Source organism: Sceloporus occidentalis, unplaced genomic scaffold, assembly GCF_023333645.1.
Source record: "Sceloporus occidentalis isolate IW3139 unplaced genomic scaffold, rSceOcc1.0.p SCAF_13, whole genome shotgun sequence".
Lineage (NCBI taxonomy): Eukaryota > Metazoa > Chordata > Lepidosauria > Squamata > Phrynosomatidae > Sceloporus > Sceloporus occidentalis.
Window position 1 is genome coordinate 18,808,800 of NW_028316993.1, and position 72,089 is coordinate 18,880,888.

General features: G+C 42.8%; 3 protein-coding genes across 7 annotated transcripts in view; all 3 read right to left on the reverse strand.

The window, feature by feature from the left end:
- SRRM1 (serine and arginine repetitive matrix 1) overlaps positions 1 to 1,347 on the reverse strand; it is a 26,562-nt gene extending 25,215 nt beyond the window's left edge. For 2 of the 4 annotated variants that reach the window (XM_089479462.1, XM_089479461.1), the window contains exon 1: positions 1,177 to 1,345. In XM_089479462.1, coding sequence (XP_089335588.1) covers positions 1,177 to 1,197 — 21 coding nt within the window. In that variant the 5' untranslated portion in view covers positions 1,198 to 1,345. Of the gene's footprint in view, positions 1 to 1,176 lie in introns of all 4 variants that reach the window. The other 2 variants (XM_089479463.1, XM_089479464.1) reach the window with 2 other exon arrangements.
- A 2,751-nt stretch (positions 1,348 to 4,098) lies between these two features.
- Positions 4,099 to 32,584, reverse strand: NCMAP (non-compact myelin associated protein). 2 transcript variants are annotated; one of them, XM_089479050.1, is made up of 5 exons: positions 32,418 to 32,584; positions 12,085 to 12,262; positions 10,701 to 10,796; positions 10,354 to 10,438; positions 4,099 to 7,149 (listed from the first exon to the last, which is right to left on the reverse strand). In XM_089479050.1, the coding sequence occupies exons 3-5, from the start codon at positions 10,783 to 10,785 to the stop codon at positions 7,002 to 7,004; spliced, it is 318 nt and encodes a 105-aa protein (XP_089335176.1). In that variant the 5' UTR covers positions 10,786 to 10,796; positions 12,085 to 12,262; positions 32,418 to 32,584; the 3' UTR covers positions 4,099 to 7,001. The 2 variants fall into 2 exon arrangements, with proteins under 2 accessions (XP_089335176.1, XP_089335178.1); XM_089479052.1 differs by lacking the exon at positions 12,085 to 12,262.
- A 12,235-nt stretch (positions 32,585 to 44,819) lies between these two features.
- Positions 44,820 to 72,089, reverse strand: part of RCAN3 (regulator of calcineurin 3) — a 30,992-nt gene continuing 3,722 nt past the window's right edge. The window contains exons 2-5 of the mRNA XM_089478246.1: positions 64,033 to 64,280; positions 56,542 to 56,715; positions 47,891 to 48,062; positions 44,820 to 47,450 (exon numbers count right to left, since the gene is read on the reverse strand). Coding sequence (XP_089334372.1) covers positions 47,242 to 47,450; positions 47,891 to 48,062; positions 56,542 to 56,715; positions 64,033 to 64,227 — 750 coding nt within the window. The 5' untranslated portion in view covers positions 64,228 to 64,280 and the 3' untranslated portion in view covers positions 44,820 to 47,241. The remainder of the gene's footprint in view (positions 47,451 to 47,890; positions 48,063 to 56,541; positions 56,716 to 64,032; positions 64,281 to 72,089) is intronic.

Sequence of the window (72,089 nt, forward strand, 5' to 3'; positions counted from 1 at the left end):
TGATTATTCACAGATTTCATTAATATGTTCTCTCTAGGACTGTCTAGGTCCTCCAGTGCAACTCTGTGGTCAACTTTAACTACAAGTTGCACTGAAAGACATTTGTAGCTACTCCAGTGCCATTCTATGGTCAGTGTATGTTGGACATTGACCACAGAGTTGCATTGGAGGACCTAGAGATTCCTAGAGAGGAGTCCTCTCGGGTAAAAACATGGTGTTTTTGTTATTTGCGTTTTTTCCATATTCACGGGGGCCTTGTTCCCCTGACCCTAGCGAATATGGAGGGGCAACTGCATTTTCCTCTGAAGCCTCAGCCGGTTAAATAAAGCTGGCTTCAGTCCTCCTCTGAGCAACCCAGCCGCCCTCCCTGGACCTGGACCGCCATGGAAAGCGCCCATTGCCTCTCTCTGTCCGGCTCCATTGCTGTTTACTGTCACTGTTTCAACTGAGGCATTTTAGTAGAGTACAGTCGGGGGAGAGGAGAGTAACGGAACGTGTTTCGATAGAGGCTGCATATTGCATTCCGTTTGATGTTGTAAGCCGCCTGGATCCTGCGGGGAGGCGGCCTCATGAACATGTTGTTGTTGTTGTTGTTGATGTTAAAATAAAAGGGGCCCCTCTGGCTGTTTTGAGGGTTCCTTGCAATTAATCCACCTGCGACGTATTGTAAGGCCTTTGGCAGCCATGAAGATCTACTACGTTAAGCGCGGAATTAACAACAACAATAATAGTAGTAGTAGTAGTAGCGAGAAGAAGAAGAAGAGCGAAGGGGAAGGAGGCGCGCGAGGGGCTAATGGACCCGGGCAGAGGGAGGCCCACGCGGGCGGGCGGGCGAGCGGGCGGCCTCTCCCTCCTCCGCCTGCTTCCCGGCCGAGAGAACGTCTTTGGCTGAGGCCAGATAAGAAGAACCGAGGCCAGGGAGAGAAAGGCGCGGGAGGGAAAGGGGCTCCTCCGACACGAGGCCCCTCCCTGCCTCCGAAGGGAGCCACTCGGCGGCCATTTTCTCCTCCTGGCCTCGGTCGGAGGGGAAAGGAGGAGGCAGGGAGGGAAGCGGCGGAGGGACTGCCTCGCCCGGAGCGCGGCGGGGGCTAGGAGAGGCGCCCGCTCCCTTCCCCGGAGGCCCTTCTCCCCCGGAGGCGCCCCGCTTTCCCCTCCTTCTTCCCCCCAAAGACTCACACGGAAGAAGCCCGCGTCCATCTTGACTCCTCCTGCCTGGCCGCAGAGAGCGCGGCTACCTCTCCCGACATGCACTTCGGCACTGCGCCTGCGCAGAACGCTTCCCGACAGCGCCCCTGACGGTGCTTTAGAGAATCGTGTCGTTGGCCGAGAGGATGATGACGCATGTCTCGACACTGCGCCTGCGCGGAAAGCTTCTTTTCCCCACACGGACACACACACACACACAGCGCCCCCGCCGGTGATGGAGAGAATCGTGGCTCGTTGGTTGGTAAAAAGGAGGGGTGCGATGACGCGTGTAAAAAGAGGAGGGGCGGAAAAGGGGAACGGGCCCAATCGTCCAATCCGCAGTTTGCGTTCCATTGCGCGACGCGCGAGGAGAAAGGGGCGGGGTCGGCGTACGGTCTCAGCCAACCAAACGCCTCCCAGCGACAGCGGTGGGAGTCTGGAGGGAAAGAGGGGTAACGGCCTCCGAAAGAGGGCGCTGTTGCGTTGCGGAGGCGAAGGGAGGTTTTGTAGGAGTGCGCATGCGCAGAAGGAGGCCGCCAACGCTTTGAATCCAGAACACACTGCAGAAATAACCCAGTTCGAGACCGCTTTAACTGCGGAATTGTCATAAATTTGTTTTTTTATATGCTGAAAACATCATAAGATTAGCAGAATGAGAACCAGAATAAAGAGGAGTGAAGACAGGAGGAAGGGACACGAACCACCCAAAAGATATGAGCAGAAGAGCTTGAGGAGTTGGAGCAGTTGCTAAGGAAGGTCCAAGATGAAAGGGCAAAGGCAGGCCTGAGGCTGAACGTGAAGAGGACCAAAATAAGGACCTCCGAAGAAATAGACAAGTTCAATCTAGACAAGGAGGAATTCCCATCTCTAGGATCAAACACTGACCAGAATGGAGACTGCAGTCAAGAAAGAAGAAGGCTAGGAATGGGAAAGAACTGGAGAAGAAGATACTGAAGAAGAGCAAAGACATACAGCTGAGGAGCCCCAGAGGCCACTCTATTCCCCATCATCCCCATTTGCGGATGCGAGAGCTGGACAGAAAGAAAACCAACTCATTGGAAATGTGGGGCTGGAGAAGAGGACTTCGCATGATCCCATGGGCAGCCAAGAAGACAAAGAAATGGGGCTCTCCTTGGGAGCAAAGATGCTCAAGTGGAGACTATGGCACTTTGGCCACATCAAGAGAAGGCATGGGTCACTAGACTAGATAATGCTAGGAAAGGTAGAGAAGAGGAGAAAGCGAGGAAGGCCACAAACCAGACGGACGGACAAGATCAGGGGGGATATTATGGGCAAGGGCTTGCAGGATCTGGGCAAGAAAGCAATGGATGACAGGGATTCTTGGACATGTCTCATCCATGGAGTCGCCATGAGTTGGAACCGACTCAAGAGCAGCTAACAACAACAACAACAAATGATTTTTAAAAAAAACATTTTTGCATGATGAAGAACAAGCCAGTGCAGCATGTATACTGCGCATTTTGGTTGGCCTGGGAAAGGTATCGTCGTTTTGTGGATTTGGGATGATGCTTTGCTATATGGCCAACCCAGCTGGAAAGATAACTTTTGGATCACATCTCCCAGAATCCCCCAGCCAGCATAGGTACATGGAGGTGTGGTTTTAAAAAACAGCTGTGCCAAACTCTGCCTAAAACACCATAATAACTCATATAACACAAGCAACAATGCTTCCACTGTGCAAATGTATGTTGTGGGCCTGTTGAACAATTTTGGGGTTGGGTTATTGCACACCCACTCCTGAAATACCAGACTTGTGTAGCTACTGCTAATGTATTCTCTGTTCTCAATGTTTGTCTGTGAAGAAGGGTATGTGTTGAGCTTTTTTTCTTTAAACAAAAGTGGCAATTGGTGTGGATAGGAATCACCAGGGAACTGCATTTCAGGGCTGCATCCTCCCATCCGCTCACCTCACAGAGCGCAACCTGAAGCCTTTGGCTTCCTGCCTGTTGGCCGGAAGACTTGGAACAACTACTAAGGAAGATCATGGAGGAAAGTGCAAAGGCAGGCTTATTGCTGAACATAAAGAAAACAAAAATAATGACCACATTTAGACAGATTCAACCTAGATAATGAGGAAATAGAAACAGTAAAAGAATTTTCATACCTAGGATCAAATATTGATCAGAGTGGGGACTGCAGTCAAGAAATCAGAAGAAGATTAAGAATGAGAGAGCTAGAAAATATCCTAAAATGTGAAGACATACAGCTGAGCACAAAAGGTGGAATCATACAAGCTATTGTATTCCCTATTTGCCATGTATGGATCTGAAAGCTGGACAGTTAAGAAAGCGGGTAGGAAGAGAATTAATTCATCTGAGATGTGGTGCTGAAGAAGAGTGCTGAGGTTACCATGGACAGCCAAGAAGTCAAACAAATGGGTCCTAGAGCAGATCAAACCAGAAATCTCCCTGGAAGCCAAGATGGCTAGACTGAGGCTGTCCTACTTTGGCCACATCATGAGGAGGCATGAATCATTGGAAAAAACAATAATGCTAGGAAAGGTAGAGGGGAGCAGAAAGAGAGGAAGGACACATGCTTAGATGGAAGGACTCTATTAAGGAGATCATGGGTATGAATTTGCAGGACCTGAGCAGAGCAGTGGAGTAGAGGGAGTCTTGGAGATGTCTCAACGACAGGGTCGCCATGGGTCAACTCAAGATTGACTTGAGGGTGGATAACAACAACAACCATTAGCCTAAACCACAACCTACAACTTGGTTTTTTATTTTTGGAATAAGGGAGACTCAACCTGTACTGAGTATCTGTAGACACTGAAATAAATAAAGTTTGTGTGTGTGTGTGTGTAGTGTAGTGTGACAGAAAAGGAGCCTCATACACAAACCCCATCAGTATCCAGTTGTATCTTGCAGTTATAAACAATAATTCCCCATTCCAGACCTTTATTTTTTTTTAAAAAAAAGCACAAGAATCAAGCCAAAATAAATTAATACATTTGCTTTTTTGTCAAAACTCCATAGACAGACTGTGCCAACTGAAGATGTATTGTGATAAAAGAGATTACAACAAGGTTCAGTCATGGAGAGAAAAGTGACCAGTGGGGTCCTACAGGGCTCTGTCCTGGGCCCAGTGCTATTCAACATCTTTATCAATGACTTGGCGGACAAAACTGGGAGCATATTTATCAAATTTGCAGATGACACCAAATTAGGAGGAATATCTAATACTCCAGAGGACAGGATCAAAATTCAAGATGACCTGAATAGACTAGAAAGCTGGGCCAAAGCTAACAAAATGAAATTCAATACAAAGAAATGTAAGGTACTGCACTTAGGGCAGCTAGTCCTCCTTCCTTGTTGTGCAGTTTCTGCTAGGTCCTGTCTGCACTGCTGGCTCCAGAGCTGTCCCAATCCTTTCCCGTTGCAAAGGCCCTCCATTCGGATGCCGGACAGCTGATCACAAACACACCTCACAGCTGTCTGACACGTTTGCCACCACTGCAGGTCATTTTGCTCTGAGATCAGAACAAGATGCTCAGCCTTGTGATTGAGGCTGGGTGCCTTGTTCTGACCTCAGAGTGAGTGACTGGCAGCAGCGATGGATGTGCCAGATGGCAAAGCAGAATAGATCCAGAGCAGCTGGTGAGGTATTTGTTTAAAGGATATACCTCAGTCTTGGTGCTGCACAGGCTGGACATTGTCTGGTCAATTCATGCCAGAACCAATGTTTGGGCTGTGCATCACTCAGTCACCATACTGAGAAGACAGGGAAGCCATTTTATCTGACCTGTGCAGAAAGGAAAAAATCTCTGGAAGAATCTAGACTTTCCAGTTTTTTCTCTCTCTTGATTTTGCCTGCATATCCATAGTCTGCATCCAACTCTTTCTTGAAATATCCCAACTTCTTTCTTTCAGTCAGTCTCAGAGGTGCTACAAGATCACTCTACATATTGAAATATCCCATGTTTTTCTCACTTTCCCTCTTGTGTGTCCTTCCTTTTCCCCTTTCCACTGATCACAATGTCACATCTAGACCCAGGCAGCATTTGAGAAATTCCCTTTTAACAATTTCCACTGAACCCCTTTTAATTATTATTCAGGAGTCAAAATGTTAAAGTGCTTCAGCACTACTAACTAGTTAAGCATTAGGATCATTTTCTTTTATTGCTAGCATTCCTCATTCCCTTGCATGACCTCTGTGGAATCTGGGTCCTGGAAAAAATTGCTGTGTTTCTTGGTGGTGACCATCTCAGCTAGTGCTGGTATAATGCAAACAGGGAGCCATGGAAAGTTACATTTCATTTTGCAAATTTCTAGCTTAATTTAAATTGGGGAGTGGGAGTGAAAAGTCCTTGATAATGCCAGGAGTTTTTTGAGAATACTTTGGGATGAGGGAAACGTCATGTAGATCTCCAAAATAAAATCAGGTTCTACAGCAACAAAATCTGAGACTTTCAGAGACCTTTTTCTTATGTGTAGAGGCTGTAAGGCAGTCCAGGCAAACTAGCCTCTTTATAATCTGGCCGATTTCAATATTTTACAATCAGCCCTACCAGAAGGGAGATATTCCCAGATTCCTTACACACAGCATATATGGTTGCAAGCTTGTTCTCTGCTGCTCCAGAGACTAGGACACGGGGCAGTAGATTCAAACTACAAGAGAAAAGATTCCACCTAAACATTAGGAAGATCTTCCTGACAGCAAGTGCTGTTCAGTAGTGGAACTGGCTCCCTTGGAGAGTGGTTGAGTCTCCTCCTTTGGAGATTTTTCAAACAGAGGCTGGACGGTCATCTGTCAGGAGTGCTTTATGTTTTCCTGTATGGCAAGGAGTTGGACGGGATGACCCTGTGGTTTCTTCCAACTCTGTGATTCTACAAAACAGTTGATCAAGTTCTGCTATGTTGCTTGTATTATAAGGATGTTAGTTCCCAATTTACAGATGCAAGCTTGTGTAAGTTTGTAGGCAGATCTGATAGCCTTTATACCTCCCTTCATCTTCCTCTAAAGAACCTCTTCTGAAAGTTTGCAGAGTTTTGTATGACGGCCTGTTTCACCAGGAGTAATTTTGTCAAATTCTATCATGACTTGCTCTAACGCCAGTGAAGGTCATAAAGTATTGGTTTAAAAGCTTGTTGCCTAATTGTCAAGTGTCTATGTGTGTGTGTAAACATACATTTTTGTATCACAGCACTATGTTCTTTTTGAATCTCAGAGTTGTTACTTTTATTTTCCGCTGTGTTCTTCTTTTGTCCTACTGATCTATGACCATAGTAAGGTTGATTGACAGCCTGTAATTCTTTCTTTCAAAAGATGGAGGAGGATGTTTGAAAAGGTGGAGGATGCTTTGGAATGGGTGTTGCTTCTTTCTGAGCATTTATGGCATGGTAAAAGGAAATGGGAACCCACTATCTCAAACACAAGTGGAAGGTAGCCTCCTGAATTTCTGTAGAATCCCCAACCAGCAAAGACTACTCTCATCTATGAGACTGTGGGAATGTGAAAACCAAGCTTAAGATGAAGTAGGACAAAACCCTTGCTCCAACAGTAGAGGTAGCCTTGCTGTTAGTTGCCCTTCAATATCTGCAAGTAAAGCAACAAAAAAGCACCATTTTCACAACCAAATGCCAGCTTGGGATTATTTTAGCTGTACCAAGAAGCAGTCTTTCCTCTTCCCAAAGAAAAAGAGACATGGCTAGCTGGCCACAGAAGGTGGGCCACTGGTAATATCAACATCATTTATAGTCCTTACTTCCTCTGTGTTGCCAATTCCATGGTCTTACTAAGAGCAAGAGCCCCCAGTTTTGTTCTTGGTTGCCATTCTCTGAGGTCCTCGTGCCTCACGGTTTTCGGTTTGGCATGTGGATGTCCATAGGGACAAATGTCACTGTTGTGTTGCGACCGGTATTATTGCTGCTCTTTCCCAAAGTGGGTGGGATTGTGGTTTTCGTATTCTTAGGTTCCAGCTCTCGCTTTGTCCTCATGCGTCTGCAAACAACAGAGAAAGCATTACATTATGTCAAGCCTTGCTGTACTTGAATTCTGTGTCCTGGGATATTTTCCTTGATCAGGAGTCAGAATCATGGAGCCATCCAGATGTTATTAGACTACAACTCTCAGCAACCTTGGGCAGCACAGACTATGTGGAGAAATGGTGGGAGTTACAGTCCAAAACCATCAAAAGGGCCAGATGCTTCCTACCTCTGCTCTTGATCATGCACTATGTCCCAGCAGGATAAGGAGACCTAGTGAATCTTTCAGTCCCTAATACAATTCGGTAATAAAATTTATTCGGTCATTGACCAGTATAAAAACAAATCACACAAGCAACATATCAATATAACAATAACAAATTAAAATATAAACTGATAGTAGACTGCACATGTACGGTATCAAACAGTTCTTTCTACACGGTAATAAAATGGCCATTTGACAGCTGAGGGCGCAGTTTACAAACAATATAACAGAATTTAGCCACCTTAAGGGATACTGTAGGATCATTGTTGTCCAATAGGAGCCGTAAATAAAAGGAGTCAGGTTTGTCTGGGAATTTACACAGTAGTGGGCTAATCAGTTGGTGACGAATGTCTCTATAGAATTGACAATAAAGGAAAACATGCTCATTGGTTTCAACAGTGCCCGAGCCACATGGGCAAAAACGGATTTCAAAAGGTGTTTTTTTAAATCTACCTTCCAACATGGCTGTGGGCAACACATTGAAACGTGCCAGAGTTAGAGCCCTTCTGAACTTCGGGAGAGTAACATGGAACAGATATGGAGCTGGGGAGGGGACCAAAACTTGAGCACTGAACATGACATATTTTGAAAGGGAAGTTGAGTCCATATATCTTTCTGCTTCTAGGATTTTTTTTTAATAGTAGATTTGGCTCTATCAGTGTCAAGCTTTAAAATTTCATTTTTATTGAGACCAAGCTCATTTAATTTCTTAAGGAGGGAAATTTCCCAAGAGGATTTAAAGGAATCCAGGAAAATTAAATTTGTCAGACCTCCAGAAGTTTTATGCAATTTTTGCCAATAGGTGAGTATACTAATCTACAGACTAGATTCTATTTTAATAGTCCCAGCCTCCCTTCTGAGAACAGTGTTCGGAACACAATGGGCAACCTGAAAGATTCTCCTAAGGAACTTAGTTTGGACACGTTCAATTACATTTATGTTACTATATGGTCCCAATTGGGCTCCCTATAGCAATTGAGGGCGAACCTTGGCATTAAACAGTTTAATTGCGGCTGGAATGAACTGAGCACCTTTAGTGAAAAAAAATCTTAAAATAGCCGTTATAGTTCTTTGGGCATTACTAATGACAAGTTCTGAATGGGCTGTTCTCCTACCAGAGGTATGAAATACAATCCCGAGATATTTGAAAGTCTTAACCTGCTCTATATGTTGTCTATCAAGTCTCCATTGTCTCAATTTGGGGCGGTGAGCAAAGGTAAGAATCTTAGTCTTGGAGGAGTTAATTGTTAATTTCTCCTCTTTACAAAACAAAGCAAGAGAATTTAGGGCTCTTTTAAGTCCGATGGGAGATAATGAGAGGATAACGACATCATCCGCATAGAGCAATGAGTTTATATGCTTATTAGCCAGCTTTGGAGGATGAAAAGAAAGATTGTTCAAGGCAGAAACAAGGGAATTAATATAAAAATTAAATAAAGTGGGGGCTAGGACACATCCTTGCCTTACACCCGTCTTGACAGGAATAGCCTTAGAAACATGACCTTGGAGACTGCATCTGACCTTAATGTTAGAATTCTCATGGATCTTAATAAGAAGCAAGAGGAGTCGTTTATCTATATTAGTGCACAATAGTTTCTCCCACAATCTAGATCTATTAACTGAATCAAAGGCGGACTTAAAATCTATAAATGCCGCATATAATGGTTGACCATAATGGAGGTATTTTTCAACAAGATATTGCAATATCATTGCATGGTCAATAGTGGATCGTCCAGGACTAAAGCCTGCCTGTTCAGCCAACAAAATATCTTCGGACTCGAGCCAATCCTTATTTAAAAGGTGTTTTGTGTACAATTTACTCACCAAACTCAAGAGACTAATCGGTCGAAAATTAGAGGGATCGGATCTATTGCCTTTTTTATATATCAGGATTATGATGGCCGAGCCCCAGTCTTTTGGAATGGAAGCAGATCTATCAATGGCTGTAAATAATTTAGAGAGGACTGGAACCCACCAATCAAGATTATTTTTAAGTACTTCACCAGTTATAAAGTCTGCACCTGGGGCGCGAGCTGGTTTGAGTTGAGTGATAAGACTCTTTATCTCTGAGTGCGAAACTGGAGGCCAAAGGGGAAGAGAAGAAACTTCTATCATAAGATCAGCTGCTAATGAGTTGGAAGAGACCACAAGGGCCATCCAGTCCAAACCCCTGCCATGCAGGAAATCCAAATCAGTGCATCCCCGACAGATGGCCATCCAGCCTCTGTTTAAAGACCTCCAAGGAGGGAGACTCCACTACACTCCGAGGGAGTGTGTTCCACAGCCCTTACTGTCAGGAAGTTCTTCCTAATGTTGAGGTGGAATATCTTTTGCTGTAGCTTGCATCCGTTGTTCTGGGTCCTAGTCTCTGGAGCAGCAGAAAACAAGCTTGCTCCCTCCTCAATATGACATCCCTTCAAATATTTAAACAGGGCTATCATATCACCTCTTAACCTTCTCTTCTCCAGGCTAAACATCCCCAGCTCCCTAAGTCGTTCTTCGTAGGGCATGGCTTCCAGACCCTTCACCATTTTAGTCGCTCTCCTTTGGACATGCTCCAGTTTCTCCACATCCTTTTTAAATTGTGGTGCTTGAATCCATTGATACAGAGGTCCAACTGCAGATGCATGTGCGTGCACAGATTCACAAACAATGACACATCTGATTATGTGTTTTCTATCTAATAATGCCTCATAAGCTCTGTTCCATTCCCTACTGATTTTTATTTGCATATATTGTCCCCATAGGTATGCCGTACCTGCTGAAAGGAGGATCCTGCAAAAGGACACACGTGGAACAGAAGTCCAAAACTACACCATGACTATGAAAACCCAACAGCAGCAGCATGATCTAAAGTGTATACCCATAGAATACACAAAGTGCTGTACATGATCTCCTACTTGTTCTCCTGCAGAATTAAAGGAACTTGAGCACAAAGCCAAGTCACTGACTCACCTATTGTACATTTTCAGCAAGAGGAGAACCACAGTGAATATAACAATTACACCAACCACAATGGCTGCCACAATCGCTCCAGAACCTAATGTGAGGAAGGAAAGAAAACAAATCAGCAGCATTCAAGTGAATGTGTTCATGAGTCCTGGGGCTGAACAACCTTTGATTCCCATCATGCAATAAGCAGTTTCTCCCAAAAGTCTAAAGTATTAGCTTAAGACCTTTTGAGGGCACAACAGTTGTGACTGGCGGGCGAAACTGAATTATTTCATCTGTTTCTGCAATGCCAATTTGGAAACATGCAGAACTGAAGAACCTCACAAATTCCAGCATCATGTTTTTCTTACTCTGATAAAGAATTTGTTCCTGAGACTTGGTGGTCACATTTCTCAAAGACAGGGAATCCTCAGCCGCTGGTGCAGCCGTCGTCATCTTGATTCCAGCTAGGCAGAACAAAGAAACATCTTATTTTAGAACCACTCATAGAAGCAATAAGAGAAACAACAACATTATATAAACTGCTTAGCAAGATTCTCTTAGTAGTAGAGTGTGCGCTAGCCTAGTGTGTGCTAGACATTTTTTCACACTCGAGTGTGCACTAGACAATTTTGGTCTTCTCCAAATGTTGATGGTGGCAATGGTGATGATAACTTATGAAGCACATAAAACCATCAGATGCTGCACCCACTTCTACCACCTCATTTTGTTATTGTAAACCAGATCAAATGAAACTTACCTATCCTACAAAAGCATGTTGCATTGGTTAGACTCTAACCTTTAGAGCAAGCATGGTAAATGTGTGTCTCTTCAGATGTTGGGACACCAGCCCTAGCTAGCACAGTCAGTAGTGATAAATGATGGGAATTTATAGCCCAACAACAATCTAGACAGCCACAAGTTGCCCACCTCTAATTTAGAATACTCAATCCTACAGGAAGAGGTGGGATATAAATAAAAATTATTATTATTATTATTATTATTATTATTGTTGTTGTTGTTGTTGTTCTTGTTCTGAAGAGGAAAATCCAGGTTCAAATCCCGGGTCAGCCAGAAAGTGATCTTGGTAACCAGTTAGTGGTAACCAACTACTAACTCCTTGCCTGAATATCCTCACAGGATTGTTGTGAAAATGAAATATGGGGGTGGGTATCTCTGCCACCTTGAGCATTTGAAGGAAGGGCAGGATAATATTGTAATAAATAGACACATTCAAACACTGCAAAAGCATGTGGTTTGGATTCCTCTGTCCCAACTGGATCCCCCTGCCCATCCATGGAAAAAACTAAGAAATGGGCCATATTTCAGTTGGTTCCCAAAACCAGAACTGAAGTGTTGTCAATTCCAGCTCACGGTGTGGCCCTCAAGCGGGGAACCTCCGCTTTCTCACTTGAGCTCTCCCTTGGTACCTTGCACAGGGCTGCAAATAAGCCTACAAAAATTGACCATGCCTACAAATTCCTCAGTCTTGGCACATCCATGCCATAAAAGAAAGGAAGGAAGAAAATTCTAAAGAATTCCCTTTCAAGTTTCAAAAGCTTCTCAGCCTGGTTGCCTGAAGGCATTTCTTAGCCGCCACAGGAAACAGAGCAAATGGCTATTTACAAGTCTGGAGTATAGTTATATTTCTTTGGTCCCACTGTCCCCATTAGTCAAGATGCTTTGCAGACTTTTAAACATGACCCTCTGCCACACCTGTTTTATCGGATGCAGAAATTGGATGGACATACTCACGTCCAAATGGCAGCTCTCTGAGGACAATTATTGCTCAGTCTGGCCCTGGCCCTTGATATAATTACTTGCAGGAAATTGATCCAGTTTGCAACACACACATATACACCTATCCACTTGTGTCTGCGATGGAGAACACGGCTCTTTTTCCGATGCAAGAAAGGGTGAAAACATGAGGCACCTGTGAGGAGGGAGGAAATGGGTGGACTGAGAGCCTCTGCTGGCTCCCAATGAATGGAGTACAGTAGCTGCCGGTAACCTTGACCCTGGCTCTGTGATGAAAAGTCTATAAATGGAATTTCAATAAAACAACACAAAAAACCGGGAAAATCCAGATCGTTGTTGGCAGCCCAGGGGAATGTTGACTTCTGCAAGAGCTTTTGCCCCCAGTTTTTTCAAAGCTCTGAATTACAAGGTTGTTTGTCTCAAAGCAGCCTCACTAGGCAGCCTAGCCAAAATAGAGAGAAGTGAAAAATGAAAATAACGCAGGCCCTGAATCCATAACTGGGTCATTCTCCTCTGTGTGTATAGTGAATAGTGCCTTTGTGTAACCAAGGCTGAGTTACTTTTGTAACATGATAATCTACTTTGGTCAGGGAACATTCCCACTCCCCTTTGAAATAATCAAAAACTCAAAGCTTCCTTCCCTGCTCCATCATTCCTACTGTACATTATTTTTATAGCAAGCATGTGGTCCTCCCACCTTACCCTGTCAGCACTATTACTCTTGTTGTTGAAAAGATGGTGCTGATTCTAAAAGTGGGATCCATCGCTGTTTACCTACCATACAATCCAATTCCCCCAAAAGAGCACTGCTGAACGCTCATTCTTGCAAAATGAGGAAAAGAATCAAGGAAGCTGCATTTTCCTTTCAAGAGGTTGGCAACAAGAGGAGATTGGGAAGTGGCAGAAAAAGGACAAATATTGTTTTGAAGCCCAGCGAGGAAAGCCCAGATTGATGACCACATATAGCCCCAAAGCCCTTTTCTGTGGCTTGCAGTTGCAAGCTTCCCTCATGTACCCAAAACCCATGGACACCCATTTCCTAAAATAGATGAAAAATCAAAATCATCCAGTTCTGTGAAAACATGATGGTTTGGGATATAGTGGTTGGGCTCCGCTCAGTTCCCGGAATTCCACCGTACTGAGCTATGGCAGTTAAAGTGGTGTCAAGATTATTTCTGTAGTGCGGATGCAGCCCCAGACAGCTGCTGGTTTTATGCATATCTGATCCTTCAAAATGAACTTCTGTATTATGGCGTACTTTAAAACCTAGGGATTGCCTACAGCTACCCAGTTTGTTTGATTGCTCCTTTAAAAAAATCTTTGTGTATACTTTTAAGTTAATGTTTGACCTACTGCTTGCAGTGATGCTGAAATCATGGAATAATTAAATTGGTGAAATAATAAATCTTCAACTGACAGAAACATTTGCTTGGCCAGTGCCTTGCAACAGGAGGCTGAACTACAGTAGATTAATGCTTGTCCTGCTCCACCCGGGCTCTTCTTATGTCCTCACAAATGTTGTCCATTTAAACCCAACGGCTTGTTGCTCCTAAAAAAAACCCCAAAACCCAGTCTTATCCTCCCCAAAGCCTATTTCCTGTTTAAAAGAGAAGCAAGAGGTCCATTGCAGTCTTTTCCAGCCTGACACCCTTCAGATGAGTTGAATTACAACTAGGAGCCACCATCACTCTTCTGGCTAAGGATGATGGCAATGGAAGTCTTAACACATCTGAAGGCTTTTGGTTGAAGAAATTGCATTAACAACTTGGGCTCAGATTACCTAAAAGTCCATGTGTCTCTTGTGACCCTGTAAGATAAACTGTGGGTGGCACAGTGTCGCTGCCAAAAAATGGGTAGTTCTGTGGTTGTGCCATTTCCTCCCATTTGCCTGGCTAGTGGCACCTCTTCTACTGTTTAGATGCCACAGTGAGTCCTCTTTATTCCACAAGGCTTTTTAAAACCAGTCTGCTTTTCCTGCTAGGTGCTCTGTGTTTGTTTGCACTGTAGATAACACTAATTCTCCGTGTATTTATTGTTTAATGTAACTATTGGTTTAGGCCAGAATCATACAGTATACGTCTTCTGAATCCTTCTGCTCAGGGATTATTCTGAGATTATTCTATTATTCTTTCCTCCCTTACTGCACAAGAAGCCAGAAGTCTAATAGTGAGGAAATGTTTCTTGCCATTCCAAAGCAGAAATGCCTTTACCCCAAAGAAATACCGTGTGTGTGTGTTGTGTACCTTCAAGTCGTTTCCGACTTATGGTCATGGGTTTTTTTGGCAAGATTAGTTCAGAAGAGGTTTGCCAATGCCATTGCCTTCCCCCGAGTCTGAGAGCGTGTGAATATTAATTGGGAATATGGTTATTTCTTTAAACAAATATAAAAGGAAAATATTAAAAGGTGAAAATTAAAACATCTTCTGTTCACCTTATATTAATAGTATAATTCCTGCTCATTCATGAGGCAAGTCACACGCTCTCAGCCTCAGGAGAAGGCAATGGCAATCCTCTTCTAAACTAGTCTTGCCAAGAAAACCCCATGATAGGTTCGCCTGAGGATCACCATAATTCAGAAACTACCATACTTGAAGGCACACAACACACACACACATACACGCACACTGTTGTCAACCACACAAAAATCTCTCCCCAACGTGTGCAGCTGCATGCAAGAATGAAGTCTCCTGCTGCTTCCTCTAGCATCAATATTGCCCTTTCCTGCTGCCCTACCATGTGCTACAAAATTGCTCAGGTGGGCTGGGATTCTCTGAAGAAGGAACCATGAAAAGCTCAAGCCAGAAGAGAAGCAGAAGAGAGTCCTGAGAAACCTGCTGATATTATTTAGTTTGCTCTTACTTATGTTTATTATGGTAGCAGATTCCACTTGTAATTCCCTTCCTTGCAATCAATAGCTTCAGTTTAATGAAGTTAATTCTCACACAGGGACATTTGACTCTCTATGGAGAAGCTGTTGAAAAGAGACTCCTCTGGCATGTAATCTCCGGTGGTAACATGTACTGGCTGCAGGTTTCAGAACTGTTGGGAAGACCACTGAGATTCTTGATGCAATGGTGGCAAACTGGCAACCCCTGTGCAAGCCCTGAGGAGGCTGTTTCACCAGCATTTCTGTGACAAACGTATGCTCTGAGGCAGCATCCGCACTGCAAAAATAATCCAGGTTGACACCACTAGAGAATTTTGAGATTTGTAGCTTGTTATGGCACCAGAGCGCTATAACACTATGTGCCATTTACAGTAGCTTTCTGACAAGGCTAAAATGTCTCACAAAACTACCATTCCTGGAATTCCATAGCGCTGAGCTATAGCAGTTAAAGTCGTATCAACCTGGATTATTTCTGCAGTGCGGATGCTGCTCTCCAAATGGATGTTGCTGGTAGGATGGACAGAATGGCTGCCTGAGCAGAAACTGTGGCTTCAGTCCAGCATTTGTGAAAAGGAACTGGTACCACTGAACACTATGGAGCTGCCTTCATCCCATCCACTGCTTCCCCTTTCTTAGTCAGGCTGGATGTAAAGACTCTTTTTTCCTTCCTGGATTGAATTTGAGAACACTCCCCTCCCTCCAAACACACACACACACCTCCTTTTTCCTCCTCTTTTCTACAACAAGAACTTGTCTCTAAGTCTTGTACTTTCAGGATGGGAGTGGGGATGGGAGATGGCACACAGCCTACCTTCTCCCAGCATCCCTGTCCTGGTTTAACAGGTGTTCTTAAGAAGGATGAAGGAGCCGTTTCTTTAGTTAGATGCTGACTTGACTCACCCTTTCAACCAGCTTGTCAGCCTGGGCAGAATTTCCTGGATGGTGTGAGAGAGCAAGGCCAAGATTTTTAATGATTATTATGATTATTAATCCAAGCACCGCACCTAATTGCCAAAAGAAACATTTGAGTGCATGGAGACTGGCCAGGAGCTGGGGTGTGTGCAGGGGTTGGGAAGGATGGTCGTCACCGTTGTTGGCTGTGTCCATATCCACAAAAAGCGCACAATAGCTAGCACTCATAGAGGGCAGTTGGGTCCAGACAGCTGCACCAATTACTTTTCTTGACAGCACTATGTAGATCTGTATGCAGCTAAAGTGGTCCATGGAATCTGTCTCTTGGGCCTAGTACAGACCACCGGTTTGCGGCAGCCTGGGGCCAATTCTAGGGTTCCAGAGCACGCAGCATCCACATGCTCTGGAACCCTAGCATGTATTAGCGACACCATCTTTATGCAGTGCCATCCATATGATGTGTGTTTTCAAGACATGTCTTGTGTGACACATCCAAAAGGCCTTAGTTGCACAGGCTACCATATTGGGCTTTAGTTGCACAGGCTACCATATCACCATTTATAAGCTGAACCCAGGGCTCTCTGTTTGCAATGGCTCACTTGAAGAGGACTACAAATCAGAAAGACGTTTGAGACAAACAAAAGCAAAACCTCTTCATTTCCAATCAAATGCTCAGATATTCTCAGAATAACATACCCTCCCTTTCCCCTCACTGAAGTGAACGGCTACTATTTCCTCCTTTAAAAGTAAGATAATGGAGACTGCAATCAAGAAATCAGCAGACTAGGAGTTGGAAAGGCAGCTAAGTAGGAACTAGACAAGATGCTGACACATAAAGATATATCATTGAATACTAAAGTTAGGATTATCCATATCATATTTCCAATTTCTTTGGCCATATCATGGGAAGTAATGACTCGCTAGAAGAGACAATAATGCTTGGCAAAGATAGAAGGCACTAGGAAAAGAGGCAGACCACAATCCAGGTGGATAGACTCCGTCAAGGAAGCCACAGCCCAAGTTTGCAAGACCTGAGCACGGCTGTAGATGACAGCATTTGGAGGTCTCCATTTCACAAGGTCACCATAAGACAAAGTTGACTTGACCAGCAATTAACAAGAAATTGTATATGGACGTGATCCTTCCTGTATATTGAGTTGAAGTGCAATGGAGACAGCGAGCTGTGTACAAACCACATAATGCCCTCTTCCAAACTCCAAAGTTAATTCAGAGTGTGAATGATCAAAATATGTCTTGCATGTGGAACAAGATATTAGGCCAACACAGCACTAGACCACAGTCCTCTCATATGTAGTGCTTTATGAAATTTTTGAAGTACAACCCCCATCATCCCTAATATGTATGGTACTTAGCAAGATGGGGAGGGCTATGCTAGGGCTTTATCAGGTAAAAAGCACATCCTCTGGCTACATTCCTGATCCAAACTGTGACCAAGACAATATGACTGTTTTTAAGCCAAGTAAACTAGCTATCCAATAGCAGAATGCCCATGTCCACTCCACCCACACCTATCAAGTTTTCTCATCCTGCAACACTGTGTCTCTTGGGAGATCTGCCCAGACACTTAAAGATGCACAGCAATCCCCTGAAGTGTCAGCCATTGCCCTCTGACCTAACAATATTTCCAGCATTTCCAAAGCTGCTAGGTATGGGACCGTTTGAAGGGAAAAAACAAGGGTCGGCAGGTGCATGAGGATGCTAGATGCTCTGTCCAAAGTGGTTGGCAATACTGAAAAGTGAGAGAGAGGAAGCTGGTGCTGAATTGGCACAGCGGGTGAGATTTTTTTTGTGTGTGAGAGAGAGTAGTTTGAGAACACCTACATGAGGAAGAATTCTCCCCCTCAAGCTCAGGTATGTTGAGCCGCACAGCTGTTGGCTTCAATTGTATGCATGTACGCATGCACACAAACGTGTGGATAAGACACACACACAACCTCATTTGCTCTTCCAGTCATACACATCCCTCCTTGAGGGCAAAGTGTAGCTTGCTGTACCAAAATCCTATTCTAGCTTCCTTATGTAAATATTCTCCAGTCTAACATGTCTTCTCAGGGCAGTGCAAGTGGCTGCCTCCAGGACTCTTATCTTTTTAAGAGACCTCACAGAATCAAACAGTTACACAGTCCACCCCCATTAACTGAAGAAAACCTATTAGGATTGCCAATTGAGGATTATCCTTGCCCGGAAGTTTCCAAATCAACACCTGAGATGCAGGAATAGCTCCTGGTGATATTAAACATTACACATTAAGTACCAACATGGCTTAGCTACAGGGACTCAAGCCATTTTACAAATTATTAAAGCGAGTACAGACAATATAGCAGAAACTGTTTGGTTTCTTTGTGTGTGCTTGTGCTTGTGTGTGTGTGTGTGCCTTCAAGTTGTCTATTGATTTGTAGTGACAACATGGATTTCATGGGGTTTTCTTAAGCACAGAATACTCAGAGGTGGTTTGGCCAGTTCCTTCCTCTGAAATATGGCCCACAGCACCTGGTAATCTTTGGCAGTCTCCCATTCAAGTAACTAGCCAGGGCTGATTCTGCTTAGCTTCCAAGATCAGATAGGATCTGGTGCCTTTAAGGTATTTAGGCTATTTCTTTTTATGCATTACTAGTTTTTCTGATGGGCTAGCATGACATACTGGTTTGAGTGTTGGAAACCTGAATTTGATTCCCTACTTGGCCATGGAAACCCACTGGGTGACCTTGGGCAAGTCACACGCTCTCAGCCTAAGGGAAAGGCAATGGCAAACCTTGTCCGAACAAATCTTGCCAAGAAAACCCCATGATAGCATCACCATAAGTTGGAAATGACTTGAAGGCACACAACAACAGTTTTTACTGAGGGCGGCAGGAGGAGGTGAACAGAGATCCAGGGAAGTTACTTATAAAATGTAATTGGCTACTGTTATAGTTCCAAGCTGCCACTCCAAAATAGTTAATTGCACTTATATGTATAACTTTAATGAAGTTTTTACTTCTAGGTTTCTCATAAATAAATAAAATTGTACTTTTTAGTTTGTTGTTGTGTGGCTTCATGTTGTTTTCAGTTTATGGCCCTATCACAGGGTTTCTTGACAAGATGTGTTCGGAGGGGGGGTTGCCTTTGCCCTCTTCTGAGGCTGAGAGAGTGTGACTTGCCCAAGGCCACTCAGAGGGTTTCCTTGATTGAGCAGTGATTTGAACCCTGATCTCCAAAGACACTCAAACCAAAAAATTTTGATTACATCAATATTTGCAACAGAGGTGGAGGCTGAACTTGCACTGTAATTCAGTATTCCTCCTCTTCCAATTGGTAAGGCCATACACACCAAAATACAACCAGAAAGTTAGTTACATTTCAAATGGCATGAAGCTGTCCTTTCTTAAGTTCTAATTGCAATGTAGCTTAGTTACATCTTTGTTTCTTGAAAAGGAATACAGAATGACTGTATTTGTAATTTGTTCTTTACAATTATGTAGCTACCGTAGTTCCTCCCTGGCTCTTGGAGAGTATACAGATGTGCTGTTTGCAGTGGCAGTCACACATTTATGCTACATCTAGTACAGTGTGTCCCTTGACATGGTCACTCTGAGTGTCTTTCACTCAGCAGTCTCACGTAGTGCTTTCTTCGTTCTGTGGTTCCTTATGGAAGATTGCTTAAATATGTGGACTTGTGGAGGTGCTACCTCACAGGCGCAGCCCACCTGCTGGAAAGTGTGTGTAAGAGAAATACAAGCTTTGCAATACCTGTGCATTCAAAACACAAAATATGTACCTGTGCCAGGGCTCAGTAGCTGGTTAGCCATGGCTCTGTACCAGAAAACACATTTGTGACACAAGCACAAAGCATGCATGCTATTTCATAGGGCATTTGTTTTCAAATACTTATTAACTCCAAAACAAGTATTTCCTTGTTACAGGGGAAAAATAGCTTCCAAAATATAGCAATCTGTGTGATACAGTATACCACTCAAAGTGATGAACTAGGACTTGGGAGAGCTGGTTTCAAGTCTCCAAGGAGCATTGGGTGACCTTGTGCCAGTTACTCTCTTTCACCCAGACCTATCTTACAGGGTTGTTGGGTAATAGCAAGTAGCAATAGCAAGTACATTTCTATACCGTTTTTCAGTGCACTTAAGCACTCTCTAAGCAGTTTGCAAAGTGTAAGCTAACTGCCACCAACAAGCTGAGTACTGGATAAGGAGAAATATAGATAAGGAGAACCATGTGAGTTCATTGGAGGAAATATAACTAAATCCTAACCCTAGCCCTAACCAAACCCTAACACTAATTGATGATGATGATGATCATCATCACCACCACCACCTCCTGCAAAAAATAATAATAATAAAATAAAAAAAGAATATTCAGAATTTTAAAATTCAGTACCAACCAGCTGACCAGTTCAACATTCAAGTTACACTCACAATCTCAAAGTACAACTGATAGTGGTAGTTCAGGTATCCTTAAGCAAAGAAATTCTACTATTATATGCAAAGAAACTCTACTACTAGATACTATTAGATGAGCAAAGAAACGCTACTACTTTGACACAGACTGAATACATGTATACACACACACACACATCTGTTGTGGGGGAAATAAAATCTAATATACCAATGTACCAAGCCAGAGCACCAGAGGACTACATCCAGACTCTCAAGCTTGCCAATATTTTGCCAGGTGCTAAAAAGCTACACTTTTTGAATGTCAGACTTTTCAGTCGCTTTTATAAGCATAGGACCTCTCAAGAAAAATAACGAGAGATAGAACATAGTGAGGAAGGCGGGATAAATTAGCTTTTTCTTCTCTAGGATATTAAGCTAGAATCCTGCTGGGGCACAACTGTACTGTTAAAATCAATTGGGCAATTGGTTGGCCTTTTTGGTTAAGGGTAGTCTTTATTGTAGCCAATAACTTGGCAAGTTCACACAGACACACCACTTTTTTGGACTTGGTGGGTAGGTGGGTGGAGAGCTCATCTACAATGCACAAGAGGGGAACACAAGGCTGTAGTGCCTGTTGCACAGTTGGGTAACCTAGCATGAAAATGCCACCGGTGTATATATTGGAGCTATGCGAAAGTACATAAGTACGTCTCCTATATGATCCACCCCATACATCAGGTCCTCTGTCAGACATTGACTCCAGTCAGCCGGGAATAGGTCAGCAACTGTCAGCCAGAGGACTTTTTCTTTGGCCGCCCCTAGACTGTGTAATGACCTGCCGGAAGAGATTTGGCAGCTGAATGCGCTGTTCAAATTTAAAATAGCATTAACATGTAGTCTCTTCTGTCCAGCCTTTCCAGATGATTTTTAAATTGCAAATTTTAAATGATGAATTTTGAAATGTGAATTATTTTAATCATTGAATCATAGAATCATAGAGTTGGAAGAGGCCACAGGGGCCATCCAGTCCAACCCCTGCCATGCAGGAAATCCAAATCAAAGCATCCCTGACAGATGGTCATCTAACCTCTGCTTAAAGACCTCCAAGGAAGGAGACTCCACTACACTCCGGGGGAGTTTGTTCCACTGTCGAACAGCCCTTACTGTCAGGAAGTTCTTCCTAATGTTGAGGTGGAATCTCTTTTCCTGCAGCTTGCATCCATTGTTCCGGGTCCTGTTCTCTGGAGCAGCAGAAAACAAACTTTCTCCCTCCTCAATATGACTTCCTTTCAAATATTTAAACAGGGCTATCATATCACCTCTTAACCTTCTCTTCTCCAGGCTAAACATCCCCAGCTCCCTCAGTCGTTCCTCATAGGACATGGTTTCCAGACCTTTCACCATTTTAGTCACCCTCCTTTGGACACGCTCCAGTTTCTCAACATCCTTTTTAAATTGTGGTGCCCAGAACTGGACACAATATTCCAGGTGAGACCTGACCAGAACAGAATACAGTGGCACTATTACTTCTCTTGATCTAGGCACTATACTTTTATTGATTCAGCCTAAAATTGCATTGGCCTTTTTAGCTGCCGCATCGCACTGTTGACTCATGTTCAACTTGTGGTCCACTTAGACTCCCAGATCCCTTTCACATGTAGTTTCAGTCAGCCAAATGTCCCCCATCCTATATCTGTGCATTTTATTTTTCTGCCCTAAGTGCAGTACCTTACATTTCTCTGTGTTGAATTTCATTTTGTTAGCTTTGGCCCAGCTTTCTAGTCTATTCGGGTCATTTTGAATTTTGATCCTGTCCTCTGGAGTATTAGCTATTCCTCCTAATTTGGTGTCATCTGCAAATTTGATAAGTATGCTCCCAATTCTGTCATCCAGGTAATTGATGAAGATGTTGAATAACACTGGGCCCAGGACAGAGCCCTGTGGGACCCCACTGCTCACTTCTCTCCAGGATGAAAAGGTGCCATTGTTGAGCACCCTTTGGCTTGGGCCAGTCAACCAATTACACATCCATGTAACAGTTACCTTGTCTATCCCACATTTTACAAGTTTGTTTGCAAGAATGTCATAACAAACCTTGTCAAAGGCCTTACTGAAATCAAGATATACTATATCCACAGCATTCCCTTCATCTACCAAGCTGGTAATTTTATCAAAAAAGAGATCAGTTTAGTCTGGCATGACTTGTTTCTCTGAAACCCATGTTGACTTTTTGTGATTATGGCATTGCTTTCTAGATGTTCACAGACTCTCTGTTTAATGATCTGCTCTAGAATCTTTCCTGGTATAGATGTCAGACTGACTGGGCGATAATTGTTGGGATCCTAATATGTATGGGTTTTGTTTGTGCTTTTAAAGTGATGTGTGTTTCTAACTGATATTGTGTTTTTAACTGATGTTATTCATTTATTGCTCTGTTGTTGCTCTCTGCCTCAATCCATGGGGGAGAGGAGGGTAAGAAATAACTACTACTACTACTACTACTACTACTACTACTACATGGTAATTCCTTTTAATCAGAGTAGCTTAATTCAAGCATCTTCATCGTAATTGCTAGCTGGATGTTCTCCTCCTGCTCCCACTTTTTCAAATGACTCACACATACCTGGTAAGACCTGGTTCAGCCCAGATCAAATTCCACACCAAATGCCATAAAGGAGGAGCTAAATGCACACAGGACACAACAGGAGTATTACCTAAGAAAGGGATGGGGACAGAGATGCAGTTATGTAGGTTTAAGCTTCGCCCTTAACATCTTCCGTACCCTTTTCTTTTTTTAGATAATGATAAGTAATGGTTTGCATTCTTCATGTGGTTTGATGGTGGCCCCTGTGTAATACATATGGTTTCAATACCCCAGTTTGGCCAGGTTTTACTTGGATCCTTGGCCTATTTGGACCATAATCTGGACCAAATACTAAGCTTTTTTAAAAAGTAGGGGCTCGTCTGCACTGTAGAAATAATGCAGTTTGACACCACAATACAGAATCATGGGATTTGGAATTTTATGAGGCACCAGCATGGTTTGGCAGAGAAGGCTACCAATCACAGGATTCCATAGGATTCCATAGGAAGCTGCCTTATTTCTGCACTGTAGAGGTGATGCCTCTACATTGTAGAAATAAGGCAGCTTCCTATGGAATCCTGTGATTTATTTTTCTCACGTTTAGCTCCAAAGGTGCTGCAAGATTCAACCTGAATCAGGCAGTTCTGTACAGAAAGAAGTACTTCAAATATCCCTGTTGAAAACATTTAGGATGCTATTTCATCTATGGAATATAAAATGCTTTTCACCATTTTGAAATCAAGGAAATCAAAACAAAGGACTCCCAGCCAGCCTCTGAAATGGAAGGAGGGAAGTTGCTAGCAAGCATTTAAAAAATAAATAAAATAAAAATTATGTTAGCGATCCTCCCACTGTTAAACCAACTTTCTGATTTAATTTCTCTAATGCTTCCTCAATTCAAAGACACAAACAGCAGCTAATCTAATGGGTGACTGGTCAGGGAGCCAAAAAAGCAGGTGGTTGAAACTTTCACATCAGTATCATGTTTCTTTAATGCCTGGAGAGCTGGACTGTGGTCAATTGTGTTCACAACAATGCAAAATGCGTGTTCTGTTCCTCGCTGCCATAGACATCATAGTTCTCTCAGTTGCAACTGACTGATCTTAAAAGCATCTTCTGACTTATGGCAACCCTATTGTGGGGTTTTCTCAGCAAGATTTGTTCAAAGGCAGTTTGCCATTAGCTTCCTCAGAAAGCGTCAGCCAGTGGGTTTCCTTGGCTAAGCAGGGATTTGAACCCTCATCTTTCAGAGTCTTAACCCAGCACTCAGACCAATATATCATGATGGCTCATAGCCTGAATTTACCCTCAGAGGATTGTTCTTTATTCATGTTTCTAATGCACTTGGGGAGAGCCAGAGTGGCATAGTATTTTGAGTGCTGGACTACAACTCTGGAGACCAGAGTTTGATTCCCCATTTGGCCATGAAACCCACTGGATGACCATGGGCAAGTCACACTCTCTCAACCTCAGGGGAAAGCAATGGCAAACCTCCTCTGAACAAATCCTGCCAAGAACACACCATAAAAGGGTTTCCTTAGGGTTGCCTTAAGTCAGAAACGTCTTGGAGGGCACAACAACAATAGATTTGAGAGGGTGAAATCCCCAACAACATCATATTTCTCTGACTTGGTAGTTTGACGCTATGGGTGAACTATCCATACAACCAGGGTGACCAGATGTTCTAACCGCAAAGGAGGACAAGGCACCACAAAATATAGGGCATTCAAGAAGTATGTAGAACATTACAAAATAAAAGCTAAAAACACTAATAAAAATGTAAATTCATGCTCCTTGGTCATGCTCAAAATGGAGGACTTTTAAAAATCCCTCCTGGACAGAAGCTTAAAGTGGAGGGCTTGTCCTGGAAAGGGAGAACATCAGGTCACCCTGCATACAATTATAGAATAGAAATGGATAACTCACCTTTCCAGGTCCTTTGCAGTACCTGCCACTGCTCAGAATGGTCAGGAGACCTGATTTTGTTATATATATATATATATATATATATATATATGAATTAAGAGACAGAAAGCCTCTCGAACCACTAGTCACACCACTCAGTCATATCAGTCCAGTGCACCAATACTTCACCTGGTTGCTTGTAGAGAAACAAGTCTGGCAGGTTACAGCCTTATAGCACAACTACCTCTCTTCCTGTACATAAATCCATCCAGCCCCACCTCTTCCTATCTCCAAACATCCCTTTTTTATTTAAAAAAATGAAAAATAAAACGTATAATACATCATGCCTGTCTTGGTGAAGCTTCAGACGTTGATTGGTTAAGCTAAGTCTATGTTGTTCAAGGAACAAAAATGTTTTCAATCCATTTTCAGGGACAGAAGGGAAAGGTGTCCGTTCGGCCAGGATGAAAATCTCACACAAGGGATGTCTCAGAATTGGGAAGTAATCTCAAGCACATCCCAAAGCATAGAGTCAAGAAATTTAAAGACAAGGGACAACTCCATATAGCATGGGAGTTACCCCAACTGTGCCTGATAGGAGCAGATTTTCCTGCTTTTACATTTTCAATTCACGTGACATAGGCAAAGATCAGGAACAAGTAGTAATGACTCCAGTAAATACTAGGCATTTTTCTTAGCAACCTATGCATCTAAACTACATAAGGACTAAGAGTCAAGATGCTTGAGGAAATATTGCTCATCCAAAACATCAACAAACTTGGAGCCCACTGGAGACACAGTCCCGATTCCTGTAATGGTATTTGCTAAAGATGGATTGATCTTTCAGACTGCCACAGTTGACACACCTGACATCTCACCTGTGGACCTAACACTCAAATCCATCTTACCTGTGGACATAATAAACCATTACTTGTCAGCATCTATTGTCATGAATTTGGGATTTCAACAGCAAGAAGAGGCAAACGCTTCGAGTTCTTGCTTGTTTATTTGGGTTAGTTTTGCTTGGTGAGGTGGTGAAAACAGACATGTATAGTCAAGTCCAGAATGCTAAGATGAGCTTGTAGCAATGGCATGAGAAAAATGCCATAAGCTAGAAGATGTAAACATTTCTCAATGATGTCAAAGGAGGTGGAAGCACTGCTTCTCATGTACCAAAACTGGGCACATAGAATCATAGAGTTGGAAGAGACTGCAAGGGCCATCCAGTCCAACCCCATTCTGCCATGCAGGAACTCACAATCAAAGAATCCCCAACAGATGTCCATATCCAGCCTCTGTTTAAAGGCCTCCAAGGAAAGAGACTCCACTGCACTCTGAGGGAGTTTGTTTCACTGTCGAACAGCCATTACTGTCAGGCAGTTCCTCCTAATGTTGAGGTGGAATCCCTTAGAATCACACATCTTTGTCACAGAAAACTAAACTTCCAGTTCTGTCTTATTTTGTCACCTGCACCACTATAAACAGTAACCAAAATGAAACTGTGACTCCCAACAAGATCCATCAAATAAATAGGAATTAAACAAGAGTTAGGGCTGGTGGGTGAAATAAACAGGCTGGCCTTCTATCCCTTTAGAGAATCACAGAATCTGGAAGGGGCTGCAAGGGTCATCTAATCCAACCCCCTGCCATGCAGAAATACACACCTATAGCACACCTGAAAGATAGCCATCCATCTTCCAAAGAAAAGGAGTCCCCTACCACTACCTCCAGCAGTCTATTCCACTGTCAAGCAGTTTTACAATAAAGATATTCTTCCTAATATTTAGGTGGAATCTCTTTTCTTGTACAGTTGTCCCTCCATATTCGCTAGGGTTAGGGAAACAAAACCCCCTGAATATGGAAAAAATGCAAATAACAAAAACACTGTTTTTACCTGAGAGGACACCTCTCTAGGAATCTCTAGGTCCTCCAGTGCAACTCTGTGGTCAATGTCCAACATACACTGACCATAGAATGGCATTGGAGTAGCTACAAATGGTCTTTCAGTGCAACTTGTAGTTAAAGTTGACCACAGAGTTGCACTGGAGGACCTAGACAGTCCTAGAGAGAACATATTAATGAAATCCGTGAATAATCAAGCTGCAAATATCAAAGCCGCAAATATGGAGGGATGACTGTAATTTGAATCCACAGGCTGCATCCGATCTGCAAAAATAATGCAGTTTGACAACACTTTTATCTATGGCAGCTCAATGCTATGGATTTGTAATTTGTGGTGTCACCAACGTTCTCTGACACAGAAGGCTAAATATCTCACTAAACTATAAATCCCAGGAGTTCATCGCATCAAGCCATGGCAGTTAAAGTGGTGTCAAACTGTTTTATTTCTGCAGTGTACATGCAGCCCCAGTCTCTTGAGCAACAGAGTTGGGTAAGTTGTGTAAAAGAGTGGATTTCAGCAGGTCTTGCTTGTCACATAAGCACTTATTTTTACCCAGCAATCCTAAATAATCAATTGGTTCAAATGTGTCTCCTTTCTCTGGAACTATTGGTTAAATTTAGGTTAATATCGCCAAATCTCCTCTGCTTGCCATATAGTTATTTTTTCCTGCAACCAAAAACAGCTAAGACCAAAATATAAAAATAAACCCAGTATATCTATTAATTTTTCTCATTGTTACATCCCAGCCAATGTCATATCCTGGGGTGGAAAATAAAGTCCCATGCAATTTTTTAATGAACCATGAAGCAGAGAAGCAGACGTGACGCGCTCCAGTCGTCAGTAGCTTGGCTCCATTCAGGAGAAATGCAAACTTCTTCCATTGGAGGGACATTAGAAACTAATTTGGAGTCAGGAAATGCAAGAAATGTACATTTAATTTTATCTGGTTTTATTTCATTTTCATTCAACATTGTTTGTTTGTTTTTTGTCTCTCCATATTTATGTAGAACACACTTCCTTCTGCACAAACAAATACGGTACTTGTTTGGATATGGGGTATTTTTATATTTTGCAATCCACTGAAATTTATACAGTGCAAATGTATTTATCATGGTGCCAGATTTAAATTTAAAAAGCAAGGTGTGACAGTCAGATCTAGAATCATAGAAACATAGAGTTGGAAGAGACCCCAAGGGCTGTCCAGTCCAGCTCCCTGCTGTGCAGGAACTCTCAATCAAAGCATCCCCGACATGCAGCCTCTGTTTAAAGACCTCCAAAGAAGGGAGCATGTTCCACTCTCAAACAGCTCTTACTGTCAGGAAGTTCCTCCTAATGTTGAGCTGGAATCTCTTTTCCTGTAGCTTGCATGATGCATCCATTGCTCCATATTCTAGTCTCTGGAGCAGCAGAAAACAAGCTTGCTCCATCCTCATTATGACATCCCTTCAAATACTTAAACACTTACTTAAATACTTAAATACGTAATTCTTAAAGTTACAGTTTTATTTAACTGTAATCCTGAAGCCAACTAATTCCTGTCTGAACACAAAGTAGGTGACCAAAATTCCCTAGGATGGAGCTAGGACAGTTACATTTACTACACAATCCTATGTGTCTTTACTCAGAAATAACCTGGGTGTGTTCATTTAGGATAAACATGCATAGGGCTGCAGACTTAATGAGGATTTAACCTTCTATTCAAACCACTTTAGAGGCAAGCTCCCCAAGATTTGCTGGACTCCAGCTCCCATCAGCCCCAGACAGCAAAGCCAATGTTCAAGATTATGGGTGCTAGAATTTAGCAACATCTGGAAGACCGCAGATTCCCCACTCCTTTACTCAGACATTATGTTTTGGTGGGTTATTTGTACAGTATTTGCAAGCGGTAACTTAATAGCATGCATTTCCTTCCATAATTTAGATTTCAAGAAAAAATACAATGAGCACCTTAAAACTACTAACATGCCAGTGTAAACATGCCCAAAGAGCTATGCACTGCTATTTATTTGTAATCCGCATTGATTCCCTCGGGAAAAGGCGGAATGTAAATAACTTATTATTATTATTATTATTATTATTATTACTACTACTACAGTTCACTACAGTTTTGGAAGTGCCTGGTTAGATTGGCATTGCCTGTATTCGTTATGATACTAATTAGCTATATGGAGTAGGAAGTGATGATGATTTTTAGAAACAGGTCATTTTCTGTATGAGGTGGAGATGAGTCCCCACTATCCCGTCATTCATGCTGGATTCAACTTTGTCATGTTATGACTGCAGCCTGAGCCATTCACAAGCAGCAGGTTTATAAGCAACAGATGCTCAGCTAGACTCAACAACGGACCTGCAGATTCTTTTCAGCGTATTTTATGAACTGAAAGCTCAGTTATTTAGACAAACCATCAGATGTCAGGAGGGTTACTTTGTTGGACTCAGATTCGCCAACCAGCATGGCACTGAAAACAGAATGAAGTAGACTAACATGTAAAGCTGGCTTGGAATAGTGGTTTGAGTGTTGGACTAAGACTGGAGATCTGGGTTCGAATCCCAGATTGGCCATGGAACCCAGTGGGTCACCTTGGGCAAGTCACACTCTCTCAGCCTCAAAGGATGCCAATGGCAAACCCACTCTGAAGAAGCATGCCTAAGTTTCACCTTAGGGTCCCCATAAGTCAGAAACAACTTGAAGGCACAGAACAACAAGTGGTTGTGAATACTGAACAATTACCTGGATTTACTTAAGTTACACAAGTCACAGGGTTTTCTTGGCACGTTTCTTCAGAGGGGGTTTGTCATTGCCATCCTCTGAGGCTGAGAGAGTGTGACTTGCCCAAGGTCACCCAGTGGGTTTCATGGCCCAGCTGCAAATCGAACCCTGGTCTCCAGAGTCATAGTCCAACGCTCAAACCACTACCTCAAGCTGGCTCTCACTTTCAATCCTATTCTTAGCTTAATTATGTTTTTCATTTTTCCATGATACAAATCTTACACCTTTTATCCACTCTTAATCTGTACTCTGGAAAAGTCAGCATATAAATAGTATCATCAGCGACATTGCGTAAAAACGACAAGTGCCACAAAATATTGCCATGGGACAGGGATGAGAAATGCAATATGGCTGAATGGCAACACCCGCCATCCCTCATCACTGGCTGAGCATGCCAAGGCTAATGGTTTCCATGGCCATGTGAGGATTCGAACCCTGTTCTCCAGAGTCATAGTCCAATGCTCAAACCACCACACCGCACTTGTTCATAAAGTCAGTATACGCAATTCACACAATGCAGTCTAGATTTCTAAGAGGAGATCCATGTGCTGTCATAGGTTCCCTTAGTCACACAAACGATCTTCTACTTCTACTTCCCTGCACATCATCCAGAAAACACTGCACAACCAATGGTGCTGGGCTAGATTTCGAAGCAAATGTCCAGAGTTTATTTTAACAGAATGAGAAGGCAAGTGCAACAGGCCTTTCAATACATTTTAAAGCAGCTAAAGCAACATGTGGGAGGGAGCATATCTGGAAGACCATTAAGTGAAGTAGCTCAAATGACCCAGCTCTATTGTCACAAACAATGAACAACTGGGTCTTAGGAGGGAAAAAAGTTGACTCAAGCAAGTGAGCCAAGCTGTATGGTAAAATGAAACCTTGGAAACCGGGTGGCCCAACGTCCTCCTTTTCCAGGCCATGGCTTCCACTTTCTCTCCAGGAGGAATTCCAAAATGTCCTCCACTTTGAGCAGGACTAAGAAGCATGCAAACATCCAGAACTTCCTAGCCGGCACGGCCACTGGCTGCTTTGGCTGGAGAATGCTGAGAGTTGTAATCCAAAAAATAAATAAATATATTTTTCTAAAGTCAAGTATGAGGGCCAGAGGAGTGTAATGGTTTGGCGTCGGGTTAGGACACTGGGAGACCAAGGTTCGAATCCTGGCACAGCCATGGAAAGCCACTGAGTGGCAAGTCTCACACTCTCAGCCTCAGGGGAAGCCAATGGCAAACCTCCTCTGAAGAAACTTGCCAAGAAAACCCTACGATAAGTCGGAAATGACTTGAAGGCACACAACAGCAAACAACACAACTCAAATGCCCCACAAAGGTTTGTATTTGCAAACCACTTTTTCCCTTAGGCTGTTTCTCCATAACTTTCTTAAAGAAATCAAGTTTTCTCTGTTAAGAAATATTCAGAGTTTGCCCACAATGGAAAGGCGGCTACAAAGAAAGCCGCGTCTCCCATGATCAATCATGCAGAGTGGTATAGAACTGAAATGGCACATGGTCATTGCACTTTTCCTGGGCTCTGCACTCACACATTGAACACTGTCTGACAAAAAACAACCCTGGCAACCACAAAGCAATGCTTTCACAAATCAATCTAAACTTTGACAGTGTTGTTTGCCCTTTGGGAGGGTAGATTCTGCATATATCAGGCAACGCTTTCAGAACAAAAAACTCCTGCTGTACTGTGAACCCAGTCCCATGCCTTTCTCCCTCTGGCTGGTTGTTGTTAGTGTTGTCATGTGCTTTCAAGTCATTTCCAAGTTATGGCAACCCTTAAGGCAAACCTCTCCTGGGGTTTTCTGGAGTTTTCTTGGCAAGATTTGTTCAGAGGGGGTTTGTCATTGCCATCCTCTGAGGCTGAGAGAGTGTGACTTGCCCATGGTCACCCCGTGGGTTTCCATGGCCCAGCTGCGAATCGAACCCTGGTCTCCAGAGCTGTAGTCCAACATTCAAACCACAAACCATGATGGCTTGCTGGCCCTTTAGCAAAGCACTACAACATCCAAAAGCCACAGAACAGCGATGCCTTCATTGGGACAACCAACATGCGTAAAATACATGTTGCAGTACTTTATGCATTTCAGCCTGGGACATGTATTTTATGCAGGTTTGTTGGCCCCCTAAAGAGATCGCTGTTTTGTGGCTTTTGGATGTGATAGTACTTGGCTTGGGCTAGACAGCCAGGTGCCCTTCCCCAAAAGCAAGCCAGGCAGACAAGGCATGATGTCCTGGGAGGGAAGCAGTGCTGGGCAAAGCGCCCTCCTGGCTCCAGGCAGCAGGGCTCCTCTTCCAAGAGGGCTGGGGCCTTCCTCGTCTGCTGGGACTGCAACTCCCATCTGCCCCCGCCGCCAGCACAGCCAAGGCTGAGCAATGCTCTCAGCTGCAGACCCAGCACCCAAGAGCTCCGCTGCTGGCGAAGGGGAAACCCCACGAAAGACCTTGGCCAGACTTTCTGCCAAGTGCCATCTGTTTCACCTGGAGGTCAGGCAGCCAGAAGCACACCCCCCCCCGCACTTTGACTGGCTAGTCCATCATCCCCTTCCCCAGCACTTTCTTAATAAAGTAATAAATGTGCATTTGCATTATATGCTTGGCTCAGCAAGCCCGATCCTCCGCCCGATCCTCTCCCTGTCCCCCTCTCCCTCCTGGAGAAGATCCTGTGCCCAATTCTCTCCCACTTGGGGTAAATCTTCCTTGGGATCCTATTCTTCAGTCCCACCTGGAGTAGATCCCGCGTGGGATCCTATCCCCCAATCCCATCTGGAGGAGTTCCTGCTTGGGATCCTACTCTTCGATCCCCCCTGGAGTAGATCTTATGCGGGATCCTACTCCTCAATCCCCCTTGGAGTAGATCCTAGGCGGGGTGCCATCCCTCGATCCCGAGGGGAGTCAGTCGATCGTGCGCCCAACCCTGTCCGCCCGGAGTCTTCCCCGGAGCCGCTCCCCCGGGGGCTCCCTACCGACCTGGCTGCTCCCGAAGGCCTTGCTGTCAAGTGGCAGGCTTCCCTGGGGGGCCCTCCGGCCTCAGCGCCTCCCGGATCCCGGAGAGGAGGGCTGGCTGACTGGCTGGGACCAGTCCCGCTGGGGCTGCTGCCCCTCCTTCCTTCCTTCCTTCTTTCCTTCTTTCCTTCCTGCCTGCCTGCCTCCCTCTCCGCCGCCTCCAGGTGACCCTCCAGGGCTGGCGCTCCCCCCTGAGTCCCAGGAGTGGCAGCATCCCAGCTGGGGATGGATGGGGCCCCCAGTCCTGGCCCCAGGGATGGGCCTTTGGCATCGGATCCTAGAACCCTGGAGTTGGAAGAAGACCCCATGGGGCCACCCAGTCCCTGAGTCCCCCCCCCCCGGAGCAGATCCTAGGCGGGAACCTACTCCTCAACCCCCCCCCCAGTAGGTCCTTCTGGCTGCCATGCAGGAACTCCCCCTCCAAGCCCAGGGCAGTCCTCCCGATCCCTTAAAAGAACAGGAACAGTCAAAGAAAGACCTGCCCGACACTCCGCAAAGGACAAGGGCATCATCATCATCATCATCATCATCATCATCATCATCATCATCATCATCATCCCACCCAGAGAGGAGTCCACGAGCTGGACCCAACCAGGCCTTGAGAAAGCACACGTTTCTGAAAGGTTGAACTTCACAATGCTTGCGGGTGTACAATATTTTTTGTTGTCCCATTGTCTGCGTAGATATAGAGATTGTCTGGTTTGCCGACTCTAGAACACGCAACACATCATTGTCCCTGCGAGAACATGCCTAGATCTAAACTGCACAAGTCTAAAGACTGGGCCTAAGAGCTTTGTTGATGGTGAGTGCAAACGCCAGTCGAAGACTGAGTAGCGCATGTGTCACTCTTGCGTCCAACAGACGGGCTGCTTTCCCAAAAGACATACTTTTATCTAGATAACAGTAGGCATATGTATATAAAAGCGTGCATGGATTCGAATAGAACGAAGTGTCAAAATTTCAAAGCGATCAGTGATGGACTTTCAGAGATTTAAGATTTTGAACAAACGAACATTTATTTTTTTATTTATATAGACTATTGAAGGCCTCCAAAGAAGGAGACTCCTCCATTCCCCAAGGAAGTGTGTCCCACTGTCCAGAAAAGTCCTCCGAAGGTTGAGCTGGAGGATGGCCACAGCCCATGTCTGCCAAAAGGCAGAGATTTGGGGAGCAGTGGCATTGTCGCCTTTCCTAGAGTGTCACCCAAAGCGGCCCACAGCCCCTGCAACCCCTTCCTCACACCCCTAGATCTGGCCCTCAAACCTCTCCCCGGGGTTGTTCCCACTTAAGATTTGAAACGATTTAAAATACAACGTTTTTAATAAAATCGATTCAAAATAACACTGTTCTTATCCCGCTATCCGAATCGCTTTGTTCATCGTTCCCATTTCAGGAAAGAGTCTTCTTCCTTTTATGCCGCCAGGCTTTTGCATGACATGGATGCTGTTTTGTTTTTGTTTCAAAGAGTCTTCAGCTTTAAAAAAATTTTAATAACGTAATGCTTTTAATTGTTTGAATGGTTTAATTTTTTTTCAGACTTGTCTTGTGCACGTTTCATAGCGTTTTAACTTGGACCGTTTTAGATTTGTTGGCCACCTTGAGTCCCTGTACTGGGAGGGAGGTGGGATATAAATAAACATAAACATAATATCATCATCATCATCATCTAATAATAATAATCATCATCATCATAATAATTCTGTGCATGTGCAGAGTGCACTTCCTTCTGACTCAGATGTCGGCTCTGAATTGTCACTTGGCCCCTGCACCAAGGGTGGCACCCATGCTTTTTCACCTGCCCCCTCCATGTACGCTTATGGATGTGTGTGTTTATGCCAGGAATGGCCTTGCAAAATGACTGTTTCATCCCACACCAGCATGGCATCGTTGCACTACAACTCCAGAGACCAGGGTTCAACCCCCCCGCTTGGCCATCTAAAATCACTTTGGACACGTCACTATCTCTCAGCTTCAGGGGGAGGCAAAGGCAAAACAAACAAAGCGGTGAACAAAGCTTGTCAAGAAGACTGCATTCATACTGCAGAAATAGTACAGTTTGACACCACTAAACGGCCATGGCTCAAAGCTATGGGGTTGGTCGTTTGTGGTGGTACCAGAGCTCTTTGACAGCAAAGGCTAAATGTTGCACAAAACGACAATCCCCCAAATTCCATAGCATTGAGCCATGGCAGTTAAAGTGGTGTCAACCTGGAATACTTCTGCAGTGCAGATGAAGATGGAAATTCGGCAAAACAACTTGATGGTGCACAAAACAACAATGATAACTATGCTTTTCTACCACGGGACCTAAAAGTACTATTCAACAGTCTATAAAACTAAACAAGCACCTTCTTCAGCTTATCAGCAGAAGGATCCTCTGAAAGAGTTCCATAAATCAAGTCCCCCCCTCTCTCACACACACCCACACATAGCAAAATAATAATAATAATAATAATAATAATAATAATGATAATGATAATGATAATAATGATAGGAAGCAACACATTGCTCACCGCTGCTTTAGCCTTTGCAAGCTCAGCCAACGGTGAAGAATGGTGGGTGTTGCAATCCAACAATATCACATTTCTCATCACTGTCCCATGGTAATATTTTGTGGCACTTGTTGTTTTCAAACGATGATGATATTATTTAAACACTGCCTTTTCCAGGATGCATGTTAACAGCAGATGACGGTTTAAAACTTGTATCTAAAAACAAAAATTATAAACTAACAATAGAATTAAAAGCGAGAGCTCGATTCCCAGCTTGGCCATGAAACCCACTGGGTGACCTTGGGCAAGTCACACTCTCTCAGCTCCAGAGAGTGGCAATGGCAGACCCCCTAGAACAAACTTACCAAGAAAACCCCAGGAAAGGTTTGCTTTATGGTCGCCATAAGTTGGAAATGACTCGATGGCATACAACAACAACAACCGAATTAAAAGCAGTTAAAAGCATGGCCGCTGTAAAGGAAACAACAAATAAACTGCCCAACAGCACATTCTGGGAGACCGTTTCCCCTCTGAGCTATCGGTCCGCAGACAAACAAATACTTGAGATCCCAATGGTTTCCATTTTATACATGAGGAGCTGAGGCTTGAACCTAGATCCACAATTTCCCAAAGCAGAGTGCAGTTCATGGGAACACGCCAGGTCTGCAAGTGCTTGGATGTGCTGCCAAATGGTATTTGGGGTAAGAATAGTTTTGCGTTTTATTAGATTATTTTTTTAAAATAAACTTTGTAAAAAACAATTTCCTAATAAAGATTGAAGCTGGCTGAGTTGTGCAAAACAAAAGGAGACAAAACAAAAACAAATACTGTGGCTGTGCTTGCTTCAAAGCGTGGGCAGAGCCATTGCATCAGCAGAGACAACCTCACCCTGGGCAAAAAGGCAAAGAGAAGGCAGGATCTCTTGCACATATAGGGATCCCTCCAGACTAGAAAGAGAGAATCTGGCATGCCCAGATCTCACCTTGGAGAAGATGGCTGATAATATTTTGGATGGTGGCGCTGAGGTCATGGAGCGCTCTAAAAAGAAACGGTGGGCCAGATTTCAAGATTCTCTTTGCTGGCAAGCCAAAGACTTGGGAGTTTATCAAACAGGAGGAATTTCTCTTAAATTCAAATGAAAAGAAAGTGGGGCCAGAACGCATTCACTTAAAGTCTCTAGCGCAATTATGTGAATGTGCATTGTGTTCAAACTGGCTCCCCATTGCCTGAAAATAGCATGCCATTGCCCGAATTTGCATGTGGCAGTCTATCACGCAATAACATGAAACCACATGATTGTATTCGGACTGACTTCCCATTGCCCGAATTTGCATGTAGTGGGTTATCACGCAATAACGTTCAACCCCATGATTGCGTTCAGATTGCCAGTGGATTATACTTCCAATTTCCCTTGTCTGATAAAACTCCCTAGGCTTGCATCCGCACTGCAGAACTAATTCAGTTTTAACTACCATGGCTCAGTGCTGTGGGACCCTGGGATTTGTAGTTTGTTGTGGCACCAGAATTCTCTGACAGAGAAGGCTAAATATCTCACAGAACTACACATCCCAGAATTCCATAGTATTGAGCACGGCAGTTAAAGCAGTGTCTAGCTGCATTATTTCTGCAGTGTAGATGCAGACCAGATCATTTCATCTGAGCTGGAAGGTCCATGTATAACCTCAGCTGATAGCTGATGGTCAGATAGAGTCATCAAGGGTAAAGAAGTTGGAGGGAATTCAGTATATTTAGATGGATCTCATATCTTGTATCTAGCAGTCTATGAAAGCTTATGCTACAAAAAAAAATTCTCGCAATTAATCTCAAAGATGGTGCAAGATCCCTTTGGATACGGTCTCTGAATGTGTTTAGTGAATCCAGTAACATCAAAAACTGACCAAACAGTGATACCTGTATCAGCCAACCAAAATGCACAATAGATGTGTTGTGAGCTTGCAAAGCTCCACTGGCTTCTTCATCAGGCAAGGTGTTACAAAACATAAAGGAGGGGGAAAAATGAAGATGTTAGTCATAGACCTGCATTTTGCTGTTTCTGTTCTCAGTTCAGATGGTACGGAGGGATATTACTTGCAGGCTTTGACCTCCTCCTTCTGGCCATGCAGTTGCTTAGGAGATTCTCAAAATCCAGAAATTTAACATCCATTGACCACCCAAAAAAGATCCTTGTCTGACGAAGAAGCCAGTGGTGCTTTTTTATTTGTGATTTTTTATGTAACAGTCACTATTGCCATTCTTTGAGTTTGATTTGGTCAGTCAATTTGTAGGTTTGAGTGGGGATTCAAACTCTGGCCTCCAGAGTCATAGTCCAATGCTCAAACTACTATGCCACACTGCACAACCCACAGAATACTATAGCAACTTGGGGTGCAAATGCACTGCAGAAATAATGTAGTTTGACACCATTTTAAGTGCTGTAGCTCCATTTTGCCATGCCATTGTATTATCATGTATTGTATTATTCATGGATTTTGGTATCCACATGGGTCCTGGAACCAAATCTCAGTGGACACCAAGCCCCACTGTATACACTTGTCCCTCTGTATTTGCTAGGGTTAAGGGCACAAGGCCCTGTGCATATGGAAAAACCACAAATAACAAAAACACCATGTTTTTACCCGAGAGGACACCTCTCTAGGAATCTCTAGGTCCTCCGGTGCAACTCTGTGGCCAACGTCTGACAGACACTGACCATAGAATTGCACTGGAGGAGCTACAAAGGCCTAGTAGAGTATTCTCTCTGAAAATCTCTAGGTCTTTCAGTGCAACTTTTAAAGTTGATCACAGAGTTGCGCTGGAGGACCTAGATATTCCTAGAGATAACATATTAATCAAATCTGCAAATACCAAAGCCACAAATATGGAGGCATGAGTGTATTTCTTTTGTTAAAATAAGCAAAGGCTGCTAAAGGTAACATGTTATCTGGTGGGATTATAACCAATTGCATGCTGCACTTCTATGAGAACTTCTATGGAAGTATAATTCGCTCAATACAGTTGGAGCTTACATCTGAGTGAGCATACTTAGCCATTTTATTACACCGGCTCTCTTTTATTCCATTATAAATCTTCTTTCCAAGTTATAAAGGTGCGTGGCTTGGATAACATGCAACACAGGAACAAAATATACTTCCTCCTTCCCAGCAGGGCCTTTAGACCTGTCACATTACAGAGATAAGTGATCTTACTTTCTGTTGTGCAATGAAATGGGCTGAGATGCATTGCTGTCGCCTCACTGCTTCCCACAGGAGCGGCTGGATGGAAAGTTTCATTTCAACTTGAGCAATGACACATGGAAGGCCACAAAAAGCAATTTCCCCAATTCTGCACATAGATAGGCTGACTGTACATACCATTGAATATAAATGTCAATGTTGTCCCATTTTGAAGAAAAACGCCGTTATGTTGCGAAAACGGTTTCAAGATGCCCACTTGAAATTGTGGTTGTCAAAAAACAAACAAACAAACCCTCACAAAACTGTGCCATGAAGTGTGGAAAGTTTTATGATTCGGCGTTGAAAGACTGAAATTTGCTGTCTGTATTTTTAATTGTATTTTTTTAAACATATAGCTTGTTCTAATATTGTAATAATTTTATTCTATTTCAATGCACTGTTTTTGCATGCTTTTCACTGGACTGTTTTTTTTAATGTTGTGAGCTGTCCTGAGTTTGGAAAAAAGAGTGGGATATAAATATCATCATCATCATCATCATCTGAGAAATATTCATCTTGGTGAAATACAGTCCCCCCCCCCCACCTCTACATTAATTTTTGTATGAGTTCTGTCATTAAGGAATTATTGTTAACGCAATATGTTAATGGGATAAAAACTTTTGTTAGTGTCTTACTTTTTTGTGAATATGGAATATTACATAACCTCGTCCCGTTTTTGCCATCCCAAAGTCCCGTTTTTGTCTCAAGGAACTATGGTCAGCCTACACACATAGATCACTTGGGCACTGTTTTCCCCACATGGAAAAGAATTAATCTCCTAATTTCACTTTGACCTATGAACAACCTTTTCAGATAGGATTTCTGTCTTAATTTCCAAAAAGGAAATTTGTTATTTCTGTGTGCATGTGTTTGAATAACAAACTGTTAGAGAAACTGCGGTTGGGAATTAATGTGTAACATTTAATGACATCACCAGCGGCCATCCCTTAGATCTCAGGTTTTGGCCTGAAACCTCGGGGCCTGGGATGATGCTGGAGTGGCAGTAATAAATGGGAGTTGCAATCCAATACGCTGTTGTCAGGCTGGGAAAGACTAGTTTAGCAATCTCACAGCAGTCGTGATTTTTTAAATCTCTTTCCCCAGCTCTTAAAATTCAGAGGCACCAAGACCTCTGTTGGAATTTTGGACAGACTGAAGTTCAACAGAGAGCTGCTTTGTAACAAATCTTGATCTTGCTGCAAAAGCAGGTAGGCTAGATTCAGGGGGTCTTCTTGCAGTGCCCAAAATGCCAGTCCTGCTCTTTAAAAACAAAGCTGTGAGGGTCCTTTTCAGAAACATTTAAAAAATAAATAAATCATGTGCCTTCTTTTGAAATGAGGAAGGACCAAAGAACAGACCATATCAGCACCCAGTCTTTGCCTCCCTTCTCCCTCCCACACAAGCTGAGAGACAAGGCAACAAACAGGCTTTTAACTTTCTTCTTCTCATGTGAACAAAGGCTCCATCAGGCGAAAAAACTGAAAAGTTTTCCTGGATGTGAAGCTGACATTGTGGGGGGATTGGTTGACTGAATCCTCCTTCTACTTGTTCTTCTTCCAGCAATAACAAGAAGCCCTTCTGGCAGTTTAAAAATCGGCCTGTCAAGCATCCCCCACCTCCAGGCTATTTTTATACTCTGCAAGGGTCACTTATTGAGATACCTTATTGAGGTCCTATGAGATACAGGGTCACTGCTTGTTATTACTGGTACTCCTTTCTACAGAACTCTAGCAGATTGCTCTCAACTTTATAGCACTAGATTTCTCCAGCAAAGAATTCCAAGTCTCCCACAAAACGACAGATCCCAGGATTCCATAGAATGGAGCCATGCCAGTTAAAGTGGTATTAAGGTGCTGCAATGGTGTAGTGTGAATACACTTCTTAGGAGTGGAATCATTCTGCTTGCTTGCCACGGTGTGAGATGTTAACCTCGAAGGGTCTAGTTTGTTGTTGTTGTTGTTGACCCTTGAGTCAATCTCAACCCATGGCGACCCTGTAGTTGAGACATCTCCAAGACTCCCTCTACTCCACTGCTCTGCTCAGGTCCTGCAAATTCATACCCATGATCTCCTTAATAGAGTCCTTCCATCTAAGCATGTGTCCTTCCTCTCTTTCTGCTCCCCTCTACCTTTCCTAGCATTATTGTTTTTTCCAATGATTCATGCCTCCTCATGATGTGGCCAAAGTAGGACAGCCTCAGTCTAGCCATCTTGGCTTCCAGGAAGATTTCTGGTTTGATCTGCTCTAGGACCCATTTGTTTGACTTCTTGGCCTAGCTTTAGTTGCTTGCTATTTACTGGTATTAATACAATACTGAGGGAAGTGATAGGTTATACAGTGGGGTGCTAGAAAATATTGACCACATTTCTTTGTGGTTAAGGGGCAGAAGGGGGTTGAGACTGCCTGGAGAAGATCCAAAGTCACCTTTTTAGGAATGTTGGCAGAGGGAGGAGGAGGACAGCTCCCATGAGGAAGGGGAAGGAAAAAGAATGTGTGGCTTTTGTAATGAATGAGAAGATATCCCATCTAAGATCTGAAATTCTGTATACTTTATGCTTTGGTAACACCTGCTGGTTAAGTTCTGACAATGACCACCTCTGGTGTACATCTCCAGTTGAAGAATGAAGGGTGTGTGTGTGTGTGTGTGTGTGTGGTTTTTTATAGTTTTATTACTAAAGCCTGGATTTCTGAAGTGAGGTGCTGGAAACAGACCAGCAGATATTTCTAAACAGTTTCCAAAGTTTCTCTTGGTTTCAAATGGGCAACTAAGATCCATCTGCTTTAGGGAAGCCCTGCTCCCAATACAGGTAAAATTACTAGAATTGTTTTGTTAATGCAAATCAATAGAGCTGCCTGAATGTTTGGACTCTCCTTGGTCTCTCCCCTTCTCCAGCCCTGCTGCTTCAGTCAAAACGAAAACTCCCCCAAAACCTGTTTGGAGCACCAGTTATGGATCTCCCACACCCCATCACCAAAGAACCATTTTATGTTGGCTTGGGAGAACATGGCTGAGATGCCCAATATTTTTCTCTGTGGTCATATAATGTCAAGAAATTATTAGATTTAATTATTTGTATTCGTAATGAAGTTCACTCTTAATGAATTCTGTTAGCTTCCATTGTTACTATCAGTTGTTGAGTGAAACATATACAAATCAAAGGGGAATGGAATAAGCCTTATTTGACATGAATTTCTTACCACTTACTCTGTGAATATTCAGATCATGGAGGCAGGTGACTGATGTGATATTTCATATCAGGTACGCATTTAGGTCAGACATAGCTACATTTTCAAGTTGTAGATTCCCAGAGGGACTAACTGAAATGTTTAACTAGTAGAATAAAAACTTCAAAGACATTCTGAACATCACCTGCATATTTTATTTCATAATTTTAAAAAGACCAAATGAGAATGTGCAACTGCTAGCTATGTGTCTTATGCAACTGTGAAACAAGCCTATCACATTGAGAAGAGGATTATAAACTAGGGTTTTTATAAGCAGATATTGAGACAATGTGCATAAGCCTTAAGTTAATATTTGTCTCCTCTGAAAGGCAAGTGTGTACAATGTAGAAAGGCAAACCACAGATTTATTTATGGAGAGGAGATGCCTATACATTTCTGTCAGCATGAATTCATTACATGGGATATGAGTGATTTGAGGAAGGAATTTCATTTATTCCACTGGTTGGTACTGGCATGTTCATTAAGGATAAGTGAATGAGCCAGTGGTGTGCTTCCAAGTTGTTTCTGACTTATGGACTCATGATCACAAACATGTACGAATATGATATGAGGTCATTCAATGCTTTTGAGGTTAAGGCATATTAATGTCTGTTTGTTACTCAAACATCTCTGTTTCTAAGGAAAAAGTGGGAAGTGTTTTCATCTTTGTCCAGCTAATTGACCACTAAGTGGTGGTCCACCAACTTAGTGATCACTAAGCTGCACAAAGATGAAAAATGATCACTAATTCCACGTTCTTTCTTAGAAAAAGAGGTCCAATGATGAGATTGCAGAATGATACACTGAGGGTATTCAGTCAGTGTGGTGTAGCAGTTTAAGTGTTGGGACTATGACTCTGGAGAAGAGGGTTCAAATCCCCATTTGACCATGAAAACCCACTAGGTGACCTTGGGAAAGTCACTTTCTCTCAGCCTCAGAGAAAGGCAAAGGCAAACCCTCTCTGAATAAATCCTGCCAAGAAAAACCTGTGATAAGTTCGCCATAAGTCAGAAATGACTTGAAGGCACACCACCACAACAAAACACTAAGGGTACAGTTTGCATCTTCCTGCTATGGTAAGGATACTATTTCTTGATTTGTTGCCTGGTTGCTTTGGAACATTGGATTCCTTCTGTCCTGCCCATTATGAAATTTTCCAAGTATTTAATGGCCTAAGCAAACAGACTTTCCTTATCACTTGATAAACCTGTCTCTCAATCAGTGCAGAGGGAGGGAGAATGGTTGCCTGAAAGATATATAGATCACATCACGTGTCTTGCAGTATAGGAGGAAGAACTATGAAGATTTTCAAGTCCTTCCTGAAAGAGAATGTAAGTAGAAATAGACTGGATCAGGCCAAAAGTCTATCTGGTCTAGCATTTTGCCTGCACAGTGGCCAGGTGACCATGAGGAACTCACAAATAAGACATGAGTTTAGTGGCACAAGTACATTAACTCTAGGAAAAATATGTGCAAAATCTTTGTGTTATGATGGCTGGACTGGGCAGGGGGAGACAGAGACACTTTTACATGAATGAATTTTATATGTTAAGTTAAATATAAGAATACTGTGCAAGTCTACATTTTTCTACAGGGAATCCAGGCATCTCCACTAAAGGCCCCATTTACTCCTGATCACAGTTTTTCTGCTCATGAGCTTACTGGGACTGCAAGAACCATCTAATTAATCATAATAATTGTAAGCCGCTCTGATAGCCTTTAGGGCTGAAGGGTGGGGTATAAATACCATAAATAAATAAAATAAGAGCAGCTCTATAGTGTCTCATAACTCCATCCCCAACCAGGTCAGAGGCTTCTTTCCTCTCAGCATTAACCCTTCCACCTTAAATCATGTGTTCTAGTGGAAGTCATACCCCCAGACACGCAAAACCTCAAAAGCATATTCAGCTCAGCCAAGCAACCCACCATAACCCAAAAGACAACTTCCTGACAGTAAAAGCTGTTTGAGAATGGAATATGCTGCCTTGAACAGTGATGGAGTCTCCTTCTTTGGGAGTTTTTAAGCATATGGCCATCTCTTGGGGATATGATTGTATGTTCCTGCATGTCAGGGGTCTGGACTTGTTGCCTTTTGTGGTCTCTTCCAACTGTATGATTTTATGATTCCGTCATTCTACCAACCCCAAGCAAAATCCTGTTTACTTACTTCCCAAATTGCAGTGGGCTTATGAGCTCAGAGAGACTGTGAAAGCAACTCTATAAGAACTAGTGGCTGCTAACTCAGTCCTCAGCCAAGCTGACAATGTATTTGTCAGATTGAAAAACACTGTTGCCTATCTCTGATGTTATAAAACATCTTTTGATGCTTTAGTAATTCACTCTATCATCTTAATATTCACGAATTTCCACAGTGTTTATCCCTGAGTAGATTTTGTCAGAGAACTGATATGCGAAAGTAAGGGTGGTCAGGCCAAAACAACAACCCATACTTTCAAAAGCAAGAAGTTAGAAAATATTTTCACAATGACTAGTGCTCTTGCATACTGCCCGCTCCCAGTACTGGCAACAAAGAACCCAGACAGTACCCTTGAAAAGAGATTTCGCTGCAAGTGTTGCCATATCTGATCCCTCTTGTTCCACATTGCAAATTTAAGGATTCAGTTCCCTGAAAGATACAATACATGACACCAGAACTGTACAAAAAATGGTAACTGAAAGATCAAGTTCTGCAACTTGACAAATCCAGAAGAATCACAAGATTTCTAAACAGGAATTTGATGTCAGCTAGCTATCAGAATCTAGTTAAAGTATATCAGCTCAATGTCACTAGATATTGTGAAAGCTCTGGAATTCTTTAGAACTTCACAGCTTGATTTTCCCTCTCCATGCCCTTTGTTCACTACCTAGTTTTAAGAGTTATGAGAAATTGAGGAGTTTGGAAAGTATTTCTGAGCTGTCTTATAAAGGCATTCTGCTAAAATGAATTTTAAGATGTTTCTTTCAGCTTTGACCTTTTTTTTTGTTTTAGTTGGAATTCATAGAAAAATGTAAAATTCTAGGGAAAACAGACCTTACCCTACCAAGGCTTACATGTCTTTTGTTGTTGCTGTGTGCCTTCAAATTGTTTGGTTTTCTTGACAAGATTTGGTCTGAGGAGGTTTGCCATTGCCTCCTTCTGAGGCTGAGAAAGTGGACATTTTATTCTATGCCCAAAGTCATCCAGTGGGTTTCATGGCTGAGTGGGGAATCAAACCCTGGTCTCCAAAGTCACAGTCCACACAAACCACCACACCATGCTGGCTTTTACATGGGTCTAGACAAGAAGAATTTTGGGATACACACTGAGCTACACTCCTCAGATATTGTTATGATTCATATTCAGAAATTCATGGCTCCTCCAAGTTTACTTTATCATGCAAAAACAGTCTCAAAAGTATACCACAGGAAACATGGAATAGGACTATGACAATTTATTGGCAATAACCAATACTTTCCTCTGGAATAAATATTAGTTTTTTTTTAAAAGTTAACAGAACAAAGTCATATGGAGGAAAATGTCAACAGCTTTTATGATACATCCAATAATAATAATAATAATAATAATAATAATAAGTACCTTGGTTCTTAATAAGCATGTAAGAATTAAGAGTTATTCTGGCAAAACAGCAGTTGATTTTAATCTCCATTTAAAAAAATATCAGATTTACATCCAAGGAGTTTAGAAGGTACACAATGTTATTCTGCTATCCTATCAAGTCCATGAAAAAGGTTGGCCTGAGACTCTAACTGGCTCAAGGCTATCCAGTAAATTTTACAGCATTCTGAAATGAGTTTTATTGGCCCTCTCTAAACATCCAATAATAACTACTTCAGAAACTGGTCCCATGCAAAGACAGTCTTCATCCATTAACAGTGGTCTCATTATGTTTAATGCAATGTAGACTATCCTGAATCCTTACTAATAAGTGCCTTCACATTCAGCCTCAGTAACTTGATATTTTCCGTGGACGTTCCCTTCCCTTGTGCTCTCTAACAGATATAGGCCACTAAAAAGGAAGAGATAGGAGAAGCTGCTTATTGGGCTTTGGAAATGCTTAAGCATGAGCAATTAGTTAAGCTTCTGAAAGGCAACGCAATGATGCAGTGAGACCGAAGACTTTATAGCCCCTTTATGACATGGAGGAAATGTGCCTCTTTTTGCCACTGGGCAAAGTGAGGGACCCGTTTCAACTCTTCAGTCCAACATGATTCACCGAACATTTGGTTTAGCTGATGATTTTATTGACAAAATAGAACTCACCGCTTACACTTTCTACGTCCTCTATTTTGTCTTTTATTTTAGCCACAAAAAGTAACTATGAGACATGAAGTATCAGAATTACAGAAAACTGGATATATAGCATCGTAAAGTGCTACTTTGTTCAAATATACTAAAGAAGAGAAACACAGTGGTAAGAAAAGACTCATACAAATAGGTCGAGCCTTATTTGTCAAGTCCAGGCAGCTGGATTGTCAGCACTTTTCCTGCAGCAGCAGAACGAAAACTACTGCAAGTTTTTCTCCCTTCCTGAGAAGCAATAAAAATGGAGTGCTTGATGCCAGGGGAGCAGAGGAAGGACCAGGTAATAATAAAGCAATCCAAGCAAAAGCTTGCCAAGGGATGTTATCTTGCTCTCTGGAAGAAACGGGCGGGGGGGGGGTGTGAAGAAGGGGGGAAAAAGAAAAAGTAGTACACTTGGGATCTGAAGAGGAGACAATGATTAATATGTAGGCTGCATAAAGGGCAGGAGGACTATAATGGCTCAGCCAGCGACTGTTCTATGGTGACCAACACAGCCAGATTATAAACTTGGGGCCAGGAGCATCAGCGACAGATCTGTTAGAAGGGCCTTTAAGGAGAGGAAAGAGGGAGAGGGGAAAGTATTTGAAATATTCTTCTAGATCTGCATTAGCACACAGCTATCAGTCCTATAGTGGGTGACTGTGCAGTTTTGCATTCACACCTATCTTTGTTGAGGAACGCATACCGTGTCCCAGACGTAGGATGAGAAATCCAGTTGACTGGACAAGTGGTGCTATATCTGGCAAGAAGCCATATGGACACAGGACCTTCACTGGCTGCACAGTTCCTGCCATTGGAAGTACAAAGCTAAACAAACCTACAAGAATCACCTTGCTTTAGGAACAGCCACAGCAAGAGGCAGACACAAGCTACAAAAAGTCAGGAAGCAAGTGCCAAAGGAGGAATCAACTGATAACCTTGTGTGCAGTTCAATTTTCATTAATACACTGCGCAGAAAGACAACCAACCCATTCTGGGTTTTTGTGGTTTTTGCCTCACACCAATTCACAAGAATACTCTGAAAGTCAACAGATACAACTATGGCATTTCTAAGGGGAAACAAAAGCCACAAAACAAGACTGTCCAGAAATTTGGTTCTTTCACCCCAAACCAGTTTGAGATTCTTCTACTGATAACAATGTACATTGTACATTACATTTATTTTTCATCAATATATTATTCAGAACATCATGTTATACATCATCACACAAAATATACATGAAAGACTCACATACAAAACCATGTGGTAACCCCTAGAGAGATGGGAGCAGTCAAGTTCCTTTCAGCCTTCTGAACATCAAGAAAATGGTAACACAGATTTCAGAAATGGCACTCTTCTAGTACTCTAAGACTTGAAACCCAGTGGATTTGCTACATCTTGGAAGTTAACCTTAAAAATTAAAGTGCTCTTCAAAATGTTGGCATCTAAAATCGTCTTGACACGAGACGACTACAAGAGAAGTCTGTTGCTGCTATATGAAAAGCAGCAATGCAAACGTAACCACCATCCACTGCCGTTATTAAATAGTCTCAGATCAGTAGTTCATCCCACCCCCTACCTCTAGTGTACATTCAAGTGCTTTAGTCTCATTTAACAATGTGGGTGGTGGATCGGGACGCTTGGTCTGCACAATCTTCTGTCTGGGATTTTTCATTTCATCTTCCTCTTCTGTTTCACTTTCACAGACATGGACAACAACACTGGGAGTGGACTCTGTTCCTGCGTGTAGCTCATATTTTTCCCCTAGAAGGTATGAAAAATTACAGCATTACAATACAAACATGGTAAACAGTATGTTATAAAAATGTCTAATCTGGCCTTTACCCTAATTGATTTGAGAGTAATGTACTATAGAAGTGCAACATAATAAAATAACACAGCACATCAGCCTTCAAATCATAAGACTAAAAGGCAGCGTGGTCATAAAACAAGAAGGAAAACAAAAACAATACAACAAGTACTGTATTTAAGATACTTGACCTGTTAAAATAATTTTAACCTTGCACTAAAAATATGAAATCGTGGTACCAGCCAAAGTTTCTTAGGAGGGATGCCACAAGAGTCCATTTTTATAAGGTTCCCTTGGAGGCTTACCTGGAGGATTCTTACATTTACAGGCTTACTTCTATCAATTTTATTAATACAGGGCTGAAGAAAGTAAGGCAGAAAGAAAACATTCCTACCAGGCCCCAATTTTGAAACAGCACAGAGTAAGTCATAGTTTATCATGGGAGTGGCATCTTCACTTGGCTTCCATCCTACTGGAGGGGATGCAGGCGGAGATATCAGGAATTGTTTGACAGGTTGTGGGGGCAAGAGGTAAGATTTGTCTCCTGCTTCACTAGGCATCTGGACCTGAAAGAACAAAGAAAACAAAACAATAAGAGAAGGAAAACAACAAATCTCTTGATAGATAGTGCTAACATGTTAGATGACTGACAGGTCCACCACACAGTGATGAAAACACAAGTCAGTGCTATCCATCCACATCTTTAACAAATCTTTCATTAGCAGATTAAATGGTGGAAAGGCAAGGAACTCACCATCTGGGTGGGAAGGCATCTCTCCAAATTCCAATCTATATCCACTATGCTACAGGATTTGTGGTATTTGTGGTTGGAGTCAGAAATGACTATATCTATTTGAGGCTGGCTCCACTTTCTGGTAAGCATTGAAATTATTTTCTCCGATAGGGTCCGCTCATGAGTGACCATCCTGAGTCAACTGACCAAGTCCACTGGCATTCAGTCAACCCAGTAATGGATTAGCATATAATGGACTAGACACTGGACACACCAGTTCTACAGCTGTAGTGTTAGGCTGAGGAGTATTGATGAATATATACCCGCCCTCATGCCCAATCTGTCGATACAGAATATGCTGATTGTATTGTTCATGCTATTTGGGGGAAAACCTGCTACCTCATAGTCCTTTGATGGTCAGTGGTATTTTCAACATGCTTTTTGTGCAAGTCCACCTAACAGCCGGCACTCAACAGTAATGTGATTACTGTCGCTCTTCCAGCTAAATGTGACAGAAATCAGTGTCATTGGTTACTGAACCTCAGAAGAACAAGCACTGTGACTGCTATCACTGCAGCCTTAAGATCAAGTAGGTACACGTCAGGAAAGAAGTAGCCAAGAACATGCTCAAAAGCTTATACTGGTGACATTAGAAACAATACAGCATTTAGAAGTGGCCTGGAGAATGGCTTCAGAAAAGAGATATCTGTCTTCTGACAGATGTCAGGATCATGTGGGTTTTACAGCTTGGATTTCTCTACTATACTGTAGAACATATAACAAAGACTGGCATTGGTCCTGGACAGCAGGTTCAAAATTGTATTACAGCAGCTCAGTTGTTACCAAGGATGTCATCGCTGAAGGCTGCATCTATACACAGGAAATGTTATTGTTTTGGCTTATGTGGCCATGGAGTGAGAGCAGAGATGTAAAATCCTTGCACCTAGATACAGGAATTCAGTGCAGGGGACAAATGAAGGCCACTTGGTCAGCTGTTTTTAGAAAGTTCACCTAAATAATAAGTGGATATATGACTATTCCAAACCCTCTTTGCTTGGTATATCTGAGGAACACACCAAATGCTCCTCATCTAGCCAAAAGAACAACCTTAAGTGGAAATCAGAGGATGCAGAGTCACAGACACCATGAAGAAGTCATAAGGATCTGATCCAGCTCCAGCCTTATACCATATACGATAATTAGATCCAGGACCCTGCATGTATTGAGCTTCTATCAACAGAATATGGTACTATAACCAAAACAATGGTTATTATATTAATCAAATTAGTTTCTAGCCCTTACGGTCATGAAAATGTGATGGAAAAACGAACATTGGCTTACCTTGTGAGATGTTTGTTTTCAACGTTGAAGGCGGAGACAACCTTCATGAGAGTTGGTTCCCCCTGTTCGCTCCAATCAGGTAGGACCTAGAATTCTGGGCATGAACCCTGGGGAATCCATCCCTCTTGTTGCCCAGTCAATGAATAGCCAAACAGAGGAAAGTCTAATAACAAATTAGCAGAGGCTAACAACAACAAAGGATCTAATATTAATAAGAACAAACCTAGATTCTATAACAATAACCTTTAAAGTTATGACTGATCACCCCAGTACTGGGAACACAATTCTCAATCTCAGGAGGGCAGAATGTCTCCGCCTTCAACGCTGAAAATAAACATTTCACATGGTAAGCCAATGTTAGTTTTTCCAACGGTGAAGGCAGAGACATCCTTCATGAGGGACATACCAAAGCTCTCCCGAACTGGGTGGGAAACTGAGGTAATATCTGAATTATAAACTAGACTGAAGAATCCATCTACCGAAAGAAGCCTCAGCCAATTGAAAGGCGTCAATACAGTAGTGACGGATAAATGTAGAAGGAAATGACCAAGTGGCCGCCCAACAAATATCGGACAAAGGGGTGTTTGTAGCCAGGGTAGCAGATGTGGCAGCACTATGAGTTTAATGAGTAGTGACCCTTCCTTGAAGAGTTGTTCCTTAAACTGTATAGCACTTTGAAATACATGATCGGATCCATCTTGACAATGTAGATGAGACCCTTTTACCCAGGTAAGTATTGCTGAACAAAATTAATAAACGATCTGATTTGCACCAAGGATGGGTGCGTTTGATATAAATATGTAAGGCCCTGCATACATTTAAGATGTGACACATCTTCTCCATTTCTTTTTGGGGTCTGGAACAAAGGAAGGTAAAATAACCCCTTGAGATCTATGAAAGGTAGAATTGACCTTAATCATAAAGGTAGGATCTAGATATAGCAAAACAGAGTCTTTTCTGAATATGCATGACTCTTTTCTAGTTGACAGAGCTCCCAGTTCAGAGATCCTTTGGGCAGAAGTGATAGCCATGAGGAAAAGAGTCTTCCAAGTCAGAAACTTGAGTTCTGTCGTGTCTAGTGGTTCGAAGGATGGCTTAGTCAGGGCCTGAAGAACGATGTGAAGATCTCAATTAAAATATCTATGTATCTCTCAAAAACTTTTTGACATAAATGTGGTTAGAATAGATAATCTGAATGCTGATTTTGCCGGGAGTGCTGACATAATAGCAGAAACCTGTCTCTTTAAAGTATTCAGTCTGAGTCCCTTGTCAAGACCATCTTGAAGGTATAGGAGGAGGGTGTCAACTGAAACAGACGAGGGCGATATATTGTTGGAGACACACCAGTTAGAAAATGATTGATAAGAATATTCGTAAATCCTACAAGTAGAATCTCTACGAGACTGAATGACAGTGTCAACCACCTGGGGAGAAAGGCCATCTTTTATTAACAGGCACCATTCAATTTCCACGCGTGTAGGTTTAGCCAGTCCGGGTCTGGATAAATTATCTGACCCTGAGATAAGAGGTCTTTGCGTAATGGATGACGGAAGTGGTCCTGGGCCAGTTGAGATATCTCTGGAAACCATGCCCTTCTTGGCCAATGAGGTGGCATGAGAATGAGCGTTGACCTTTTGCTTCTTAGCTTTTGGAGGCATTGTGATATCATTGCCGTTGGTGGAAATGCATAAAGAAGACCTCTTGGCCAAGGGGAGTGGAGAGCGTCGATCTGTTCTGCTTCCTAAGTCTCGATCCTTGAAAAGAACCTGGGGACTTGGTTGTTTATTGGAGACGCAAATAGATTGACTAACAGCGTCCCGAACCTTTGAGTTATGAGGTTGAACGTCTCTGGATGGAGGTGCCACTCCGCTTCGTTTATGTCTGACCTGCTCAACCAATCGTCCCTTGTGTTTAGTTCTCTTTTTAATATATGTATTCTGCCTTGATGGACAACAGGTTGGCTTCTGCCCAATGAAGGAGAATGGATATTTCTTTCATTAGAGACAATGACCTGGTCCCACCCTGTCAGTTTCATTAATATCATAGAATCATAGAATCGTAGAGTTGGAAGAGACCGCAAGGGCCACCCAGTCCAACCCCCTGCCATGCAAGAAATCACAATCAAAGCATCCCCGACAGATGGCCATCCAGCCTCCGTTTGAAGACCTCCAAGGAGGGAGACTCCACTACACTTCGAGGGAGTTTGTTCCACTGTCGAACAGCCTTTACTGTCAGGAAGTTCCTCCTAATGTTGAGGTGGAATCTCTTTTCCTGCAGCTTGCATCCATTGCTCCGGGTCCTAGTCTCTGGAGCAGCAGAAAACAAGCTTGCTCCCTCCTCAATATGACACCCCTTCAAATATTTAAACAGGGCTATCATATCACCTCTAAACCTTCTCTTCTCCAGGCTAAACATCCCCAGGTTAAGAGTTTAGATGTGCTTTTGTTGTCATGTTGTCTGTGCAGACCAGAACTGGTTTGTTTTTTATGTGTTGCGCAAAGGCCAGGAGCGCCAACCTTACTGCCCTCAGTTCGAGCCAGTTTATACTGTGAGTTTTTTCAGACTGGCTCCATCGTCCCTGAGCATAGAGATTGTCTAAGGTGGCTCCCCAACCCCTCAGGCTGGTATCGGTTGTGATCAAAACTGGCGTAGGAGGTAGAAACGAGTGTCCCCGCCGGATGTGATGAGATGTCCACCATGTTAGGGGCCGTTTGACTCTGCAGGGGACTGGAATCTGTTTGTGAATTTGGTGTCTGATAGATTCTGGTGTGGCAAAATCAACCATTGTAACTCGCAGGAGTGGAAACAAGCCCAAGGGACACATTGAGATGCTGCAATTATCAGACCTTGAAGCCTTGCCAAAAAGAGAAGATCTGTCAAGGGAGTTTTGTTTATGGACTTGATGGTATCTTGAATGGTCCTGATCCTCTCTGACAGGAGATATAACAGGCAGCTTTTGGTGTCTATGATGACTCCAAGGTGTTGGATGATTTGAGAAGGAACAAGGTGGCTCTTTGCAAGATTTACCTGAAAACCATGGAGATGTAAAGATGAAAGAATGAAATTGACATCTTTCGTTCCCTGTTGTGGGAACGATGAGGCAATCAGGATGTCGTCCAAATAGGGAAAGATGCAGAGGCCCTGGAGACACCAATGGGCCACTAGGGCAACCATGATTTTGGTGAATATCCTAGGGACTGATGAAAGACCAAATGGGAGCGCCTTGTGTTGAAGATGTCTGTTGTGGTAACAAAAGCGAAGAAACCTGTGGTGGTCTGGATGTACTGGAATATGCAATTAAGCTTCCATCAAGTCCAGAGAAGCCAGATAGTCACCTTTTCGAAGAGATTCTGTTATCGTTATCAGCATTTCCATCCGGAATCAATGTTTTGTTACAAATTTGTTGACCTTTTTGAGGTTGAGGACTGTTTTCCAAGATTTGTCTCTTTTTGGAACAATGAAGAGATTGGAGTAGGATCCGCAAGAGACTTGAGACAATGGAACAGGTTCTACTGCTCCAGTTTGGTTCAGATGGTCAATGGCTTCCATCATTAACTGATGTTTGTGAGGTCTGCGAGATCTGGGAGAAGCGATTAAATGATCTCTTGGAAGGCGCATAAACTCTATTAGACATCCCAATGACAGGGTGGAAAGAACCCATCTGTCTGAGGTGGTTTTGGACCACGTGTGAGAGAAAAACTGTAGTCTCCCTCCCATCCTGGAGTCCAGATAGTCATGTAGATAAATTTCGTTGTTTTCCTGAGGAGTTGGAATTATTGGACTGTCCTGTGTTGGTTGATCTTCTGAAAGACTTGTTGTATTGAGATCTGGAGGAAGATCTCTGGTCAGTCCACTGTCGTCCGCCACCTCAGCCACCCCTTCCCTGGGAGGATTGAAAGGGACGAAAGGAAGATTGTCCCTGATGGGACAATTTTTTGTCTTCTCGCCGGGGAATGGAAGGGACAGCCTTTTTCTTATCTTTGGTTTCAATAAGGACAGGTTCTAAGGCTTCACCAAAAAGACTGCCACCCCTGAAGGGAGCCATAGTTAAATTTTGTTTAGATCTAGAATCAACCTGCTAGTTTTTCAGCCAAAAGTGTCTTCTGACAGGGATAGAAGCTGCCTGGGCACGGGCACTGAAGACCTTTAATAATTTATTAATTCCTTCGCGTAGCCTGGTATTGCCTCGAAGAACCTCTAATAGGAGGTCCCTGGCCCAGAGGTGAGCAGCCCTGGTTAATACAGAAGTGGAAGTGGCGGCCCTGATGGCAATGGATGATGCCTTGAAGAACCTTTTGAGGGCAGAGTTAGCCCTTTTGTCCTCTGACAATTTAAGGGAATCTTCTCCATCTTTAGAATAGATGGCAGATGTAACGAGAGATGACATTGGAGCATCTACAAGAGGAATCTGTAGTTTGGACATCGTGGTTTGAGGAAGGGAATAGAATTTTTTGACAGAAGAAGGATTGGGTCTGACAGCTGCAGGCTTTGTCCATTCTTCTTTGACCACTCTCATAAATTCAGATGGGAAAGGTACCTCATCACTAGCCAAGGAAGGCTCAGGGAAAGAATCTTTTTTGCCCTTGGGAAGATCAGTCTCTTCTTGGTGAGGAGTCAGTGGTTTTGTATAACTTTAATGGCCTTTAAAAAAAATAAAATAGGAAAATCATCAGCACAAAAAAGTCTAGATCAGGGGTCGGCAACCTCCGGCCCGCAGAGGCGGTAGGACCAGCCCAGGCCTCCTCCTCCACCTCCTCCTGGGCCGCACGAAGGGGCCCACGGAAGTGACCTGCCGCCTCCATGGGCTCCCCCAGGGCCCTTGCGGCCCCAGGCCTCTCCTTCTGGAGGGAGGCCTGGGGCCACAAGGGCTGAAAAGGAGCTCATGGAGGCGACAGGCCGCTTCCGCGGGCTACCCCCTGGGCCCTTGTGGCCCCAGGCCTCTCCCTCCAGAGGGAGGCCTGGGGCCGCATGGGCCGAGAAGGGACCCATGGAAGAGGCCTGCCGCCTCCTGGGCTCCTCCCCTGCAGGGAAGAGCCAAAGGGAAGGGCCTGAGACGGGTGCCCAAGCCCTTCCCTTCGGCCTCCCTCCCCTTCGGCCGAAAGGGTCCCTCGGAGCCCGTTTGGCCGAAGGAAGGGACCGAGGAAGAGAGGGCGGGCACACGCCTCTTCTTCCCCGCGGGACTTCGGTGGAAGCTCCACCCCCGGCGTGTGGCCCCGCCCCCGGCATGCGGCCCCGCCCCAGGAGGGTGGAAGCTCCACCCCCGACTTCGGCCCCCCCAGTTGTCTGAGGGACAGCAACCCGGCCCCCGGCTCAAAAAGGTTGCCTACCTCTGGTCTGGATGAAGAAGACGAAGAAGGCTCAAGTAACTTCGTCATCATCAGACCACTCTCCTTCCTCTGATTCAGAGGCAGAAGTGGATTGGGATCTAGACAAGGCCTCATCCTCAGAGGAGTGTCTAATTTTTTTTAGAGGATCTGATTCTAAAGGGCGCTCTGCGCTTAAGTTTAAGCTTAGAGTGAGTAGGAGCAAGAACGGATGAACCGTGATTCCCTCCCTTTTTTGATTTAAATTTGCTTGCCGTAGAGTGTTTGGGCACGAATTTGCCCCTTTCTGATAAAGGAATGACGTCCATGGATGAAGGGGAGGCGGGCGGGGAGGATGAGGACTCTCTGGCCCTGTAGATTACCCAAGAGGCCTGTTGTCCTCGGAGTTGGAGTCCCTGGGAGGAACTAAGGAAGGCTCCTTTATGGGATGAGCCTCCCTATTGGAGGAGGGCAGGGAAGAAGAAATGGCTGCAGTGAGGGGAGACACCACGTTAGCCAGCTCTGGCGGGAGCGTTGGGGCGAGATGCAGCCATTACTCATGCTCCTGGAGACCTCTGAGCAAGCCGCTCCCTCCCAATCTTGAGACAGGTTGTAGCAGCCGAGTGCATGAGTGGGTGGAGATGAGGGATATCCCTCCTCTGGCTGCACCCCGTGGCCTCCAGGCCGTGCGCCAGAAATCCAGAACAACTCTCTCCATGCAGCAGGAGCCCTTGGAAGATGTCCAGAACTGCTAGACATCTCGGGTTGTCTATCTCCTCCGACCCAAGTCTAGCCTGCTCCATAGGAGAGGAGAGGAAAAGGAAAAGAAGAGGAGAGGAGAGAGAGGTAGTTTTTTTTTTAAAGTGAAGAAGGGAATCTGAAAAAAGTGACCTGACAGAGCAAAGGCAGGAACTAGACTGGGCAACAAGGGAGTTGGATTCACCAGGGTTCACACCCAAAATTCTAGGTCCAACCTGACTGGAGCAAACAGGGGGAACCAACCCTCATGAAGGATGGCTCCGCCTTCACCGCTGGAAAAATATATAGCAAATATTGGTTCATATCTAACAAATTGGGCTAACTCAATAAGACGTGCAGGGTCAGTGGTGGTGAAGTGGCTTTGGTTTATGCCCTGCTTTATGATGAGTGTATCCAGAATAACATTATGCAAAACAGTAACTGCAAACCATGCATTATAACATAAATTATGCAGGCCTGTTTAATTTATAAGTGCAAAGGAGAATCATAGTCCCCAGAGGCTTCCAGGATTGTTGATTCTCATTTTTAGGGCCCCATACATGCAAAATATTTTTTGAGTGGGTCTGGATTGCAAAGGAAGCAAGGGTGCTGCCTACCAGCTATATTCCGATCCCTGACGTAAAGCATTCAATTATGATATATAAGATCTTGTTTCACATTAAAGTGAGCACAGCCTCTTTGGCCAAGTGCAAGACATGCATCAGACCAAGTTTGCCCACAGAAATTTAAAGTTCTATTGGAAATACAACAAAGTTCATAACTGACCTCAGAGAGTAATACTGGGGAATAGATTCCAAATAATCTGCTTTTACTCCTGGATCATACAGAAGAGAAATTATACTACCACCATGAGTTATAATTTTGGTTTAACAGCAAGGTGGTACACATATTTCCATAATGAACATGTACCTGGGCAAAATACAACTTCAGCTTTTTCCCATTAAAGGCTGTCTCATGCAGTTCTATTCGTGCTCTTGCTGCTGCTTCTGAATTGCTGAAATTTATTCTTACTCTTCTAAAGCTTTTAAATAGCTGGAATGTAACATGATCATCATAGGCTGAGAAGAGTGCTTCAAATCTTTCCTAAGGATAGAAAGACATCATTTGTTTTCTGTTAAGACTTTTTAAAGCTTTCTGTTGCATGCAACTACTACAAACACTGCTACAAACATAATTATATGCAGCACTGACAGAAAAACAAAGTAAACAGCCTCAAGTTCATGTAAATACTAGTAAATTCTAACATTTAAACCTACAAAACAAACAGTAATGTAATGCTCATAGTGCCATCTACTGGCCACCATCAGGATAGATATTTTACAATAAAATCTATTACTGTCAAAGTGAAATGTCCTGCATTTTTCAAAGTCACTGTAATAGTCCCATTGTAAAAGTCTTCAATTTATGGATTTTATAATTACCAATATTTAATATAGGATACTTATTTTGAAAATGTCTTACAGTTTTCTTGTAATTCATAAGCATATCTTGAGATAAAGTACTAAAAAACAAACAAACCTAGTGATATTTAATAGATCATGCAGTGATCACATCATTCAGCAAACACCCAAATCTGAACACCTCTCAAGAATGCTCATCTTAAAGTAGTGTTTTTCAACTTTTGGTCTTTTATAGTTCTATTATTTTAGTTTTATGGTTCTATTATTTTATTATTTATGATGTATTATTGGTTTTTTGTTGATGGATCTCTTTTATTAACTTTACTATGTTGTTTTTGGTCATTTTTATGCTCTGGTATGTTTTTTTTAAAACACTGTTTTTGTATTTACTGTTTGGATATATTTTATATTGTGGCAGCTTTTAGCTTTTAACAATAAAATTCTATTCTATTCTGTTAACTTTTGGTCCTCCAGCTATTGCAGCCCAAGAGCAGCGCTAAGTGACTGTGGTAGCTATAGTTTAATGCATCTGAAGGAGCAAAGTTTGAGAACCTCTACTGTAGGAGCTTCATTCATAAGGGCAATGAATCAGTTACTACTATAGTGACTTCCTTGCTTCTGGTCTTCCAACAAGATTATTTCTCATAAGCACCAGTTTCTCTCCCAGTTATTTCACTTCTGGAACAGGGCCAAGGGGACAAGAAAGAGGCTGCAGGATTCAGTAAGAACTTGCACATATTTGTTTCTCTTTAACAGGGAACTAGGATGCCTAGTTCTGGCGAATCAATGGTTAACTCTCTTAACATCCATAACAAGTATGGATAAAGATGTCTGATTATGTCTTATACAACTGAAATTGCTATTTAGGGTATATTGTTTGCCACAGCGTATTTTAAAGAAAGGGTTATCAAAATAAACAAATTGATGGGAGATGTAATGCCGCTAATGCCTCCTTAACACACGTTGGGTAGCCGTCCTGTAGTTGCCTCATTTTGGATAAAAGTAATTAGGCAAATAACTTAGCATTGGCAAGCTCTTAATACTTAGCAATGTGCATGTTCTTTTGAATTATTTACCTATATCTTGGAAACTAATGAAGGTCCAGCAGAAGTAAGATTTTTTGCACCCTTTTACTGCTAAAAGATTGATACTTCAATATTGAAAAGATAATTTTCCTCCACCTGTGATTCAATGGACAGAAGACCTAACAATGCTTGCAACATTTGGAAGAATGATGTACATACAAAACCTACAAATGGACTTATATTTGGACATGAGGTGAGCTTTTATAGAAACTTGGTTGTTTTTCTCTTGTGTCCCCCCCCCCCCCCACACACACACACTTTGTTATACTGGAATATTACAGAATGCAACTGAGAACTTTCCTTGTGTACTTCTACTATCCATTGAATAATTTAATAAAATAAAAAAGTGTAAAAAATATTTCTCTGTTTGTGAATATACTACCAAAAAGATTACAGCTTAAAATCTCAGGACCTTACATAATTTCCCATCTGATTCCCCAATCTGCCTTTTATACTGACTGATAATTAGATGGTCGGAATTAGTAACACTGTAATGTGAAAACACGTTAAACCCTAATAATTTCAAATTTCAAAATTACTCTGTTTTCCTCTGAAAAACCGAGTTTGGCAGGTCATAAGAAGAAAGCTGGTATGGTGTACTGCTTTGCGCACTGGAGACCAGAATTCCAATCCCTGTTTGGTCATGGAAACACATTGGATGTCCTTGGACAAGTCACACTCTCACAACCTCAGAGGAAGGCAAAGGAAAATCCCCTCTGAACAGTTTGTCAGGAAAACCCTGTGATACAGTCAGAAACAACTTGAATGCATACAACAAGATCACAAGAAAAGAAATATGAAGTGTGAAGATGAAACGCACACCCCCTGAATCATCCAGAAGGTGCGGCGAGGCCTCCTAAGGCAGCCCAAATCAGGCCCCAAAAGAAGTTGGAAAAAATTACTCTTTGCCAATAGTCCGTTCTGGACTGTGAAGTCCAGCTGCTGCGATCCTGCGCTGATCGGGGATCGCCTGCCACTGAAGTGGCCAGAGGCCACTCGTAGGCTTGAGCTCCACAGTAGATGCTATAATCCAGACCTGTGAACTCATAGCTTGCCTCACAAGTAGACCATTTGCATTCTCAACTGGCCTAGCATCTTTAGTATAGTTAGTAGCATGGCATGCCCAGCACGTTAATGTCATGTTAATTGGACAAAGATCTTAGAGATGTGTACCCCACATAATCTAGATTTACTCTAGGTGCAAAGGCTATACCAGTTTTCTCAGATGAGTACAGAATTAGGGTCTACACTAAAGGAGAGAATTTAGGTCTCTACTAAAGATACTTTCTTTAGAATGTTTAAGTGTATGCTTGAAAGCTAGTAACAGGCATGGATCACTGGTGTGCACACTACTTATTAGGTACATGTGACCTTCTACTTCTATATGAATGCAATTGGCTGGTTCTGAAACTGTTGTAGAAGAATTGGAACTATAAATTTAGGTCATGAGATTCAACAGGACATTATCCGTTTCAATGAGTTCAGTCCTACTGATGAACTTGTATTTCTGCCTGATGACTCATCAACTCTGAATACTTTCATCTGACTCATTTTTACTAGAAGTTTAGTTCTCCTATGTGCTATGTAGGCTAAACAAGAGGATTCTGGGAAAGCTCTAGCATTAACGCTTTTAATTCCCCGAACGTCAACAGATCTAGGTGACTGCATCATATTACAGATAGGCAGGGATTTGTCTATATATAAGCTGGTGGTTATTTTAATATTGGTAGTGACATAACAAAATGCTTTAGCCCCTTTACTAACATCACACACTGAGACCATACCTACTACTAATAACACATGAATCCCCCCAACCTAATTCAGTGTGGCATTCTTGATCAGGCAGTGCTATTTTGATCAAAGGAACAGTACAGGTGGTATGTATTTGGCCTCTACTGAGTGTTTTCAAGCCAGATTCAGTATTTTGAAAGCCTGCCACTAAACTGTCTATAGGTGCTAAATACACTAAATATGAAGGGTGCACTAGAGATTCTTTCAATGATGCTAGAAATTTGGTTTTATACTAACTATAATTATAAATATAGGAGTCTTTGAATGCATTTCTCATTTAGAAGAACTTTGCTATCTTTATTATCTGTAACTGATGCTTCCAATAATTTTCAACAATAGCTTTTTGTGAGTTTTCGGGCTATGAGGCCGTGTTGTAAATGAGTTTATTCCTGATGTTTATTCCTGACAAATTTTCAACAATGCTGGATGAATGGTTTTAGACTACTTCACTGCCACTGAAACCAAATCTTGATCTACCGAGAATATTTCTCACCACACACCATCAGAACAGGCATATACTATCATGTAGCCACCCTCATTCATACAGGCAGCAAGAGGAGTTATTATATCAACTATTACATAATTCGCCCTCTATCCAAGGGCTGTAAATAAGCTGCTTTAAAAATTATCCATATATCTGCCTTATGTGACCATGCTGCCAGCCCCTTTTCTGAAGAGTAGACAGCTGATATGGCTTTCTCCCACCATTTCCTCTCATGTATTTTTCAGACTAGACATATCTCAACACACATTTGTTACAATATGCCCTTGCTGGAACCATAGAGCCAAACAAGTTCCCATTTGCAGATGCCTAGGGCTACTCACTGCCAAAAATAAATGTCTTCTTTCACCATTAACCCCTATCCAGCCTTAGTTCTCTGGCAAAGAAGAATCCTTCCCAAGGTCAGGGTATAGGAGCTGCAAACTGTAAATTGAGAGACCAGTTTGCAGTAAAAGAAAACTATGCAGTGTAGCTTGCTGCACTACATCATCTCCAGTCACATTTGCTCAAGATGACCTTGTGAAGAGGAGGAATCAGTTTCGTTAAGTCACCATGTTTTTCAGAACATTGGGAAATGAACATGCAGAGGCAGCTAAATGAATAGATCAGGCTTATGGGATAACATTATCAGGCAGTTACTGAGATGAGATAATAAGGATTATAGGAAACAAGACCAAAATAATCATACCAGCTTATTTTTACAGTTCAACATTCCCAGGATGGGTCCTTGCCTCTGCTGCTTTATGCAGAAACAAACAATAGGGCTTGACTAGAAAGCAAGTGAGCTCTGGCTAGGAATACAAGGCAGAAAGAGGCTGTGATGGGGGAGGTCAGACCAGTATGAGTCAGTAATATTATAGCAGATGGAAAATTCAGGAAATGACTAATTTGGGGGAAAACATGAATGGAAACAAGCAGTCAAGCTGGCAACATCTTCTTGTAAAAGGCATCTCTGTGACTTGTCTTTAAAAATTAAAAGGAGCTCATCAATACAAGGAAATCAGTGGTCTCTGACACTAGAACAATTTAATAAAATAAAAGCAAGAATAGTTTCAGATAATGACAATTTAGTAAGTCAACCCTACACACACATGCAGTAACTACATAATCCAGCTTCAAAATAAATCTGCTAGGATTTTTATCCTACTCAATTCCAGAGGCTCCACATGGATTACCATTATATACAACACAATGAAATTATACAAGTGTTCAGTCACTTCATCTACTGCCACCCAGTTCTACTCTTTGCAGATCCCCTGTAAGAACATCATGACCCCCTGGGGGTCCGTGGGTCACAGGCTAAGAACCATTTCCATGATGCAGTCTTGGCTCTTCCCATTTCTGTTGCCCTGTTTACATGAGGAGCACAGTTGCCAGTTGACTTATGGTGACCCCATCAATTTCACAGGGTTTTCCTAGGCAAGGAATACCCTGAGATGGTTTTGCCAGTTTCTTCCTCTGAAATATAGCCTAGACCACTTGGTATTCCTTGGCAATGTCCCATCCAAGTACTAACCAGAATTGCCTCTAATCTCCTCATACTGTATTTAAAATGGCAATTTGATCTACTGGATAATTAAGTACATTAATCATAGTGCATATATATTGAGAAGTAGGTTGTACTGAATTCAGTGGTGCCCACTGAATTCAATATGGCTTATTCACAGATGAGTATGTATAAGATTGCAGTTCAAGAGTTACTAAAATATTTACAGGAAATATGCTAAAGTCAGGATTTCATTAGTAAAAACTATTATTTATTTAAACTAAATTTAAATTCACCAGGCAGGTCCAGCTCCATCAGGACTAGCCTGAAGGAAGGAGATTCCGCCCTCCATAACTGCCACCCGCTGGCTTGAGAGGGAGCTCACCAGGCAGGTTCAGCTTCATCAGGACTAGCCTGGAAGAAGGAAGAGCCCTCCCTCCAATCCATCTGCCTTGGTCCAGGCATCAGAGGGAGAGAAGAACCACTGGACCTCATCCCCTTTCCCTCCATCATTCCCTTCTCCTTTTGTTTCGTGTCTTTTAGATTGTAAGCCTGAGGGCAGGGAACTGTCTGATTAAAAATAATAATTGTAAGCCGCTCTGGGAGCCATTAGGGCTGAAGGGCGGGGTATAAATACCTAAATAAATAAATAAATAATATACATGACAAAATACTGGGAAGAATCCACAAGTTGAACATGAGTCAACAGTGTGATGCGGCAGCTAAAAAGGCCAATGCAATTTTAGGCTGCATCAATAAAAGTATAGTGTCTAGATCAAGAGAAGTAATAGTGCCACTGTATTCTGCTTTGGTCAGGCCCCACCTAGAATATTGTGTCCAGTTCTGGGCACCACAATTCAGAAAGGACATTGAGAAACTGGAGCGTGTCCAAAGGAGGGCAACAAAAATGGTGAAGGGTCTGGAAACCATGCCCTATGAGGAACGACTTAGGGAGCTGGGGATGTTTAGCCTGGAGAAAAGGTTAAGAGGTGATATGATAGCGCTGTTTAAATATTGAGGAGGGAACAAGCTTGTTTTCTTCTGCTCCAGAGAACAGAACCCGGAACAACGGATGCAAGCTACAGGAAAAGAGATTCCACCTCAACATTAGGAGGAACTTCCTGACAGTAAGGGCTGTTCGACAGTGGAATGCACTTCCTCGGAGGGTGATAGAGTCTCCTTCCTTGGAGGTCTTTAAACAGAGGCTGGATGGCCATTTGTCAGGGATGCTTTGATTTGGATTTCCTGCATGGCAGGGGGTTGGACTGGATGGCCCTAGTGGTCTCTTCCAACTCTACGATTCTATGATTCTATGAATCCAATGGCACAACAGCAGAAGCACAACAACTTCTGCTGGTATGTGGCACAATATCAGAAGTACAACAACAACTTCACACTGCAGGCCTCCATATCTCCCAAAAATGTACTCTAGAGGAAAGACATCCACTAGAGCCAGTTTTTTATTTACTTTAAAGGCTGAGAGGAAGGGCACAAGGCCCCAACACATTAACACAGCAGTGCAAAAACATCCTAGATTTGAGCTATGTAACAATAACTTTGAGCATATCAGAGAAATTAAGAAAAACTGTCATTTACTCATTCTAGGACATGCTAGCTTATCTAACTGGATACATGTTACAACTGTTACAAGACTGGAAAATGTAATTTGGATAATACAATTCAGTCACCATGTTCCACCTGAACCATATTTTCTGACCTCTTTTAGTCAATATATTGACCAACTTACCATTTTATTTGGCACCAGTCATAAACGCTGATTAAATTCAGATATTTGGAGAGTGGCCAAGCAACACCTTAGCAGCTGCTTATATGAGGTTGGAACCTAACAGGGGGACCTAACCCACTAGCCGTAAAAGTTACAAGAGGTCTTTCCAAATAATTGTTAAGAAAATCTCAAAGTGTGCAACACTTCCCACACATCTCCATATATGTATAATCTATTGTGATTATACTATCGGCATCTTTGCTACAAACACAAAAACACCCGCCTAAAAAGTATCCTGCAAATATGAACAGACAGTACTATGTAACCTTATAAAATGGTATAATATTGGTTCATTTTACTAAACAGATCAGCATTACTTTTGCCTACATTTCTTTGACAAAACCCTTTACCTTTTGCTCTGGAATTTCAAACACTGCTTCATGAACACTACAAGCAAAGAGGGAGGTAGGCAGGTCACTTAAATCCATCATCTCTTCCAAATCTTCCTCATTTTCTCCAAAAATCATTTCTTCCTCCTCTTCTAGGTCACTGCTGTAAAGGTCTGACTGACCGTCACTCCAAGCCTTCATTGTATCTCTAATCATTGTCCACTCAAAGCAACTTTCCTTTTTCTGAACGCCACGCTTGTAGGAGGAGGCTAATTTTAAAAAAAGAAAGAAAAAGAACAACTGTAAAACGATTTTCCAGAATTCTTTTTAAAGTTTAAAAAATGATTAGTCATTAGGCTTATTATGTGGTGTCCTTTCACCAGCAGAACAAAATGGGTGGTCATTCGGTTTTCACATTTCCATTTATACTCCAAACTTGCTCCAAAGGGGCAGGGCTTTATTTCGCTTGTGTAAGTGAAAGCCAACTTGTGCAGCTTTGAATTCAGGATACTATGTACAAGGAACAATCTATGTGAAGACTGAGGATATTTTTTAAAAACGCTCTCTTATAGTTCAAAGATTTCAAAGGTGAGAAGAGAATAATCATCTATTCAGATATGATTTCTATTTTTTTAAAAAAAACCTTCAGTATTTTATCATTAGGATAATCAAAAGAAAGTGCACAAGCAGCTAGTATAAATGAATATCATTTAAAATATTTATTCAAACCTCAATTCAGTTTCTAGTTCCAAACCGAGCAGACACACTGAATCAACTGCTGAATGGTAATACAAACCCATTTGTATCTGAGTCAATGAATATGCTCTATTTGAGATTAGCAATTGGACTGAGTTTTCTGTTCCTTCCTTCAGGCAGCTTCCAAAAATAACTATATTAAACACATAGTATAACTAGAAAGAGTGTCACACATTAGCAAATTGCATGCAAATCACACCAAAGGCACAATCCTGTGTTAAGTGGAAGGGCATTCCAGGGGCCATAGGACATTGCAGATTTTCCTGTAGATGGAGGGGGAACTCTGCAATAGTGGTAACAGCCTGTTGCCCCCGCTCCTCCTCCAGCACTCCTTGATCAGCAATGTGTGTGCTGTTTCAGACTGAGGGAAACCTCGAATCTGCAGGATCTCAGGCTGTCTTGTTACCCCAACTAGAGGGGACAACGACACAAGCAACAGCAAAGTTTTAATGGGGCAAATTGGGCAATGAGAAAAAAGCCACCCCATACCTCTTGCCCTGGCCAGTGTGAATGTGGCATAGGAAGTGACAGATAGCTCTGCTATGGATTCTCCCACATCCCACCCACAACATTACTATGTTAACCACTACATATGTATTTATTTGCTTTGATGCCAATAGGGGTGTTAATAATGAGAAGTGACCTTTTCCAGAAAAAAAGTTTCAGGGAACCAGGGCCACCATTATAAACACTGCTGTTGTCAAGCAGATAGCAGAAAAGATACATAAGTCAATGAAAAAGCTTGGAATATTGACTTACTTGAACACTAAGGTTGCAGTCCTATGTACACTGAGACATATACTGTACTAAACAGAGGGAGTTAATTCTAACTAAAAAGCAAAGGAATGGGGGTATGATGACTAGTACTGTATATACGTCCAGAAATTTAGGTTAAAAATTGACCCCAAAAAACTGAGTCTACTTATCCACGGGTCAATGTAAGTACTGTTTTTGAAAATATATTTAGATACCCTGTAAGTACTGACACCCTTCTACTCTCTCATCCATTCAGCCTTTAGTACAGTGGTTCTCAACCTTCCTAATGCTGTGACCCTTTAATACAGTTCCTCATGTTGTGGTGACCCCCAACCATACAATTATTTTCATTGCCACATGCAAATATGTGTTTTCCAATTGTCTTAGGCGACTCCTGTGAAAGGGTCGTTCGACCCCCAAAGGGGTCCCGACCCACAGGTTGGGAACCACTGCTTTAGTATGAGCACAAATAGTTATGCCTGCTTAAATTTTGTAAGTTTGTTGGCATTGTTTTCCTTTGCTTTGTCATTTACATCCTTCATTACATGCCCCTAAATTTTACCCCCGACTTATCCACGGGTCATATCAAAATCCATAATTTTGGTCCCAAAATCTGCCGTCGACTTATACATGACGCCGACTTATAGTCGCGTATATACAGTAATATTTCTCAGTAACCAGATAAAGAAACACTCATGACATTTCGTCGGCAAAAAAAACACCCTACATTTTGAAATCTGCCCAAATTTGTTGGGCAGCATTAGATATGGGTTCAAGAAACTAAACCCAAATGGGCTTCATGGATGACCCAGCAGCATGTTTTCAGCAATAAGTACAATTCCACTTGCCATAGTAGGCCAGTGATTTCTGGGGTTAGCACAATGAGAGATATAACTAACTCCCACATTTAATAATAATAAATAATAAATAAAAATTTTATTTATATACTGCCCTTCTACAAAATCAGGGCGGTGCACAACATTCCACAAATTACAATAATACATATAAACAAATTATACATTCAATTAAAATCCAATAAAATAATAAAACACTCCAGCCAGCTTGCCGTTGCTGACGAAGAGAAGAGGGTAGGATTATTCGGGGCTCATATCAGGGTATGCCTGCGTGAATAGAAAAGTCTTCAGCCCCTTTTTAAACTGGGCCAGGGAGGTGGCCAAGCGGAGCTCAATGGGCAGAGTTCCAGAGGTTGGGGGCCGAGATGGTGAAGGCCCTCCTAGAAGTGGAAGCTAATCTAGCCCCTGGAACCCTTAGCAACTGCTGCCCAGTTGTTCTGAGAGTGCGAGGAGGATTGTATGGAGAGAGGCGGTCCTCAAGGTACCCTGGGCCCAAGCCATTTAGGGCTTTATAGGTAATAACAAACACCTTGTATTGCGCCCAGAAGCGAATAGGCAGCCAGTGCAAATCCTTAAGCACTGGTGTTATATGACTGGCCCTGGATATGCCAGTGACCAGTCGGGCTGCCATATTCTGCACTAGTTGTAGCTTCCGGGTATGGTACAAGGGTTGCCCCATGTAGAGCGCATTGCAGAAGTCCAAGCGAGCGGTTACCAGAGCATGTTTCAAGGTCCCTCTGGCCCAGGTAGGGACGCAGCTGACGTATCAGCCGAAGCTGATAACAGGTGCTCCTGACCGTCGCATCCACCTGAGATGTAAGGTGGAGCGACGAGTCAAGGAGCACCCCCAGGCTGCGTACTGAGTCCTTCACAGGAAGCGTGATCCCGTTCAGGACAGGTGGAACCACCACCTTTCCCGGGCCAGGAGAACCTATCATGAGCACCTCCGTTTTCTCTGGATTCAGGCTGAGTCTGTTTTCCCTCATCCAGCCCATTACTGACTCCAGACAGGCCACGAGAGGAGAGATGCCATCCCCGGTCACTGCATCAGTCGGAGACATAGAGAAGACTATTTGGGTGTCATCAGCGTACTGATAACCCCGCGCCCCATGTCTCCGGATGATCTCTCCCAGCGGTTTCATGTAAATGTTAAAAAGCATGGGAGACAGAATGGCTCCTTGAGGGACCCCAGATGTGAGGGCCCTCTTATCGGAGCATACGTCTCCCAGCTGTACCATCTGGAACCTCCCAGAGAGGTAGGACCGGAACCACTGGAGCGCAGTGCCCCTGATTCCCACCTCTGCCAGGCGCTCCAGAAGGATACTATGGTCTATGGTATCGAAAGCCGCTGAGATGTCCAAGAGCACCAACAGGGACACGCTACCCCTGTCCATGCCCAGACGGAGGTCATCGACCAAGGCGACCATGGCAGTCTCAACCCCATAACCCGCCCGAAAGCCGGTTTGAAATGGGTCTAGATAATCCGTTTCATCCAAGATCGATTGAAGCTGGATTGCAACCGCCCTCTTGATCACCTTCCCCAAAAATGGCAGTAGCGAAACTGGCCGATAATTATTATGCATCAGGGGGTCGAGGGAGGGCTTTTTAAGGAAAGGTTTTACTATGGCCAATTTTAAGCTTGATGGAAATTGCCTGTCCCTCAAAGATGTATTTATGATCCGGTGCAACAATGAAGTTACCACCGGTCCCCCCTGAGCCGCTAGCCATGAGGGACAGGGATCGAGAGAGCAGGTTGTCTTCCGAACACTTCTAAGGATCTTGTCCACATCATCGGTACTAACAGACTCAAACTGATCCAGTTTAATAGAGTCCACGGAGGCTCTGGATACCTCTTCTCTAGGTTCTGCTCTAATACTGGCATTAAGACCTTCGCTTATCCGAGAGGTTTTATCCGCGAAGAAGTTGTTAAATTGGTCACAGCAGGCCTTAGAAGGTTCAAGGATCTGGTTCAGGGCAGGAGGGAGCTGAGTTAGCTCCCTGACCACCCTGAACAACTCTGCTGGACGCGACTCCGTGGACGCAACACGAGCACCATAGAACGAATTCTTAGCTGCTTGTATCGCCTCTCCGTAGTCCTCCAAAAGGCGGTCTAGGAGAGCCTTGTCGGCTAAGCGTAGGTGTTTCCGCCAGCGGTGCTCTAGCCGTCACAGCACCTGCTTCCTTGCCCAGAGGTCTTCCGTATACCAGGGCTTCCTTTTGGAAGCAGGCCTGAGAGGGCGCTTGGGAGCGATACTGTGTATAGCCCTGGAGAGATCTGTGTCCCAGATACCAGTCAGGGCATCAACAGAATCGCCGTCATTTCCAACCATGTACCCCTCTAGGGCTTCCTGGAACCTTTTGGGTTCCATCAGCCTTCGAGGGTGGACCATTCTAATAGGTCCGCCACCCCCGGGGGGGATCTGGGTAGAAGCCTTGATTTTTCACCTCCACCAGGAAATGATCCGTCCATGACAGGGCAGAAATGTTAGTTATTTCCGCCCACGGATTTTCCATATCCGTACAAAAGACCAGATCGAGTGTATTACCCGCAAAATGCGTCGGACCCGTAACCAGTTGGGACAGGCCCATGGCCGCCATGGTATCCATGAATTCCCGAGCTGCACCGGATGGAACATAGTTGGCCGCGAAGGGGATGTTGAAATCACCCAGGACAAGTAGCCTGGGTGTTTCCAGCATCAGCTCCGAGACCAACTGTGTCAGCTCGTTAAGGGAGTCTGTTAGCGCACGGGGTGGCCGATACACCAACAAAATCCCTAGACTGTCCCTGGCTTTCAGGGTCAAGTAAATACACTCAATAAAGGAAGTTTGACCGACGTGGTTCCTGATAAGAGATAAGGTGTTCTTATTTAAGTTGTTAAATTGGGGAAGCCGAACATCCAAGCAATCCCTGACTCCCTCCCCCACTGCAAGATTAGAAGGAAGGCAAGGGCCTGTGTGGCTACATTGTTTATGAGATTCCTGGAGCATTGTGTCTTCAGATAGGGAAAATGGCAAGCATCCTGCAACTCTCCCCTACAAAGAAGGCAGGCATGGTATGGCTATTCAGGGCAGCCATTGCCACAATTTTTGGCCTGGTTAGTTTAATACTGTAGACCTCTGAACATTACAGACTGTCAGCAGATTAAATTTAGAAGTACCTAGTATCCACTATTCAAATTATTTTTTCTTTCTTTCAAAGAGCTGGGTATTATCAGCTTAATCAAGGCCCATCAAATAGCTTTCAACATCTTTTTGTCGATTCGGATTTCAACTGAATTCATTTGTAGTGGAAAAATTTTATTAACATATAAAAAGCATTTGTCTGCTCCGTCAGTTTTTCTGAAAGTGAATGGTCAACAATATTTATTTAAGGTCTCAGTTTTGTTTGTTTTTTAAAAAGATCAACCAGTTCCACATTCTCTGGAAATAAAATACAAATTTAGAGAATGCTTTTGAAACTCTCAAGGATTTGCCTGGATGTAACTAGAGGCATGCTCTAGATCAGTGGTCCCCAAACTTTAAGGGTTTTTGGACATCAGCTCAACATGGTTGAGGCTTCTGGAAGCTGAAGTCCAAAACCTCTTAAAGGGCACAGTTTGGGGACCACTGCTCTAGATCACAATGAGGCCTGGCATTAATTTTTCTTCATTTACTCTGTGCTGCCCATTGGAGGGCATAGCCCTTGTTAACTGTGGGAGTTACATCATCATTACATCACATCAGCCTCAGTATAGGAATACTGACTTTAGGGGTGAGGAATGGGAGGAAATAATATGCTTGGTTATCTGGGTTACTAAAATGTTCCCAACCTATAGAACATGGCTGGGATCAATAAACTCAGGGGATTTTCAGAGCAACAGGTCACAATGTGCCCAAAATCTATAATAAACTGGGGTCAGATGGGAGGAATGATTAGGATGATTCAGTTCCTCTCATAAAAGAATATTTTAATGATTAAAAAAAAGTTATGTAAGAAATATGAGTTTGCCATTCCTTGAGTCAGCCGATAAAATCAACGGTTACCGTCCATTCAGAAGAGAGAACAGGAACAAAATTGGAGCTGCTATCATCAACAGACCTAATGACTTAGGAGTTTTTAAAAAATCACCATTCAAGATGCATGGCTAAGCAAGAATTTGCAATGCCTCAAGAAGAGAAACTGTTAAATCAGCATAAGGTATTCAGCAGTCAAAGGACTGAGGCTCCACAGTCAAAATAATTACTCCAAAGTAAGGCATTTTTCAACACTCAAAATCTTGTTTTATCTTCTTTACAGAGAGAGGAAGGGGACTGAAGAAGAAAGGAATACAGAAACTACAAATAAACATTGTAAGGTACTATTTTGAACAGAAAGACTTTTACACAGAAACCAAATGAGGATCTACTAAGAATCTACAACGAAGCAAAACACATTGTGTTATCGGATGAAAAGGAGGTTACATCTCCTGTACACAACACTGGCTTCCAGCCTTGTGGATTGCTGAACTGAGATGACATAAGTAACCTCAAATGACCTCTGTTTCAGTTTTTCCATTTACAAACAGATAACAATAGACTGACAATCCCAAGGTTCTTCAAGAGAACCAGTAGCCATAATAGGAAATACACTTGGTTTGTGAACACTTTGTTCTCATTACTGGATAAAATGATTGACGAGATTGGAATTGGATGAATTTACAACTGTCCAAACTATTTTTTTGCCTCAGAGAACTGAAAGGCCTTTAAATGTTGACTGATGCCTGTTGCAAAACTGCAGGAAACGATTTCAACGGATGGGAAATCAATAATACAGTAGATACTAAGGAATCTGAGATGAAATGGTTCATGCTTTTAAAACTTTTTTAAAAACCATGAATGAAATACTGTACAATAAATGGTTTGTTTTCAATATTGGAACTGCCAATCCCCCCCCCCTTTTTTTTTTTGAAGATCTTTAAAAGGAAATTAACATAGGCCCAGATGAACTGTACATCCATGTTAAGACAGGAGTAGATAAGAGACCTGAAATTTAGGGGTTTAGTGGAACTCTGGAGGTCCACCATCCAAAGCCAGAGGTAAAATACTGGCTCAGGCAGGAAAACATAACCCTGAATGTTTTGAGGACCAGAATTAATGAGCTGAACATCTCTGATCACATGCTCACCCCAGGAATTTGTGATCAGAACCGGAATCAAACTTCAATTTTTTTCACACAAAAGTCTACCCACATACACATAGAGAATATTCTTTTCCAGCAAGCTAGTCAAAGGGGGTTAAAGCTCTTCTGTTGCTACTATTGTTAAACAACTAGGAGTCAGAAATTCTTGCCAAACTACTTCAAACCACCCAGAGATCCAGAGCTAGGTTTTGCCCAACCTTATTCAAGGATACACATGAATGGTTATGAACTATATGGAATATGCTTTATTACCTAGAAGTCAATAACTATAATATTAAAACATGGTTTCCAAAGAAAGCATAGCGCTATAAGCTGCAATAGGAGCCTATTTTAGGTTTATACGTCAGTGTATTAATTATAATGTTTAAAAATAACTCAATAACTTAAGTTTAATTAAGGGGTAGTGCACAGGATCAGAAGTAAAGGCATCAAGGAAAAAAACACTCATAGAATCTATGAATGTTAATAGATTCTATGAATGTTTTATTCATTGAAAAAACACTTTCTGTTTCATTGCTAGATGTACAGTGAAGATTTTAAGAGATTTCTGGAGA

Coding starts and splice junctions, on each gene's coding strand:
- NCMAP (XM_089479052.1), bottom strand. CDS start 10,785: ATGACGACGGCTGCACCAGCGGCTGAGGATTCCCTGTCTTTGAGAAAT. Junction 10,439..10,700: donor GGAACAAATTCTTTATCAGA/GTAAGAAAAACA, acceptor TCCTCACATTAG/GTTCTGGAGCGATTGTGGCA. Junction 7,150..10,353: donor TTGCTGAAAATGTACAATAG/GTGAGTCAGTGA, acceptor TGTTGTTTGCAG/ACGCATGAGGACAAAGCGAG.